At 37.8% G+C, this 67,199-nt stretch overlaps 8 protein-coding genes across 11 annotated transcripts; 4 read left to right on the forward strand and 4 right to left on the reverse strand.

The window, feature by feature from the left end:
- The first annotated feature begins 16,900 nt into the window (after positions 1-16,900).
- Positions 16,901-20,455, forward strand: LOC110770910 (5'-AMP-activated protein kinase-like protein). Of its 2 annotated transcripts, none has more exons than XM_021975143.2 (8): positions 16,901-17,657; positions 18,097-18,253; positions 18,711-18,906; positions 18,998-19,224; positions 19,486-19,574; positions 19,651-19,798; positions 19,906-19,974; positions 20,080-20,455. In XM_021975143.2, the coding sequence occupies exons 1-8, from the start codon at positions 17,080-17,082 to the stop codon at positions 20,173-20,175; spliced, it is 1,560 nt and encodes a 519-aa protein (XP_021830835.1). In that variant the 5' UTR covers positions 16,901-17,079; the 3' UTR covers positions 20,176-20,455. The 2 variants fall into 2 exon arrangements, with proteins under 2 accessions (XP_021830835.1, XP_021830832.1); XM_021975140.2 differs by having other exon boundaries at positions 16,906-17,657; positions 19,429-19,574.
- A 153-nt stretch (positions 20,456-20,608) lies between these two features.
- On the reverse strand, positions 20,609-23,508 carry LOC110770911 (Regulator of chromosome condensation (RCC1) family protein). Of its 2 annotated transcripts, none has more exons than XM_088246799.1 (7): positions 22,938-23,508; positions 22,701-22,853; positions 22,303-22,461; positions 21,909-22,067; positions 21,517-21,648; positions 21,311-21,394; positions 20,609-21,096 (listed from the first exon to the last, which is right to left on the reverse strand). In XM_088246799.1, exons 1-7 carry the CDS (start codon positions 23,161-23,163, stop codon positions 20,804-20,806), a joined length of 1,206 nt encoding a protein of 401 aa, XP_088102925.1. In that variant the 5' UTR covers positions 23,164-23,508; the 3' UTR covers positions 20,609-20,803. The 2 variants fall into 2 exon arrangements, with proteins under 2 accessions (XP_088102925.1, XP_021830836.2); XM_021975144.2 differs by having other exon boundaries at positions 21,909-22,076.
- A 203-nt stretch (positions 23,509-23,711) lies between these two features.
- LOC110770912 (homeobox leucine zipper protein) lies at positions 23,712-24,776 on the reverse strand. The gene is made up of 2 exons (XM_021975146.2): positions 24,297-24,776; positions 23,712-24,183 (listed from the first exon to the last, which is right to left on the reverse strand). The coding sequence occupies exons 1-2, from the start codon at positions 24,645-24,647 to the stop codon at positions 23,923-23,925; spliced, it is 612 nt and encodes a 203-aa protein (XP_021830838.1). The 5' UTR covers positions 24,648-24,776; the 3' UTR covers positions 23,712-23,922.
- An 8,353-nt stretch (positions 24,777-33,129) lies between these two features.
- Positions 33,130-34,547, forward strand: LOC110770909 (small multi-drug export protein). The gene is made up of 2 exons (XM_021975139.2): positions 33,130-33,692; positions 34,133-34,547. Exons 1-2 carry the CDS (start codon positions 33,130-33,132, stop codon positions 34,545-34,547), a joined length of 978 nt encoding a protein of 325 aa, XP_021830831.2.
- Positions 34,548-38,408: 3,861 nt separating this feature from the next.
- On the reverse strand, positions 38,409-40,775 carry LOC110751247 (uncharacterized). Of its 2 annotated transcripts, none has more exons than XM_021951682.2 (3): positions 40,496-40,775; positions 39,077-39,468; positions 38,409-38,975 (listed from the first exon to the last, which is right to left on the reverse strand). In XM_021951682.2, exons 1-3 carry the CDS (start codon positions 40,497-40,499, stop codon positions 38,526-38,528), a joined length of 846 nt encoding a protein of 281 aa, XP_021807374.1. In that variant the 5' UTR covers positions 40,500-40,775; the 3' UTR covers positions 38,409-38,525. The 2 variants fall into 2 exon arrangements, with proteins under 2 accessions (XP_021807374.1, XP_021807373.1); XM_021951681.2 differs by having other exon boundaries at positions 40,213-40,774.
- Positions 40,776-44,502: 3,727 nt separating this feature from the next.
- LOC110751296 (putative pentatricopeptide repeat-containing protein At5g40405) lies at positions 44,503-46,564 on the forward strand. The gene has a single exon (XM_021951739.2). It carries the CDS (start codon positions 44,561-44,563, stop codon positions 46,406-46,408), a length of 1,848 nt encoding a protein of 615 aa, XP_021807431.2. The 5' UTR covers positions 44,503-44,560; the 3' UTR covers positions 46,409-46,564.
- A 6,810-nt stretch (positions 46,565-53,374) lies between these two features.
- Positions 53,375-58,116, forward strand: LOC110751246 (Major facilitator superfamily protein). The gene is made up of 5 exons (XM_021951680.2): positions 53,375-53,729; positions 53,849-53,957; positions 54,100-54,317; positions 56,150-56,590; positions 56,817-58,116. The coding sequence occupies exons 1-5, from the start codon at positions 53,727-53,729 to the stop codon at positions 57,810-57,812; spliced, it is 1,767 nt and encodes a 588-aa protein (XP_021807372.1). The 5' UTR covers positions 53,375-53,726; the 3' UTR covers positions 57,813-58,116.
- A 433-nt stretch (positions 58,117-58,549) lies between these two features.
- Positions 58,550-60,603, reverse strand: LOC110751294 (glyoxal oxidase-related protein). Its single transcript, XM_021951737.2, has one exon. The coding sequence runs from the start codon at positions 60,449-60,451 to the stop codon at positions 58,694-58,696; it is 1,758 nt and encodes a 585-aa protein (XP_021807429.1). The 5' UTR covers positions 60,452-60,603; the 3' UTR covers positions 58,550-58,693.
- Positions 60,604-67,199: the final 6,596 nt, after the last annotated feature.

Here is a 67,199-nt window from a genome sequence, read left to right on the forward strand (position 1 = left end):
AGTTTGGGAGTCAAAATATTCGAGATGGGTGTGAAGATATATGGATTGAATGATGCTCTTGTAATTTATGAAATTATTTATGCCCTAAACAGCACTACTGTATGACATTAATTTTGCAATAAATTGTAATGTGTTTTCTTCTCTTTCATTATGCAGGTTTTGGACACAAAACAATCAGTACATAAAATACTGGTTCAGTATTATAAAACGACGGTCCTTATAAAACTGTGAAAAACAGACGTCTGTTGCCATAAAATTGTCAATCAAAAATGACGTTTTGGAGCATTCAACGACGGCATTGAATTAACCGACGTCTAAAAGCGAACTAAAAGTGAAAAAAGACGACGTTATTGTGAAACAGTTATTAACGATATCACGTCGGAGAAGGATAAAGAGCCGACATGTAATTACAAATAACATGACTTCAGTACAATAATACCGACGTCTTGGATGGATTAGACGACTATTATTTTACTAAAGACGACGTATAAACAGAGAAACACGGCTGTCTTTTACATGATCACGACGTTGTATATCACATACTACGTCGTTTATAGAAATAAATATGTCGTAAGTCATGAGCCTAACATATTTTCCACGTCGGTTATGTAAATATATAAGACGTAGTAAATATTAATAACGTCGTATTTTATTTATTTAAAGACGTAGTATATACATACACACGACTGCGTTTGTATAAAATAGGTCGTCTATTCTTCTAAATGAAAATTTTTTGGTTCATTTTTCAGTATACAGACGTCGGTTGTTTTTGTAAATGACGTTGTTTATTATAACAACGACGGTGATTTACCTTAACCGCTATTTCCACGTCAATATTAATGGAAAAAGTGAAGTAACAATACTATTTCACGACGGTTATATAAATATATTCGACGTCGTATGATTTAATAACGTCATATTTTATTTATTTAAAGACGTAGTGTTTTCTTTTACACGACGAATGTTGTATAAAATAAGTCGTCTATTCTTCTCCATGACAATTTTTTGGTTCATTTTTCAGTGTACAGACGTCGGTTTTTTTTTGTAAATGACGTTATTTGTTATAACAACGACGGTGATTTACCCTAACCGCTATTTCCACGTCAATAAAAAGTGAAGTAACAATACTATTTCACGACGGTTATATAAATATATTCGACGTCGTATGATTTAATAACGTCATATTTTATTTATTTAAAGACGTAGTGTTTTCTTTTACACGACGAATGTTGTATAAAATAAGTCGTCTATTCTTCTCCATGACAATTTTTTGGTTCATTTTTCAGTGTACAGACGTCGGTTTTTTTTTGTAAATGACGTTATTTGTTATAACAACGACGGTGATTTACCCTAACCGCTATTTCCACGTCAATATTAATGTAAAAAACGAAGTGGCATTACTATTGCACGACGGTTATATAAATACATTGGACGTCGTATGATTTAATAACGTCATATTTTATTTATTTAAAGACGTATTGTATTCTTTTACACGACGGAGGTTGTATAAAATAGGTCGTCTATTCTTCTCCAGGACAATTTTTTGGTTCATTTTTCAGTATACAGACGTCGGTTGTTTGGTTGTTAATGACGTTGTTTGTTATAACAACGACGGTGATTTCGCGTCGTGGTTTTACTTTGCAAAAGACGTCGATCGATTTTACGACGGTTTGAAAACCAAATTCACGACGGTGAATTCCCGTCGTCTTTTGCCTTTTTTGTAGTAGTGAATTCAAGATATTTGAGGGAATCTGATTGATAAGATAAGTTGCATAGAGGACGTCCCCTCCCCAAAATGACCAAGGCATATTGGCATAAAAAAGAGAGGCACGAACTACTTCCAATAAATGTATGTTCTTTCGTTCAGCCACCCCATTTTGTTCAGCCACCCCTTATTTTGAGAAGAGCCACTGATAAAATTTCGGGGCCCCCTTTGACGTTGAGTTACCATGACAGAAGCATCATAAGCACCCGTCATGGTCATTCTCTATTGAGCTTCGCGACAAACATAGGCAAAGGTTTGATCAAGGTTTAATTTAGGATCTTTGTGTAGGATTTCCCCTCGGGCTTGATCAAAGTCAGGGTCAAGACCAGCAAGAAAAAGGTGAACACGAAGACGATCCAGTTCTGTCTTACGCTTAGTCACGTCGGCGGCGCAGTGCATGTGGATGGGACTCCGTTGGTCGATTTCTTGAAAGATACCCTGCAGCTGGCTATAGTATTTATGAACGGGTGCACCATTCTGTTTAATAGTGAATGCCCATTTGTTGAGATAAAAAAGATAAGTTTCATCCCCACCATCATAGTAGGTCTTTTTTACAGCGGCCCAGATTTCTTTGGCGGTACTTAACTAGATGAAACGACTCATCAACTCGGGGGACATGGAGTTGATAAACCACCCCTTGACCCGAAAGTTCTCGGTACACCATTTGTTGTAGGTGGATGAGAGCTCAAAAGGCTTTGGAGTGTCACCAGTTAGGTAACCCAATTTTTCACGGGCAACAATGTGCATCTCCATGACTTGAGACCATAAGGCATAATTGGTCTCAATCAGGGTAACGCCAGTAGGAAGCAGGGAGTTGTCACTTTGAATAGTAATGATTTGAGGAGTGGAGGTGGAAGATCCTTCATTGCGCGAAAGCGAGATGTCGCCCATTGCAGCGAAACAATTTGAGGGTAAGTTAAAGATATGTGTTTAGGGAGTTTGATAAGAGGATTTGATTTGAGAGTTTAGGATTTGGATTTGACGAATTTGGATTTGAGGAATTTGATTTAGGGTTTGTGTTTGAATTTGAGGGTATGATTTGAGGGCTTAGAGACAACATAGGATCGATTGCTGTGATACCATGCTTAAATATGAATATAGTTTGAATACTTTAGGTTAATTCTATTCTTCTCTACAAGGAAATAGATATAGTAATTAAGGAAGTAAATCCCCTAATTAATTAGGAAATAAATCTTCTTAATTAGTAGGTTAACTCACGTCAAAAATTTAACATGATGTAAAATACCTTACTCTAATTAATTAATTAATTAATAACTTGTGTAGCGGTGTGGTTCTTTTCTTCTTCTTTTTTTTGGTTATATATCCCAATGTTCTGTCAATGACTCGCATCATAGCTAGAAATAATCACCATTTACTGTGTCTTTGTTTAATGTAGCAGTTTCTTGTCATTTTGATGAAAGTGAAGATGACTCAAATGACATCCAAGGTGAAGAAATTGAGAAAGAGGTTGATGCACAACAAGAAGATGGTCATGTAGCACATGAAATAGAGGATTTGAGAAATCATATAGCCACCAGTTTAATGAGTTCATCTACTTGGAAATTGTTTATGATTGCTTGTTTATGACTAACTCAATTTTTGTTATGACTGTATTATTGGCACTAGATTTATTATTAATTGGCTATGTTGGATTTAACTTGAAACATTAGTTTAGAGCATTTTGAGACAAATATTTAATTTTCAACATGATACTTTTTTATTTTATGATTAAAATAATTTTTAGGGTGTGATATATAAGTGGAAGTTAAAGTGTTTTTATTTTTACCAAACAATTGGACAGAAAATTCATTTCAACATAATGCCCTTTTTAATCATTTTACACAGCTCACAACACTTTCACACTAGAATTTACCAAACACTCATAAACTGATTATTGTACCTAGGGGTGTACATCGGTTCAAAACCAATACAATTTCCCCAATCCGCATCCGATCCAATATAGATTGGATTATAATTTTTTCAATCCAATCCGATCACATTAGAGGTTTAAATCCAATCCGATCCAATCTAATTGATATTGGATTGGATTGAATGATCAGTTTTCAAAATGGAAAAACATACTAATGAAATATGAAACATTTATCGTCAAGTTTAATATAATCAAACATTTTAATATATGTAAATATAAAATATAAATGAAATGCTAGATAAATTTATTTTGATTTTTTAATATATTAAGCATAACTACATCAAATTAATTAAAATGTTTATAACTTTCTTAATGAAAATTACCTAATGAGCAAAATAAGCATGAAATTACTAGATTGGATTGGATTTGTAACATCCCGACCCAATTTAACCGTTGTAATCAATTTATTTAATAGTGAAATTACAATTTTGCCTTTAGGGTAGGGTCACTTTAGTCACTTTTTGATCCAGAAGGATTTTGGGGAAATGAGTGGCGCCATTGTGTAGAGCTCACTCTCACAAGTTCGTAGACGCGTAGTGGGCTCAAATAGGAGTTTTAACAAAGAAGTTGTGGTCAACGGAAGTGCAGTGGCACAACCGTAAATTTTTCGAAGTTGGATTTTTAAAACAGACCACTCTCTCACTCTCTCTCCTCCCTATATCTCCTTGTCTCTCTCTCTCTCTCTCTCTCTCTCTCTCTCTCCGTGCGACTCTTTCTATGCTCACGGCAGTAAATTTCCGACGGCGATTTCGTCGTCGTCGAGTGTCTTATTCGAGCGAAATTGGTTGCAAAAGTTTTGTATCGATGTCCTCTATCTAACCCACCCATTTTCCCAGCTCAAAAACCCAAGGAAAGTAAACTGGAACGACTGAAAGTTCGGGTGATTTTCGAAGTTTTCGACGCTGTTCCCGACGATTCCGGCGGCTGTATTTGTTGATCCTTGTATGAATCTTCATGCTTGCAATAGCATTATTAGCCATTTGAACATCTGCATACTTCACAAAACCATAACCTTTACTCAATCCAGTAATCCGGTCAAAGTTATTGGAAATTAGGAATCTAATCCAATCCGCCAAATCATCTAAACCGATTAAAATTGGATTAGATTGGATTGGATCGGTCGGTTTGGATGGATTGGATTGGATCTTCCACACCCCTCATTGTACCAACATCATTTTTGACAAAAATTTTATCAAATGCTAAACTGCTTTCTTTTACAACTAATTTCTCTCACAACAAATCTGACAACAATTATTTTCACAACACATTAATACCAAACTGGCCCTAATAAGTGGGCCAACTTAACATGACAATTGTTCCGCATGGACCAGAAAAGGCAAGTTCAAAATTCCAGTACTAAATAGACATTTGCATTCTCTAAAATTCTTGCTCACGCCTCCATTGCTTCCTAGATCTGCCATCGTTTCCTTCCCTCTCCGAATCTACCATGGCCTCACTTCCTAAATCTTGCCATGGTTCAGTTAATAGGCTATTTTGATTCTGGCCATCTTCCATACTTTATTTTGTGCCTCATTTTTATTTGTTTGAGACATCTTCCGCATCAAGCAATACATCGACTTCTCTTCAAATCGAGGAGCACAACCCTTCAATGCTGCAATTATTTCGCAAGATTGATACTGATGATGTATGAGAATTGTTTTCCATACATTATTAGTCTGCATACGTAAGACATGGATACTGTACAAACCTTGTTGCAGGGAGACCCGTGAATGCTGAAATTAATGTTTGTTTTAGTTGGGACTGTTAGGTTTGGGCATGCTGTGATCTCTACATTTTTTTTTTTTTTGGGTATAACTTTGCGTTACTTCCTTCTACACGCAAAATTCAATGGAAACTATTTAAACAATTTTCTTTCTTTATGTTTAAATTTTTTATCAAAGTAAATTGTTGGTTTGCTTATTCCTATGAATCAAATCTTTGAATCAGAATAAATTGTTAGGTAGCATACTTAGGAAGTAGGGAGATCTTGTTTGCTTCAATATCTACTTCGATGAGGACCAAGGAGAACATATGAGATTGGTAGAGGTCAACAAGGAAGAGGGGAATGGGTGTGATCAAGATTTTGGAATAGAGGGATGCCATTTGGGGAGGAAGGAGGCCATGATAGATCTGAGAAGGAAGGGAGGTGTGGAGAAAATTTGATTTATTTAGGGTTTTTTTTTTTAAAACTAAATAATTAAGTTTAGGGTTTAGCCTAGTGGAAGAGGTCAAAACCTGCTAAGTATAATAGTTGCACCATCTAAAGGGACTTGAGCCCACAACTAACTTCCCAAAAACTTCCCAAATATATATAATACCAATAATTCACTTCAGCACGGAGGTCGTACTATCCTACTATCCCCCGGCTTCATAACTTCCCAAATATAATTTAACATATTTAAGTCTCTAATTTAAGACAATAGTAATTCATAATACATATATGTACGTATGAAGAAATAACCTTTGTATAACTTCAAATAAATAATTAAAGCAAATCTTATTAATAAACTAAGTATATTCAATACTCAATAAACTCAAGAATTTCCAAATATTGGTTCTAACTCAAAAACAAATATGTGGAAAGACAAATTCAGCTTGATAATGGAGGCACAAATATATATGTCAAAGAACTTGACTCACATATACAACAAAGAAATACTTAAGAATGGTTACTTAAATTCACTTCACAATCATAAGTAAATTCCTTTCTTGTTAACGAATTCATTTTGAGTCCAATTTAGGCATGTTAATAAACAATTTTAAAGGACCTCTCCCAAAGAATTCAATGGTATAAAAATATTAAGAATGATAGGTTTTAATTCATAACTCATGAATGAACTTTATAAAATCATCTCGTCATGCCTTTGTTCGAGAGTGCCTTATCTCGGTGTGTTAGTCAATTGATTACCAAAATATCCAGATTAACAATTAAGAGCATGAGCTTTAAATTCATATAAAGATCACTGAAACCTATTCAGAAATGAATAAGTTATAAGCAAATAAAGTCTAAAAATGTTTTAACAAAGCTAAATGAAACATGTTATGTTTCGAGTTTTCCTTATCTTTCCGTGTTGATCAAATCATTACCAAAAACTCTAGATTTAAATTTAACATCTTAAGCTTTAAAATGATATAAAGTTTTTAAGGAAAATTAGGTATTAGACATAGATAACTTTACTTATTAGTATTTAAGACATTTGATATTTTGGTTTGGGTTTTAATACCTAGAAAAGAATTGTTATTTTGGATTAGGCCAAAGAGGAAGACCAGATTTGTTGACCCACCTTACATTAGTCATTAAAAAGACAATTATACCCTTTTCATTTAAAAACATAACCCAAATTCGTTAGTTTCTCAGATCTCGATCTCTCTCTCTCTCTTTCTCTCTCTCTCCCCTCTGTTTCGACCGACACCGACAAAACCCCCTAGCCACTGTCACGTCGGCCACCCAGCCACCGGACCGGTCAAGTTTTGACCGGCGTCACATCCCAAGCCAGCTCCGACCTTCTTCCTACCTCTGCTGCTTCCCACACTCTGCTAGGGTTTTCAGAGTCGCCGCTTCTCTTTCCTTCTTCTTCTTCTTCTTCTTCTTCTACTTGGTCTTCGTTTTCTTTTTTGACTCGGATTCATTACTCACTCGCTGTCTCGCCGAGTCCACTTATCAACTCGGTAAGTTTTCTTAAATCTCAATCTCTGTTTTACATAACATTTGCTGGCACTCTGATTGCAGTTTTGTCGGTCTGATCAGAAATCCTTAATCCGCGATTTGTTATTGTTTTTTGCTTAGTTTGTTCAATTTTGATCTTGGGATCAGCGAGTTATGGATTGATTCTGTAAGTGTTTGATGCGTGATCAATTTGAATTTCAAATTGTGTTTAGGAAAGTGAAGGAGTCGATAGTTTTGAATATCTGATTGTTTTTGGGTATTATTAGATAGGTAATCCGTACGCTCAGTGTGTGTGATAATTTTGACTGGTAAGTACTACTGTTGCTAGTTTCACTTCCACTAAGTTGGTAAGCGTTCTCAGACTGAATTGCAGTAAGAAATTATGTACTTAATGACTTATTAGTTTCGTTTTTGTCAGTCAAGGAAACTTGGGTTTTGTGAGGATTAGTAAAGGGTGCTCTTTTTTATTTATCATTATGAGCAGACATCACATAAATTTATGATGTTGCCAAACAACATGAACTAATGAAGAAACAAGGAAATATTATCTGTCAAACCATGGGTATTCTGTTGCTTTTTTGAAAGTAAGCACCACATGAAAGAAAATAAAAAGACAACCCACGCTTATGAGAATAGTTCTGAGGAACTTGCTGCAAAACATCAAAAGATGTAAAGAAGCTCAAATGTACTAATCATACCGTCAACAAGCTAAACACATTGAAGATTGTTTTATTTAATATTAATTGCATATTTCTACTACAAAAGGCTAAATCATTTTATGTTGAAGATACTGATAATTTTTTCCTTCTCTCTACTTTTCTTTGCATGTATTGGGCAAATTCAGCAATTCCTGTTCTTTCAATGTAAGTGAATTTCATCACCCTCAGCTAGCCATTATTTATAGTTTCTCTCTCTCTCTCTCTCTCTCTCTGGCGATGCTAGACTGCAGAAAACGGAAATTGCAATGCAGAAAACGGAATGTGCAATGCAAAAAACAGAAACATGAATAACCTATTTTACATTCTAGGTGGTTTTCAGTCTGATTCCCTCTCTCCCAACATGTTTTGAATAAAAAAAAACTATTCTTTTGTTTTGTTTAACTTTAGAGCTGAGCATTTTTGCCCAGGCTCAGCATTTCAGTGTCTATTTTTGTATTGCAGTTTCTCTTGTTTAACTTTAGAGCTGAGCATTTTTGCCCAGGCTCAGCATTTCAGTGTCTATTTTTGTATTGCAGTTTCTGTTTCTGCATTGTAGTTTCTGCTTCTGCATTGCAGTTTCCATTTCTGCATCGCAGTTTCCATTTTAGTACTTTCATCTTGGTTCCTCCATTTTGCTTCTATAAAATTAATTTTATATATATATATATAATTGATATCTATATTGTATTTTTGTTTCAGTTTCTGCTTTTATTTGCAGTTTTTATGTGAATATGTGGTGAAATGATTTTTTTTTTAATTTTTAAAACCGTTGATCGTTTATATAAATATTGTATAATTGAATAAATATTACAAAATCAAGTTTGGTGTAGTGGTTTGTGAGTGAGCCCTCTTCCCTTGAGGGTCAAGGTTCGAGTCCCTTTAATGACACAAAATCTTCTTTTTTTTAAAAAAAGTGAATAAGGGGCAATGGAGTTGGTCCCATGCAGACGGTGGCAGGCCGGTGATGGGTGGTTGCTGGCTGGCGGCGCTGGAGTCCAGCGGTGGTAGGTGACCGACGGCGACAGGTGGCCGGAGGTGGCCAGCGGCGGCTGGTCGGAGGTGGCCGGCGGCGGTTAGTTGGAGGTGGCCGGCGGCGGCTGGTCGGAGGTGGACGGCGGCGGCTGGTCGGAGGTGGCCGGAGGCAGGTGGTTGGCCGGCGGTGGTGGTTGGCTGGATGTGGACATGTGGCATAGTATGCTTGCCTTAGAAGGAATGGCATTGTGTGTAATTTTGATATTTTTTTAATGATATTTTTGTAAAATTGGGTACTCATTTTGGTCTTTGGCCTTATGCTAATTAGATGAAATTGTATTTCTTTCTACTAAATTAGTAAACTATATTATGGTTTAAAACTAAAGCTCCCAAGTTTTTATGATCCGTTAAAGTAGTAAACTGTTTTGATAAAGCTAAACTGAGCAGTTTATGTTTCGAGTTGTCCTCCTCTTTACGTGTTGGTCCATTCATTACCAAAAGCTCCAGATTTAAATTTAACATCATAATCTTTAAAATGATATAACGTTTGCTGAAAACCATTGAGAATTGAGAAAGTTATGGGCAAATAAAGTAGTGAATTATTTTGATAAAGCTAAACTATGCAGGTTATATTTCAAGATGTCCTTCCCTTTTCATGTTGATCAATTCATTGCCAAAATTGCCAAAAAAATCCATATTTAAAGTTAACATCATAAGCTTTAAAATAATATAATGTTTTCTTAAATCCATTTAGAATTGAGAGTGTTATGGGCATATAAAGTAGTAAAATGTTTTGTTAAAGCAGAACTGAGCATGTTATGTATCAAGTTGTCTTTCTCTTTACACATTGATTAATTCATTACCAAAAACTTCAGACCAGTTAACATCATAAGCTTTAAAATGATATAAATTTCATTGAAAATGGTTGAGAATTGAGTGAGATATTAGTGTTGAGGCCCAAAAAATCAAGGGTTGGGCCCAAATAAATCCCCGGCCCAATGCGACATCTTATTAAGAAGAAACCCGATGCAGAGCATGCGAAATTCTTCATGCACGCTTGAACGAGCCACAAACACGTGCCATGCCAAATAAATATGCAATTTATCACGCTAGGAATTAAAATGAGCCTATAAAAGGCATTGGCTCTACAAGCTCATGCTAATTATTTTGTCAAGCATTATGTCTCTTTTCAAAGACGACAAAATTCAAGCACGCCAAGCGACATGCCATGCCAAGCAGGAAATCATTATTTCACACATAGCCACGCTACAAGCTTAAGTGGGCCCAAGCCACGCAAATGCTCGGGGCTTGCTTGAGTGGGTTGTGGTATGGATGGTAACGAGCTTTCATGGGGCCCATTGATGAGCCAAGAAATGGAAGTTTTGGGCTGCTTGGGAGCCCCAAAACTCAAGCCTATTTCTTGAGCCCAAACACATGGGTTAGCATGAGAGAGGAGAGAATATGACCCAATGCCTTAGGAGAACATCCCATAGGCTGCTGTAGCATTTAGGAAAATCCATGACAGTTAGAATGCCCAAAAACGGATAAGCCACTTCCAGCAGCTGGACGAAAGCGTGCGGGCCGCTGGAAAGGAGAACACCGATAACCCCAACACTGTACATACAAGCCCAGCCCAGTACCTTATAAAATATCTAGCATTGTCATAAGTCTCATACCCAAGTCAAATAGCAAGCCACTGCAAAAACCAACGGAGATTCATAGGAATACCCATCGGACAAAGAACTTCCTCCATCTCTCTTTTCCTCTGCAAGCTCCATCTTGAAAACCCACAAGGAAAGCAGGTGGCGCCTCACCCTTATGGGGGAGGTCCAGCTGCGTCAAAACCTTGGAACCACAAAGGGCTCCTTACCCATGCACCTTGGATAGGAAAATTGCATCAAATAGGATCAAGTGGGAAGAAGCAACGAAAAAGGGAGGAAGAGGTTAGATAAAATTAGGGTTCTTTGTAGCTATAAAAGAGAGCCTTAGCTACCCAGAAAACCAACCCATTCTTCGGAGAGCAAGCTTCCTCTCTCACCTGCAAACCCAGTTTCAGAGCTTGACCAAGCTTTGTTAAGCAACCTGAAATTTACTCAAGCCACCCAATCCTTTTCCTCCGTGGTCTTCTTCTTTTCCTGAGATAAAAAACCTTCCTAATCTTCCTCTGCCCCAGTCTTAATTTCTGTCCTCTGTAAGAAACTCATGCTTTTCTCTCTCTCAAATTGCTAAACTCGTGAAAGCTTAGCTCCCATGCCACAAGCTCCTCATGCCAAGCCATTCCATTGCTAATTTGTCACGTTTATTTGGTTCATTGGTGAAGGGAACCAAGGTGTTTTCAAAGGGTTTTCACAAACCCTTTCAAAACTCTCTTGGAGCCTGGTCTTCGAACTTAGAAATAGGGGCAACCTCCTCAGCTCATCCTTTACAGCAGCTCAAGCCCATTCGTCTAGCTGCTGGAACAAAAAGACCCCAACAATTAGCAATTGAAACTATGAACTTCCCTTGAGTTTTCTGACAAGTTTGGCCGGAAAAGTTTTGAGTAGTTTGATTTTTGAAACAACTTTGATGCTAAAAACTCTTTCTAAATGTACATAAAATAAACATGTTAGACATATATAGAAGCATTAAAGCAGATTAAACAAACTAAAACAGCAAAATTATGATTTTACAGTGATCAGATAACTCATAGAACCGCCAGAATCTAGAAAATTGTTACTGGATTTCATAAAACTTGTTTTAGCTCTAGCTTTCTTGTTCCTTAACCTTTTTAGGTGATTCAAAAGCCTAAACTGATTTCTCTCACACTTTAGCAATATTTGGCCAAAATATCGCTATAATATCAATAATATCGAGATGATGAAGACAATGAAAAATTTGAAAAGTTATCTACACTAACACCCCCTGAGGTTTCTTGTGTTTTCACAAAAACCCCTCTGGCCTAAAAATTACATGAACACCCCCTGAGGTTTCAGTTTGTTTTCACAAAACCCCTTTTCGTTGATTGTTTGTCCAAAAATTGATGATTTCATGGAGAGAAAAAAAAATTATGCAAATGACAAAATTAACCTCAATGAAGTATATGCAATCTAATTTCAAAGGCTAACTTTGTTATTTGGAGAATTTTTTTTGTATAAAATCATCAATCTTTGGATGAAAAATCAATGAAAATGAGTTTTGTGAAAAGAATTTAAAACCTTAAGGGGTGTTCTTGTAATTTTTAAAACCTCAAGGAATTTTGTGAAAAAGTCGAAAACCTTATGGTCTATGTGGTATTAAGTCACTCATGTATCTTACCATACAATGTATAAAGTGTAAAATATTGTAGTAAATCATTATAAATAAATGATTATGGTGTGTTTAATTTTCTTTCATTAATTACTACATATTTTCTACATTCGCAGTGTTTATCAACTCACTATATAATCAACTTAAATCAGTTAAACCCATCATGCAATGCATTTCCTTCTACTTTTTTGTGATAAAGTAATAGATAATTGACTAAATAAACATCCTCCAAAGTTCCAAGAATTTTTTTCAAGTTTTCTTACAATTTCCGTGGTTTTTATTCAATTTTTATCGATATCAATAATATCCCAATATTTCCGGGTTTTTGGGCTACCGATATTTTCAAAACCATCGATATTTTAGACCTTGCCAAGAACTAGTTGGAAATGAACTTTAGTTTCTCTCAAAGTTACTTGGTTACTATGTATGGTTAAAGGCCAAGTGAGGTGTTTAAAGCTTTGCAATTGAGCGTTTGACATATTTTGAATGCTCCATGTGCAGCTGGAGGCTTACCTCGCGTTTTAAAATTTTGATGATCTATTAAACAAAATCTTATTTTCATTTTCTTTCTTTAAAAACACGCATAGGGACATTTTGGTAATTTCATACACAAATTCAAATATTTCAAACTAAATGAACTAAATTCTTAAAAAATCATCTTATGAATAAGAACATTGTTTTTAGAAAATTTAGAAGCACAAAGATACGTTATATGTGTAGAGAACCACAAAATACGTATAAAGGGCATTTTCATAATTTCACCTAACAACTCTCGGAAATAAAACATATAAGATATAAATGAAATAATGACCATATAGGGGCATTTTGGTCATTTCCGTTTAAAATTGCAAATCTATCCAATATATAGAAATGAATTTCTACGTTCAACAAATTACATGAAAAATATATTAGATGAACATACATAGCAGATAAACATGTTGTTAATGATAGAGATAAATCTCTTTCACTCATTGTTAGGGCATTGCCATAACACTTTAAAACAAAAAGAATTAAAACCATAATTTGAATTCCAAATTTCTTTTTGCAGCTTAAATTAATGGGTTAAATACTTTTCCAGTCACTAGGTTTTACACAAAAATTCAATTTGTTCACTGGAAAAACATTTAGCCAAATTGGTCACTATGTATCCCAAAGTTTATAATTTATAGACATTTTGTAATCTTTTGTTAAGTGCAGTTTCTATTTTTATTTTTTAGGAAGCACATTTAGTCTTCTCCCTCTAATTCAATGAGTTAGGGTATATTGTGCTATTAAGGTTTAATAATTCAAGGAAATCTTGGGTTGAAATCGAAATTGTGATGCATAATTCAAGGAAATCTTGGGTTGAAATCGAAATTGTGATGCATAAGGAAAATAAAAAAAAACCAAACCAAATTGAAATGAAATCAACAACTTACCAATATATTTTGGTGCTCTTGCTCTATCACCTTGATTACGTCTCCTTGCCATCCAAAGTCACATTACAGTTCTCACGCAATCGATTCAGGCTCAATATAACATCCAATTTGTGACCTTATACCTCACAATTTGTATTTCAACCCAAGATTTCTCCCAATTTGTTAAACCCTAATATCACAATATACCCTAACTGGTTAGAGGAAGAAGAATGAACGTCCATCCTAGAAAAAATAAAAATAAAAACTGCACTTAACGGAAGATAGCGAAATGTCTATAGTAAACTTTGGAAAACACAATGACCAATTTGGCTAAAAAAATTCTCAGTGACCAAATTGAATTTTCATGTAAAACTCAATGACCAAAAAGGTATTTGTGGAAGCAAAATATCTCATATCCTAGGTCAAATAATTTGGGAATTATTTGACTTAATTGGGAGTTATTTGATTTAATTGGGAATTATTCGATTCTTGCCTTAATTAGGGATTTGATTTAAATCAAATCCTTAATTACATCAATCTCTCCGAATTGGGGAAGAATAATTCATTTTCATCTGTGGAATTATTCTTCCGAAACCCTAGCCTCCGAGGCTCCTATAAATACATGGCTATACTAAAGGTTGAGGTACATCTAAACTTCTATCTGAAACTTTGCATAAATTCCCTCTCACAAACCCTAGCCGCCATACAGTGGCGGAGCCAGGAATTTATGTGTTGGGGGGCCAACATATAAACCAAATAAGACATTAAAAAATTTCAATTTCTCAACCTTGATAATGTTTGTAAAAATAAAAGGCATAAAACAATTGTTTATTCAATTAGGTATCAAAACAACACTCGTCGTTCTTTCATATCTCGAAAACCATCTATAATTGAGTCAATGCTAAACTTTGCTTCATATAGGAACAAAAATTAAAATCCCAATCCTTTTTTATTTGGGTAAAAGTCTACTTCCTATTTGATAAAGGAGATTTTTTGGAACTTTATTTGATTGGCTACTTTTATTTTTTATTAATATATTGGTGGGCCCAAAATTACTTAGTCTTTCTATTTGAAATCACCTACTCTTTTACCTTCAAAGAGAGAGAAACGTATCTTTTCTTTTGTGAGGGGGCCACAAACAGTTTATTATTATATAGACTTCCTAAATCTGTAGGAAAGCAAGAGCAAAAATTAAATGGAGTAAAAATTTTGGGGGGGGCCCAGGCCCCTTCAGGCCTTAACAAGGCTCCGCCACTGACGCCATAACTCTTTATCTCTCTCACACAAGGCTACGACCACCACACACGGCTCCGGCCGCTCGGTTCTCCCCACGACAGCTCCGTACCCTTTTTAGCTATTGTTTCTCTATGAATCAATCGAACTAACTTAGGCATCAGAGGGTCTTTGGCCAACACCCCTCGGGTGTGGTCTTTTCACTCCATATTATTTTGCAGGGAGAAAGAGAAATGTAGAGGAAGAAGGAATCCTTAGGTGAATATTCTTGTGGGACGAAAACCAGCCCCACATTGTTTAACCCTAAATTAATTCAATCATATTAGTAGTTCTCGGTATAAGGTTATCACACTTTATATATGTGAATTGGAAGACATTCTTTCAGAACTATAAGATCTAATATGTCCAAATTTTCAACATTATACCTATGCATAAGACTTTAGAAACTAGAGGCGGGGTAATGAAGAACGCCCAAATTACAAAGACCAAATTCATATTGTTGATGACATTTTTCTTGAGATATTTAGTCATACACCTATTCTTAGCACTAATGATGATGTTTTGTAATATTAAGCCATGGTATAAAAAAAATTCTACACCATTTAATTTCTATAAACAAACCCCAAAAAATAACAGTTGACCTTATTGAATTTAATTTTGATTATTTAATTACTTTGATGCCCTATTGAATGTTTTGGATTTTTTTTGAGGTTTTGAGTCGGAATTGTTTTAAGAAATCGATGACAGTTTTATAATTTATAGAAAGTTTGAAGCCTCTTTGTTATGTTATAAATAGGCTTTATGTGTGTTTCTAAAGTCCATTTCATATAAGGTTTTTTTTATAATTTGGGCTCCTATATTGAGTATAATAGTGAATCTCCCATTTTTCTTTTCCCTGATCAAGCATTGTTGGACCTTTGGCTCTTATAATATCCCGATGCATAAAAAATAGTGCTCTGGAGTTTTGGGCAACTGTTTTGTCCTAGGCATCCCAAAGCATTAAGGTTTACCCTTATTTATATCGAGGACCATAGTTTATTACTTTTCCTACTGTTTGTGCAAATAATCTCGCGGGAAAATATTCGCTTCTAGATCCTTCGCCAATTGATCTTCATTTCTCTCTCTTCCTTGATTCCTGTAAAAAAGATCGGAGTAAATAGACCACACCCGGGGGGGTGTTAGCCAAAGGCCCTTCGATGTCTAAGTTAGTTCGATTGAATTTAGGTGAAACAATAGCTAAAAAGGGTACGGAGATTTCTCTAGGGTGAGAACCGGGTGGCCGGAGCCGTGTGTGGTGGCCGGAGCCGTGTGGGGAAAATATGGAGAGTTGGGAGTGGAGAGAGCTTCAGGTATTTTCTTGAGTTTTGGAGCTAGGTGTAGAAGTAGGTTTTTTTAATTCGTACCTTGAATGATGAATGAAGTCATCTATTTATAGGAGCCTCGGGGCTAGAGTTTCATAGAGATTGAGTCGGACTTGATTACATCCCTTTATTAGGATAATATTTAAATTAATGATATTATCTCATTAATTATAAGATAATATCCTATAATTAAGATATTATCCAAATAAATTAATTTAATTAACCAAATAAATTAATTTAATTAATTAATTTAATGGATAATATTTTTTCCCACATGGCATATTATGATTGAAGATGAAAATATTTGCTCCCACAACTACCATCTGCTTCATATCCCTCTCCTTATATATATTGAAGTAGTTGAGATATCGTTTAGTCAAAAACAAAAAAATAAAAGTAAGCGAATTGTTAGCCCGATTATAATAAGCCCAAAACATGGAAGTGGTTTTGGTTGGAACCAGTAATAATAAGCCCAAAATAAGCCTCTTCTATTTTATCCTTGTTCCACCTTATCCTCCAGATCCAAACATGCCCTTAATAAACAGTCAAAACGTACGGCCCCACATTCCGCTCCCAAATATCAGACACAGTAATCAGTAAGTACACAGTTGTATTTTTATTAAAAAAGGAAGTTTCTGATTTAATGTTGGTTTACGCTTTCGGTGGTTTTGTTCGTTGCTTGGCTCGCTCGCGCTCCCTTTTCCATTAGAGCGTACTACGCATAATACCATTTCGCCTTGCGCTCCAAGTGTTCGTCGAAATGCCTGAGCCATGCTCTCCTCCACCACCGCTGCGACCCACCTGCTCGTCTTGCCCTACTCCTTCCCGAATTTCACCCCTCACGCATTTCCTTCGATTCTCTACGTCGTTAATTCAAGAACCGCAAGGAGGCAGCAGTGTCTGAAGGCGATGAGCTTCGTTTCGGTTAGAGAAAGCGGGTGTTCTTTGTTTTTAGGGTTTTCAGAGTTTAAGAAAGGAGCGTGTTCTGGGTTTGTGAGGCGATGTAAAGATTGGGATAGAGAGGGGGATTTCACCTTGGAAACTGAGATTTTGGAGTTCATGAAGAGCTCGAAGAAGCCTGGGGCGTTTCCGAGCAAGAAGGAGCTTCTTGAAGCTGGGAGAGTGGATTTGGTCGATGCTATTGCGAGGAAAGGTGGTTGGCTTTCGTTGGGTTGGGATTTGGAAGAAGAAGAAGGAGCTCAAGATAGTAATTTTAGGCATTGGGATTCGATAGTGGCTAAAGAAGGCGAGAGCAGTGCTTCGAGTGGCAGTCTAATTGGGGCTTCAGGCATGGTTTCTTCGTTTTCTGATGATTCTTCTCAAGCAGCGTCGTCGTCTGGTAGATCACTGTGAGGATTCTATTAAAACGAACTTGTTGAAGTTTTAGATTTGTATTAGTCGCTGGTAAATTTTTGTATTCGTTTTCTATATCTTTATCGAGGACCAAGAGATTGACTTAGAGTTTTACTACTACTTCCATTAACCATGATGACATCTGCAGCGATGGCTTGCTTAGGTTTTGAAAAATCAACTGGGAATGAATAGATAATGGAACCTTATTGACCCCATCCTGTTATAAGAACTCAAGCCTCTCTCTCTCTCTCTCTCTCTCTCTCTCTCTCTCTCTCTCCATGATGAGATAACGAGATTTGATTAACTAAAATAAAAACTGCATTGCATAGGACAAGATTTCCACTGTTCATTGATTCCCCATTTTCAGTGATTATATCAAACATTAGTTATTTGGGAAGGGGAATCAACTAAAGTGTTTTTCTTTTATATGTGTAGAGAAGCTGCTACAACGGAGGATGATACTGGAATCGAGGGGATATTGAATCGATTGGAGAAACAGAGAAATTTGACGTTTGGATTTAATTTGAAAGAAAAAGAAGACGATGTTTTCTTCCCAAGTACTTACAAGTTTCCCGAAATCTCAACTGATGCGGTAAGTTTGTTATATTATTTTAACATTGTTTGTGTCTTTTGGTGGGGTGATAGTTTAGGGGAAAACATTATGCAAAGCTCTAATTTTTCCCTTGTTCACTTAACACATACTTCTATATACCTTTATGGTGGTTAGATGGTATTAAATTCTTAGAATTGAATTGCATTTTTTGTATCTTCCTTTGGGATTTCGTATAACTGAGATAAAATTAAATTCTAATTTATCAGCATATGTTAGTGAAACCAAAACTATATTTTGGTCTTTCCAATATCAAGTTGTTCATACCGTTGAAACTTGAAAGAGATGATAACAATTATGTTTGAACTCTCATGAGTGGCAGTCATCATTATTACAGCATCTCATGAAAGTAATTTATTTTTAAGAGTTTGATGTGATTGAATTCTTTGCATGTAGAACTTCTAAAACATAACGTGTGATGCTTGTTACATTGTAAAAGACAGTTGCTGGCCTTGTTAGAAGCAGCAGACCTGCATCATTGAACCCCAAAAAAGCTATTCTTAATGATTCAAGAGACAAGCCTAACCACAACAGATCTCTTTCAGACATTGATGTCCTAGCAGACTCACCAAGACCGGAAATGTGGAGAACTTGGAGCATCCAGAGGGCTGGATTTTCAGATCAGGATTTTGAAGGTATTTTATATTTACTTGTTTTCACTTTTCAGCGGCTCTATGGTTAGATAGTTTGGTTAAAATGACCTTTTGATGTTGATGTAATGTTCAGCTGCTGAAATTTCTTATGATAAAATGAGAGGGCCAGAGGATGTTTCAAGAGAAGAAATATTTCAATTAAGAGAAGTTGCTAATGAACCTTATCAAAGGAATAAACTGAATTCTCATCAGGAAGAGATCAGTCACAAGCAAATACGTGATCACATTAAGTACCTTGAATCAGAGCTCTCCTCTGCACTTCGTTCATTGAGGTCTAGATCTGATGAAGCTGCTTCACAGGTGGGTATGATCAGTCTTGATTATATGAATTTGTATGACTACTTCGAAATTTTGACTCTAAAGTTTTACCAATATGTTCAATTTCATCTATGGTCTCCAAGTTCTGTTTGCACTCAGGTTCTCTTGGGAAGCATTTTCATACTGTGATTGTGTTTTTGGAGGATTTGGGGAATTATATTAAACCCATTTTATATTTTTCATTAGGTTCATGAAAGCTCCTCTGATGATTTTCGTAAGCTTTCTGATGCCTGGGAGTTTCAGGAAAATGAGATTATGCATGCCCAGGACAAATTGCGTTCGACACGTGCAAAGTTGGCTGTTTTAGAAGGAAAGATGGCACTGGCAATAATGTATGCACATTTTCTGTTAATTTAAAAACAAGAATGTAACTTGCTTTACAATTGACATCTTGCCCACCCATCCCAGTGAAGCGCAAAAGGCTGTGGAGGAGAAACAGAAAAGGATAAATGATGCTCGTAGAGCCTTACAACTTCTTCGTACTACTTACATAGTTTGGCCAAATTCAGCCTCAGAAGTGCTCATTGCTGGATCATATGATGGTTGGACCACCCAGGTATGATCTCTTCTTGAATTGATCAGTTAGGTTGAATTAATATTAGCGAATGTCTGTTCTCCTCAGTTAAAATTACCAATGTTGTTATTTGCGGTGACTGGTTACAGAGAAAGATGGAAAAGTCCAGTACAGGAATCTTCTCTTTGTGCCTTAGGTTGTATCCGGGCAGATATGAGGTTAGCTCAGTTTTGTTATTTTCTGGTCATACTTTTAGTGTTTTACATCGTTGGGGGGCCATTGAGTAATGTGATTGTCTGACGAGTTTTCACCTTGCATTTCAGATCAAATTTATTGTTGATGGTGAATGGCGGATTGATCCCCTGCGCCCTATTGTTCACAACAGTGGATATGAAAACAATGTCCTGATCATAACGTAAGACACAGAAGAGCCCGGCAAGCATAACAAGATATTCTAATGATGAATTTAGCGCAAGCAACGGTTGTTTCAGCGAGCGTCCCACCATCCCTTCCCCCCCTCTCCTCCTCTTCTTTTTTTTTCCTCTTGTGTCATAGGTGGAGTAGGTGGTAGATTTTAACTGATGTGATTCTTTTGTCAGGATTCATATGTAATACCATTGGGTGCCTGCTTTCTAATTCATGTAAAACCCAAATTATACATTTGTGGTAATTGATTCAATGAGATTTTTTATTTTTTTTTCAGGAAATGTTCTTAATTATAACCGGAAGACCGATCCCTGGGATATAACTTTGTGTTTGATTCCTTAAGGGCAAACTTAATTTGAAGTTCGCAGCTTTTTTGTTTTCTTGTAAGGAATATTTGTAGCTTAATTAACAAGCCCAAAGGCGGCAAAGCTTAAATTCTCTGTTGTATAAGAAAGTTATTGTCCAAATACCACAACCTGTAAAACAAATATTTACACAACATGAACCAGATAAAGCTCCGGTAATATGATTGTACTTGCTCTCTTGGAGCCACAAGTTCAACTCCTTGTGGAAAAATCAATTTATATCGGTGTCCATTTCAGTCAGCATCCGTAAGTAGGGTTAACCAGCCTGAGAAGGGCGACACGAAGTTCTTATTGCAATTGTAAAACCACTGCCACAGTAAATCTCAATTAAGCCGGCTTCTTTCTGAAATTTGTGGCTGAGACTCACTTCTTGAGGACTCGTTTGATCTCTTATATTTCCCAAGCCAAGCTGACCATGTTCACCCCATCCCCATGTCTTAAGTACCCCATTCTCTGTTACAATAGCAGAGTGCTCAGCTCCAGCTGCAATGTGCAGAGTTCTACTCCCTTCAAGCCCAGGGACTTTCTCCAGGACAACTTCTCTTGAATCTGCCAATGTTCAAAGAACCACACATGTAATCAGCAGAAATCACAATTTGACCACGATGATCATTCAGATATAATCAACTCCAGTTGTCTGCGCCTGCCCATTTAACTTACCAGAAAAATCCAGTTTCCTATTTCAAGGGCAAGTAGTGTATGGAACAGTAAATTATCACTTAATAAATACATGTTACTTTGTGGACCAAATTAGATGCATTACCGGCTAAGTGCTTGACTGGAGTCATTTTATCAGGATTACTAAGGACTCCATGGTGATTTCCACCAAACATAAAAACCTCTCCACCTGTTTAAGATATCCAAGGCAGCTATTTAACAACATGATATCGTTCCACCAGGGAAAATGAAGAAATTTAATAAATAAATGAATAAACAGAACTGGTTAAAACATGAAATAAATGCACATACCAGTTAGTACTAAAGCATGATTCCATCCAAGAGCAATTTTGGTAAAGCAGAATGATGTAGGTAAACGCTGTGGCGTTTGAGCACTTAAAGTGCCACCAAACCCTCTTCCCCAAGTGTACAAATGCCCATCAGCTAAGGTAATAGGAAAGAAAAGAAAACGACAATCAGGAAAACAATTCACTGAGGCAACTAGTGTTTCCATCAGTACTTGCGCTAGGCTTCACAAGCTTCTTTACTACGTGAAAACTGTGGACCATGACTAGCCTTGAAAGTTCTTATCTCTTACATGGACTGGATCGTTTTAAAGCTACAGTTCAAGACATCCATCTTACAAGCAATGTGATCTGCTTTAATGGCCAAATCAAGAAAAAATGAAAATTTTCTGGACTCACCGGATAATGCTGTACTATGATCTCCATTTGCATTGATGCTAGCGATCTTTACACCTTCAAATCCACAACTTCGTTCAGGAAGACTAACTAAATTGATTTTATCCTTGGCGATACCCAGTTGACCACGCTTCCCAGAACCAAACCCATAAACTTCATCTCCTGAACCACCTGCACTATATTAATCTTAGTTGTGGAAACTTAAGCTGGATGGTAATGATTAGGCATACACTTCACACATCATATACACTAGGACAAATGGGCTATATTGACTAAAGGAAATGCCTTTATCTTGTAATACAAGCATGCCACGGAGCTTATACATCCAAATAAAACGGCACCTCTACATTAAAGCATTGTGTCTGCCAGAAACATACAAGATCATCCTTGCAATTACCTCTCAGCAAAACAAGGGAATGGCGCATTCCACATGCTATCTGTTCCACGTGCTTACTAGCAAAGAAGGAGACTTCGACAGGATAGCAATGTAACCTGTAATCGCCATGCCCGAGCTGACCAAATGTGCCGTCTCCACATGTGAAAAGAGCCCCTGTATCTGAAAACAACCAAGTAAAGACCAAAACCAGAAAATAGTTTAGTAAGCCCCATACTTCAAGTTGTCTTCCAATTAAACACACCAGAACCAGATATATTGACACAGACAGAAAAAGCAGAAAAAGCAGAAAATTTGAAGTACGGGGAAAATCTAAAATTGGTTTTTTTATGCTAATAATACGGATACAAACAAGCATAAAAATATCAGCACAGATTGTAACATCAACTGCCTGAATATACCTGAAACGAAACCAGAGTGGTTCCAACCAGCAGAAACATGAGTAATGAAGTAGTTGTTCAAAGACATAACAAGCTTGGGATGTGGACTATTGACCGTATCAGAATGACCCAGTTGACCAGACGTGCCTCTTCCCCATGTCAGTACCTTCCCAACTGCAAAAGGGGTCAGATTTTTTGGTTCCTAAGAAAGAAAAAAAGAAGACTGTTTATAATATTAGATGAAAGAAAGGAAGAGACCGGAGGTCAAGGCAAGAACATGAGCGCCGCCGCAGGCAAGGAAAGAGATGGGTCCGGCGGAGGAGAGAGATGTGAGGTGAAGCAGCTGAGGGAGGAGCTCGTCCTGCGGCCTGCCCGTGCCCAGCTGCCCGTCCGTTCCTGCCCCCCAACTCCATATCTCTTGCTCTCTTCCTTCTTCTTCTTCTTCTTCGTGCTTTACTATTTTCCCTTCTTCATTCTCTTCCATTACTACGATGCTCTCCGCTCTTCCCTTTTAAGTTTCAAGTTTCAACTCCACTGGAATTTCTTTTGCTTTCTGTAAAGTCTGTTAAGATGCTCATCATTTGGGCTCTTTGGGCTCCTACTCAAAATTTTTGGGCTTCGACATGTAGCTTCTATTAAGTTGGTAAATCGTATAGTATTTGATAGCTTTTGTTTACGATGAAAAAGATGAACCCGAACTTTCAGATTCTTCACTTCTTTCCCCTGTTTATTGAGTAGTTGAGTCCAAGAAGAAAGCTTGGTACGAGTCTCATTTATTCTTCCCAATATTTCATTACTGTGTCACTTGAAAGTCCAAGAAGCTTCAACTTCCAAAGGCAAACTGAGAATCTCAAATTCAGCCTCAATCCAACCCACTTGTGATGCAGTTATCAAAACCAACACAAACATGTTTGAAAGAAATGCAATCCCATTCGCAAATACAAGTCACAACAACTAGATTGTTGAAGTAAAAACAGAGTAAATTCACAACAGATGGCTGCTTGATTCATGGAAACAAAACAACGCACAAAATCAGAAACCAAAGAAAAGCAACATTGGATTCACGACCAAACATAAAAACATCAACCCTTTATCTAAATAACTTATACAACTTCGAAGTTTGAAGTACCTAACTCACGCAGCTCCATACCAACATATTCTTCCATTCCCAACTATATAAACCAAAACCCAATGCTAATGTTACAAACTAATCCTTCAAATTCCAAATAACTGACTACGAAAGTTAGAGAATGTCATCATAAGCAACGATTTCTCGGGCTTTGGCAGGCACATCCAATACTGAAGAACCATCGGCAGCAGCAACTCTGGGGTTCACTATAGCCGAAGCAAGCTTGTTGCCTCTACCATGTCTCCTCAGAGGCACCTCAGCCCTCAAAAGATTGGAATTTGAGGATGACCCATTACTAGAGTCTCTGTTTTCAGCACCAACTCCAACTCCTTTCCTCCATTGGGCAAGTGGGTCTGTTGCCCAAAGGACCTGCAACTGCAACAAAACCCCAAATTTCAACCAACTTTGCTAAAATTCGAAAACCCACAAAGAAACGAAGAAAAAAGCAAGCTTCTATTGGCAATTGAAGGGAAACTTAAAAAGATTACCTTTTTAGAGTCGAGGGTAATGCCAAAGGACGGGTCGAGGGAGGCGGCAATGGCGGCTTCAGCCGAGTCGGTGGCGCGGTAGGTGACGTAGCCGACCGCATCGCGGTCAATGCGGATGCGAGAGATGGCTCCGTATATTTCGAACCGGGACTTGAGGTCTAGGACGGAGCAGTCTGGCGGGAGACCTGTAATGACAAGAGCCGGCGGTGGCGGCAGCTTGTAAGTTGGCTTGTCGAGCTCTGGTTCGGGCTCCGGATGAGGAGGCAGGGGACGACGGCGTTTCCATCCGGAGGCGGAGGCGGGGACGGGGACGTGGCGGGAGAAGTAGGGTTTGTCTCTCTTCCGGCTCATGTTTTTTGGTGAAGAAAATTGGGGGTCTTGTGTTGTGTTGGTAGATGTACGACTTCAATTCCGGGGTTGTCGTTCATATACTGATATGATATCATATGAGTTCGGAGTTTGACTGTCTATGTGGGTTGACTATTTTCTCTTTAACCAATAAGGATTCCACCGTTCTTATGAGAATAGAAAATAAACTTGTTCACAAAAATAGGAAAAAAGAAGTTACACAATGCTCACTATTGTCTTAGCGTTCGAAAACAAAAAAATTTGTGGATTTTCAGTTGTAGACCGTTGATTGAGGTGTAAAACAAATCGAATTGAAACAAGTACAACATGAATACAAGAAAGTAGATGCACGAAATGGGATATAAATATTGACATGTGTATCGTGCTCCTTTGTGTCACTGTGTAGAAAGTATTCAATTTTGAACACTTAATTTCCTTTTATAGTTGCAAATGCATTTAAAATTGACGTGTGTATCGTGCTCCTTGTTATGGGTATTTTTTTGGGAAATAGCGGTATATACCCCCAATTTTATAATCTCAATTAAAAATACCACTGCTTCCCAATTTTTTTAGAACTAATACCTATAAATATAAAATTATTGTCCACTTATTGCTGAATTTTCACAAGTTCAGAAATTTTAGGTCACTCAGCTCTCTCTCTCTCTCTCTCTCTGGCACAGCTCTCTTTCTCTTTGGTTTCTGTCTAACGCAGCTCTCTGTGTCTCTCTTGGCTCTCTCTCTCTTGGCTCTCTCTCTCTCTAGCGCAACTCTCTGTCTCTCTCTTTGCTCTCTTTCTCATAGCGCAGCTCTTTCTCTCTCTAGCTTCGTTATGTCTTTTTCTCCCTCTATTCGGTCTCTTGCTCTCTGTTTGGAATCGCGAATCCCTCCCTTTAGGTATGTCTTCTGAATAGCTGCTTGCAACCTTGAAGCTTTAGTGGATTGCCGACCTCGAAAAGGTAGTGTTGATGGTTATTTTCTTAAAATCAGTGGGATTATGTGAAATGGGTTATATTTTGATTGTTTGGGTTTGTGTTAAATTTGTTTTGGCTTTAATTGCTTTGGGTTAGGTTTTGTTGAATATTCATGCTCAGTCATCTGGGTTTGTACCAATTGCACTTAGATTGGTCTGGATATGTGAATCTTGAAACTTGGGATTTTCCATTTGAAGTAGTAGATCTGTATAGTGTGATTCTGATGTGTTATTGGTATACTGCTGTTGTGTTCCTCTTATTTTACCGTCGTATTGCTGTTATATTGCTGTTATATTGCCATTGTATTGTATGGTTATTGTGGTTATTTGTTCTATTTCTAAGTTGATTCAATTCTCTTATGAAAATTTATTTGAAGTCTTATACATAGTTTTTGCTCTAATTTTTTGTTTTGAATTATTCGTTAAAGTTTATTTATTTATTCATTTAAAATTTTGGAATTGATGAGATATCTGGTCTGGGCTTGAGATTACCCTAATTTATTGTTCTTTATTGTGATTGTGATTTTAGCTAAGGATTGGCTTACTCGTGCTATGTTTTGTTTTTGGCATCTCATGTGCCAATCATAAAAATGGTATATTCTTGGTTCTGTTGTTCCTAACAATTTCTCATTTCCTTAGAATAATCATAGCAAGGTTAATATCATTTATTGTTGTGAGTGCATCTAGTGATAGACGTTGAGGACAGAAAGTGCATGTGAAGAAATTGTTTTGTTCAAATAAAAGAAACCTGCATAGAGTGATGTAAAAGATAATGTTTACGTGATTTTTTTTTGTGTGGTTAATGTATTAAATATCTAAGAAATAAAAGCAGATTTCAATTACAAGTCTTTGGATTCAACATAGTAGAGTAGTTCAAGTAAATAAATGGGTATTTCATTCCTGTGGTTTTTGTGGAGGTACACCATTGTATCATGCTTATTTTCTCTTCTGATGATATGGTTCTATAATGTATTTGTTTGGTCAGGCTGGCTTGATAAGTGCATGAGCTATGCTGAAAAGTGGCAAAAAAACTTAAAATGCAAAGCAATAGGCTCCTTAAATACACAATTTTGCATAGCAAAAGGTGCTTTTTGGTGTAAAAAATGCTCGTTTGAATACAATAGTAGGGTAATAGGCTCTTTGAATACAATGATATAATAATAGGCTATTGATAAGTGCTGAGTTTGTTTTGTTTTGTTTTTTTTTTTAAATATGTGACCTTAATTATGAATTTTAATGCAATATTTTTGAACAATTGATTTATAATAGAAAAACAACATGCATACATTATGAACAACGACTCTTTGATCATGGGATATTGGTATTGCTAGTAGCTAGTTATTAGTATTTGTGTCCAAGAAGACCCCATTGTGAGCACAACTTTGACAGAGTGGTTATAGAGATAAGAGGTGCTAAGAAATTAGATATTCTGATTTGTTCAATTACATTGCACCATCTTATTATAGTTACAGCTAACCTCAACTGGCTTACTGAACAGTTGTAACCGATAAAAGAGTTATAACCAACACTATTTATTTGGATATGACAATTTTCTAAATGGCTTTGAGCCGTTGAATTAGTAGGTCAGTTGTAAATAGCTGGGGTTTTGTTTATGCTCTGTATTTTTTGTTTATTTTTCACTTAATATCCTATAATAGGCTATTGATAAGTGCTAATTGTTTATTGCTTGTTATTGTCTAGATTGCAACGGACTGAAATTATTTTTATAATATTGGCGTGTAAGGAAATATGGTTTTTTCAATTAAGTTGATGATTGCAGAGGAAGAAAAGTTCCAAGGAAAAGCATTGTCCCTATCCCATACAAAGACTGCAATCAGTACCATGAAGGAGAAATTCAGTCAGCAACAGCTACGAAGGTTTGAAGAGAGTTGTTTTGGTCATCTCCTACTGATTGAGGAGCTGAAGTGGACTTCGCCAATTGTCCACGGCTTGTTATTAAGGAAGGCTGATCCGAAGATAGTTTCCCAAGTGAAAGGACAAAGACATGGATCTTTTGATGGACCTGTAGTAAGGGTGAGTGCTGCTTCAGTTCATCTCACCCGAGTACATGGATCTTTTGTTGCCTTCGTTTTCCCTTCGCGGGATAGTATTGTTAAGGTTCGGTGGCGATTTGTTTTGCATGTGTAAAATGTAGTCTGTAATGGATGTGTGTCTATTGTATGTAGATTCACTTAATATTGATGTTATATTGTATGTATATTGCTTAATATTGCCTTTGTATTGTATAGATAGTGTATGCATATTGCCACCCTATTGGATGTATATTGTAATACTATTGCTATCGTATTATCCTTATATTGCTCTAATATTGCCTATATAGTGTAAGTATATTGGCCTAATATTGCTATTATATTGTATGTCATGGCATTTGGTCTAATAACAGTCTCCACTTCGTTCAAATTAATCCTGAATTCAAATATCACGGACACGACAATTGTTATCCATCCTTATATTACCATGAATTGATGTTGACCTTTCAAATGATAGTTGGAGTTGCACATCGATTCATATTCAAAAGGAAAGTAATTCTCTCCCTCAATGAATCATTGTTCAAAAGAAGGCAGCTATCAAATATTAGGTACAAAAATGCAATATCCACGGTAAATTAATTGGGCACAAACCACATATTACAAAACCAGGATGATTTTTGGCATGCTTGAAAAGAGAAGGGCCAAATACAACAGAAAAGAAAATCCATTCAAGCTTGTACAATGGAACGCACAATAACCCTTTTACATGTCCTTCCAACACCAGTGTGAAGTATCATTGGATGGTACCGTAGAACTCTAGGTCCATGCGGAATTTGAAAGAAGAAAACTTATTCAGAATCTTTCATATTTGTAACCACTTTGCTTGTTCTCGGAGGAAGAAACAAAAATAATAATAATAATAAACTGTGTGATTTCAATTATTTCAAAAGATTGATGTCAATACTGTTTGTTTGACATTATAAGGGCATCTCTCACACAATTAAGCCCACAAAATAAACTAAACATGCTATAAGCTCCACAATAATATTTACTTCATCTCCATAATCAGAATATTGGGGGAAAATAACCACGGAGAAATACATGAAATGAAAAACAACTCGGCAGTGACTGTGAGATTGTGTACATAAAACTTGGAACAACCAAACCAATTAAAGCTAAGCCATCTCATACGTATGCCTACATAAAATAACAGTGTATGGTCATCTTCTTTAGAATATTGCAATCAATACTTGGTTGAGACCGACCGGCAAAAAAAACTGGGTTAAGTACAGAGATAGAGTTTATGAATGGCAGTTCCAGAATTAAGACCTATGTTAATTTGTAACTGCCATCGAGTCAGTTCATAGTGCCAAATGCAGCTATCTGGCACACATGTATGACAAGCCAAAAGAAAAAAAGCAAAGTAAAAAAGAAAAAAGAGGCATGACATCAATGGGAACCTCAGTAGAAAGCATCAGATATGCATACAAGCAGATTGGCTCCATTACAATGTTCAAGAATGATGTAAATACTAGATAAAAGAGTTCTTATTCAAACCTCAGCAGGTTTCTCGGTTTCATTCCTGGACCCTCCCTCCCAATAATATAACAACTTGAACAATATAAGGAAACTTCAGGGCGATTGCCCCAAAAAGGTTATGTAGAAACATGAAATACATAAGTACTCTCCCTAAGACCTGCTTAGATTTCATCCTCCTCGAATGGATCTCGTTCAGGGTAGTCACCAACCTGAAATTGCATTAGTCACATTAGTCAACTCCATGAACAAGTCATGCAGGAAATACACAAAGGCACTCAATAGACTGTTAGCTAAAAGGTTTGAAGTTAAGAATTTTACAATGATATTACTTATCCGCTGTGAATGAATATAAAGAAACCCTTTCAATTAGGTCTTTAAAAGCAATTTCATTTCACATAAGACACTTCAGATGGAAAAGGTATGTGCACTAGAATGGTAGGAATCCAATTGCATTTAACAGTCATTGCTGACTCCACGATTTGCAATTAACCAAGTCATCATTGAGGAATAGTTCCTAAGCTAACTCCCCGCCTTAACCTTGAGTTCTTCTTCTAATGTATAACAGTAAAAGTCTTAATTTTTTTTTTATTGAAAAACACTCACACCTTCTAGATTAAATTGTCAAATAGGACTCCATATATCGAATTTTACCTTAATCATTGACAAATTTCATTTATCATACTTTTGCAACAGTTCCCAGTAATACAAAATCTACGAGTCCCTCTTAACAAAACTACCAGAGACATATCACTTAGTTATCACAGTTTGCAACATTGGATGACAGTCCATACCAAGAAGGATATAGGTGAACTTTCAGCTTATCCAGGGCTAAAAGGTGAGCCCCAAACTATTGTTCTGTTCATGAAGCGGTTGAAATACCACAGATGGGTGACAACCTATGAGCTAACAGGTCATATTAAACTTTAAAACAAACACATTCATGTTCCTTGTGAAACAGCCAATCGAACCAAACAATAATATACTCCACATCTTGATAGGAAAATCAGGAAAAAAAATCATTTCGAAGTGTTCTAGAATACAAATGCATACGAACCTTTACTTTGTCTGGCCGAACGATTCCACCATGAAGTGGGGGGCAATTGAAATATCTTGTTCCTTTCACCCTATAATATGAAGAAGAGGAATCTCAACCAAATAATATGCAGAAAACAGGAATGCAAATTTAAAATAGGCAATTCAAAAATGTCCACTCATGGTATAGCAAAATCACAACATGAAAGAATTTTGGTTCTAGCGGATTTAGTAACATACCAAATATCACCAACACTGTAATAGACACCAATTTCAAGAAATATAAGGTTGTATGTGCAGAATTTCAGAGGGAAGAATATTCAAAATTCACCAATCTTAGAAACTAGTTCAGTGACAAGAATGGCTATTGATTGGATTCATACACATATGGGGTGAGCCCTAAATTCTCCAAAGCATTTAAAATTGTATAATATGAGTTTAGATTCCATTATCTTCGTAACACATAACAATTAGTGTTTCTTTTTGCTCGTAGTGCACTGTAATATAATGTTGCACTGAATGACACAAACATGATTTACCAAACCTGATAAAAGAGAGAAAGAATGAAGAAAAGCATGCTGTAACAAAACATGTACACTACTAGCTAAAAGGAAGAACAAAAATAATAAAGTAGAAGGGACAAAAAAGTGTATCTTTACTACCAGACAATATTACATGTTATCAACCAAAACCAGATGAGAAGCATCCACCAATTTAACACACACAAAACCAAGCGTCAACCAAGAATTTACTTTTTGCAGGTAAAATGAGAGTTATATATATTATTTCCTATGGGAATTTTCTCCTTGAGCAAAATATACTCACGAGAATGGAAAAATTGTGATGTACTCAATCAAAAGATAGCAGACATAATATATTAGCTCATAGTCTAGCTTATAGATACTAGGCTCTCTTTTTTTTTAGGTTGAACTACTCTACTATGTTGAATCCAAAGACTTGTAATTGAAATCTGCTTTTATTTCTTAGATATTTAATACATTAACCACACACACAAAAAATCACATAAACATTATCTTTTACATCACTCTGTGCAGGTTTCTTTTATTTGAACAAAACAATTTCTTCACATGCACTTTCTGTCCTCAACGTCTATCACTAGATGCACTCACAACAATAAATGATATTAACCTTGCTATGATTATTCTAAGGAAATGAGAAATTGTTAGGAACAACAGAACCAAGAATATACCATTTTTATGATTGGCACATGAGATGCCAAAAACAAAACATAGCACGAGTAAGCCAATCCTTAGCTAAAATCACAATCACAATAAAGAACAATAAATTAGGGTAATCTCAAGCCCAGACCAGATATCTCATCAATTCCAAAATTTTAAATGAATAAATAAATAAACTTTAACGAATAATTCAAAACAAAAAATTAGAGCAAAAACTATGTATAAGACTTCAAATAAATGTTCATAAGAGAATTGAATCAACTTAGAAATAGAACAAATAACCACAATAACCATACAATACAATGGCAATATAACAGCAATATAACAGCAATACGACGGTAAAATAAGAGGAACACAACAGCAGTATACCAATAACACATCAGAATCACACTATACAGATCTACTACTTCAAATGGAAAATCCCAAGTTTCAAGATTCACATATCCAGACCAATCTAAGTGCAATTGGTACAAACCCAGATGACTGAGCATGAATATTCAACAAAACCTAACCCAAAGCAATTAAAGCCAAAACAAATTTAACACAAACCCAAACAATCAAAATATAACCCATTTCACATAATTCCGCTGATTTTAAGAAAATAACCATCAACACTACCTTTTCGAGGTCGGCAATCCACTAAAGCTTCAAGGTTGCAAGCAGCTATTCAGAAGACATACCTAAAGGGAGGGGTTCGCGATTCCAAACAGAGAGCAAGAGACCGAACAGAGGGAGAAAAAGACATAACGAAGCTAGAGAGAGAAAGAGCTGCGCTATGAGAAAGAGAGCAAAGAGAGAGACAGAGAGTTGCGCTAGAGAGAGAGAGCCAAGAGAGAGAGAGCCAAGAGAGACACAGAGAGCTGCGTTAGACAGAAACCAAAGAGAAAGAGAGCTGTGCCAGAGAGAGAGAGAGAGAGCTGAGTGACCTAAAATTCCTGAACTTGTGAAAATTCAGCAATAAGTGGACAATAATTTTATATTTATAGGTGTTAGTTCTAAAAAAATTGGGAAGCAGTGGTATTTTTAATTGAGATTATAAAATTGGGGGTATATACCGCTATTTCCCTATTTTTTTCGTGTTTAGTTACCCTTTTTTTTTGTAAGTGTCCTTTTTTGTTTGTTGTATGGGAGTGAATCAAACTGTGAATCTATCATTACCCTAACACATTAGCCTCCTCCATCACCACTTGGCCAACTCCAACGGCTTAAAACTCCCCCCTTTGTTTTGGTTTGTACACCAATTCTTAACATCTTCCCAAGAATCTACTGTTCCCGTAAATCGCAAAGAAGGGGAAATGAGACAAGAAAAAATGTTTAAAAGAAATGAAGGCAAGTTACCAAGTCTCTTCACGGACCATTTTATTGTTGCTTCACATTTTTAGCCCTACCATAACTCCAAAAGATCTCAAATCTTAAGCACTTCTCCAACAAGACCTTGGTAATTCCTCCATACTTGTTGTCTTATGCCGTTTAAGCCTCAATGCTCATCTCAACCTTAGCCATACCCGAAATCTTACTATTAAAACCCAAACTTTAAACAAAAGCAGCTTATAGCCTCCATCCACTTTGCAACATTTTGATGGGTGCTTCGAAAACCTTGTTTGGAAACAGTAAATTTTCAGTCAAACAACCATTCACAAATCCACAACAGAAAGCCCCCAACACCTCGGCTCACAGAATTTCTATCAGACACCTAACTCGGAGGCACAGAACCTGAGCTGACAACCCATCAACTCTCCAACTTCCCATTTGCAATGGCTCTATTTTTATCAGCATCAACATCACCATTAACATCAAATTTGTCTCTTGGAAAGACCCGCTTCAGATTTTCACCAAAACATGGCCGCCCCTCCATTGCCCATAGCATTCAACCCCGATTCAATTCAAATGCAGACTTAAATTTCCAAACTTTGTCCCCTTTAAACCCTCTTTTGGCAAATTCACCCCTTTCTCACGTTGCAACAAGAGTTTCTTCACATGGGTTTCTTGATAAAGATGAGAAAGATGATATTTTGCCAGTCTTTGAGGAACGGCCAGTCAAATTTGTTTTTTGGGTTTTGGTTTGGGCCTCTGTGTCCCTTGCTTTGTTCGCAGCTTCTGGGGATGCTAATGCGGCAGCAGCTGCTGCAGCTGATTCCATTAGAGCCTCCAGTTTTGGCCTGAAGATTGCGAGTGCGCTTCGAGGCTCAGGCTGGCCTGATGAGGCTGTGGTATTTGCCCTGGCTACGCTTCCTGTGATTGAGCTTCGTGGGGCTATTCCTGTTGGTTACTGGCTGCAACTCAAGCCTGTTATGCTAACCGTTCTATCCGTTCTGGGGTTAGTCTTTTCCCTCTGTATCCGTATTTTGATATTCCACTTGATTTTTTTTGGATTTTTTTTTCTCCAATGCTCTTTTACAACTTTGCCTTTGTTGTTCCTTTGTATCTGTTTGATAGAATATGCCTGCTTATGGTGATATAGAGCAATGGGCTACTTTACTTTTAAACAATTCATCCTTCATTCAGTATTTTCCTAATGCCCTATTTGTCTTTTGCCCAATTTTGATCAAAAGGGTGCTTCAAGTTTCAGTATTTTACCTTTCTATGTATTACGTTGTTGTGTCCAAGGTATATTGTGCGATGATCAGGAGAGCAGTTTAATTTTCTTTCATGAAATTAACAAAGTTTGGGACTATATATATATCTGTAGGAATTAACAAAGTTTAGGACTATGTATATCTGTAGGAAGTAACAAAGTTTAGGACTACGTATCTGTAGGAACATGGTTCCTGTGCCCTTCATCATACTTTACTTGAAGAGATTTGCATCTTTCCTTGCTGGAAAGAACAAGGCCGCAGCTCGGTTCCTTGACATACTGTTTGTGAGAGCCAAAGAGAAAGCTGGCCCTGTAGAGGAGTTCCAATGGCTTGGTCTGATGCTGTTTGTGGCTGTGCCTTTCCCTGGAACAGGAGCATGGACAGGAGCCATCATAGCTTCCATTCTTGATATGCCATTCTGGGCAGCAGTGTCTGCAAATTTCTTTGGTGTTGTATTGGCTGGGCTTCTAGTAAATTTGCTGGTGAACCTTGGTCTCAAATATGCAATTATCACTGGTATTATCCTCTTCATTATATCCACATTCATGTGGAGCATCCTTCGGAACCTTAGGAAGTCTTTAAGCTCATCAAGCTGATATGACATTGGAAATTCTTAAAGTAATCCAATCCCTCACAAGGGTTAACTGATGATCTTTGAATTTTGAGATTGTATGCTTTCGCTACTCACTTTCTACATGTTTATCCGTATCAATGCATATTTTGACTCAATACACAACATTTCTGTAGAAGATGTATGAATGCTTTGTGATTTCTGAAACCTGAATGTGAAGCAATATTAGATGAATCTCTCTCAAAGAGGTTATGGTAGCTGACAATGCAAGGCTTTTTCTTCCACTTCTTTCTAGAATAAATTTGTCACTGTCGTAACACCCTCATACCTATGTATCTTGTTCCTAGTATGGTCATGGTTTGGAGTAATTAAAGTAATGCGTCCTCCTGCTCATTTCAAACAACAGAGCGGAGTTGTTATCTGCAATGTGCTTGCAGTCGGATTAAGTTTGTCTTGTCACTTGATGAACATCTCTCATTTTGTTTGTGCTAGTTAAACCACAATGGATGGTTCACCTATGCTGCTCTCCAAATAAATTTACATGGGATGTGTTTAATCATGAATATCATTCTATCCCCTCTGTTATTCTAAATCTATTTCTTCAAATATTGGTAAAGAATTCCAAATGTACTGATCTTATGAACTTGTTAACATATGCTTCAAAGGAGAAGGATTTGCTTTCTGATATTGAAGTGATTGTCCTGGCTAACACCTTTGAAGAATGCTCTTGTAAAAGCTCTCATAGAGATACCATGAAATTGTGTATGTTTGTAAATCCTCTTCAGTTCTTGATATTTATTCTTGTTTCGTCAGGGTACATCCTATGCTAGCTAGCTTTGTGGAAGGGGGATCCATGTCTTTTCCTATTGGGCTTAAGATTGGATGGTTTTTTTTTCTGATATTTCATTCCTCTCGGCTTTTCTGAGGTGGAGTCATTCTATAGTGAGAGCCTTATCTATGGCCCTTAGGTGAAGTCCTATCTCTTAACCGTTGAATCAGGCTAACCAATGTAATCCAATGGCTAACCAATTTGATCCAACGATTACGAAATAGAGCCTCACTTATAAGGCCCTTATTATAGAATTCTTGTTCTGAAATGACCCACATTTTCATATAATGGATTAAACTAGCGGAAAGCCCACCTTTTTTTTTCCTTTTTTTGGTTGAAAGGCAAAGCCCATTTTCAAATATGGGCTATGGACAACAACGTTGAGATCTCGTTTGGTAGACTGATTGATTTGGATTAGATTGGGGTTGAGTTCAAATCAATCTTACGAATCACACTCCTCTAAGTGGCATTTGTAAGAGACAATATCTTAAACTGTTGCTGACTTAATAAGTCTAATTATGTTCATCAAACTTCGCATGAAAGGTTGGGTAGGCTACTATACTAGACAATGCATAGGCACTGGCCCACTGCCATGGTCGAATCAGCTGACGAAGAAGAAAGTGTGGGCAGGCACGTGGTTAGTAGGACCCCCGAAAGAGACCGCACACGTGTGACATCATCACCCAGACCCAGAGAGAGCGAGGTTGGTTGGTTGGATGATCAAGAGGTGACAGTGCTGTCTCAATACCAACAAAAGCCCATATCCCAGTCCCGGGGCCCAACTGTAATGCATGACCCGCCCCATTACATTCTTATCCTGCTCTGTCTCTACCCTCCTCTCCTGGAACAGAGACTACGGAAAGGAACCCTTCTGCAGTGGGGGCCAGCCCTTTTCCAAGCTCTTGCTTTCATACCCACCATGGGATTATCGCCACGTTGCATGCGCATCTGTATATACGGCCCACATGTGGGCCCGGCCCATTAAAATGCCATCCCGGTGCATGCTCCTGCGGTGTGGTGGCATGCTTGGATACTGACACGTATGTGGTGGATGTTCAAGCCACTTCTGATGGTACCGGACGAATGCGATTGTCTGTTTCAGAAATGGAATGGGATTTTTGGGATCGTCGGTATTGTGTGGTTTGGGAGGAAATATCTAGAGTTGATGTGGCCAGAGGCTGTCCCCACGTGGTATAACTTGCCAACTATGAACTCGTGCTTTACTTGTTGGTTTGCTCAAGCCATTGAAAGATGTGAAGCAGAAGCCTAAGTTTTAACATCTCACACGGAACATATGGATGGATGTGTGGTTTGCTTGACTGAATTATGCCTTTTTATCTCCTTTTTATGATTGGGAATGTTGGTCGTGACAAAATTGGTAGAAACACGAGCGCATGAGTGACATGACCAACTCGTTATCTGTCGATCTAACGGCTACAACAATCACAAACTCGAATTATAAATAAAAATTTCACTTTAAGAAGAAAAAGAAAAGCTGTTCCAAACCCTATGCGCATGAAATTTGTGTATCCCCAATGATTAGAGCATGTCTTCAAATACTCCTACATGTGTGCCTTAACTTGGAATTGCTACTGGACCCTGCAACAAGAATCAAGAGCATGCAGTGCAGTGCACTTTTGCACTCTTAAAAGTCTTGAAACCCAATTTGGTAGAAACAGAGCAGGACTTTTTTTTCTCAGTTTGGCCAGAAAGAGAGTTCAACTTTGGTGGCAGCATCTTTTTAGCTCAATCTCTGTATTTTCCACGCCCTCCTTCCGAGTTGATGACGCAGCTAGCTGGGATCAATTTTAATAAGCATCACAAAGACAAATAACCACATAAAAACACGGTTGAAAATTGAAATTCAAGCATATCTCAGTCAAAAATGAAGAATTTCTACTCTGGGGTCAAATCAATGTTAACAGTTTCTTTCTCTTCCACCGAACAAAGTTGAAATTTAAATGTTCACATAAAGCAAAGGTTCTCTTTCCACGTGAAGTGTGACAAACCAGAAAGTAAGACTTCATCTCTCAGAAGGTTTGCTCCAATTTTATATTTGCCCATGGGCCATGCATGATGCAATCCATATTCCACCAAAACAATTAAATATAAAAACAGAGCCCCATCTCTTGTTATTATAATACACACTCATATCATAAGAGTGTTTTTACATTTTCGAGGGCACAATTTCTTGGGAAATCCAAACTTGCATCAGCAAGATTTTCTGTAACAGAAGCAATCTGCAGGAAAAAACAAACTTTGGTTTAGAAAAAAAAAAAAAAACTGCATATAAGTATTGAAATATTTAAAGCTTTAACGTAACCAAGGTGTCAACATCCCCAATAAGCTATCGGGATTTGGGGGGAGGGGGGTGTCAAAAAGTCATTGCCAATCACACACAATTGATTGTCACTTGAAGATGAAACTATACCCAAAATTTGACTTTTTCTTTTCTTTCTTTTATGTATTGTGTATATTTTTACAATATTTTTTCATATGCTTCTCTGTGTTCGGATTCAAACTCAGCTTGTCACGCTGCTATTAAAATATACTTGTCTTGGACGTTACTTCACAAGGATGTAACATTCAACACATTAATTAACAGAGCAAAAACATTATGATAATGATCTCTCCCTCTCTATCCTCCTTTGGAGTGAGCAGAAACATTATGATAATGATCTCTCCCTTCCCCCCCCTCCTTTGGAGTGAGTGTGCTGTTTTGAGCAAATATATTCTTCCGGAGGAAATCCAAAAATACAACAATCTTGACAGATAATTCTGTATTACTATCTGCCAAGATTGCTTTTTCACTGCAGATTCATTATTATTATTATAACAAATTAGCAGTATTTGGGAGCCTGTGTATCTTATTGCAGAAGGATCAATTTAAAACACAGATTATCAAATGCAGCAACATCAGGTTTTTCTTTCTTTCTTTACTTGCACTCAAATCACGTAAGTTCTCATCTTTTGCGTGGATATTGTGTCTTAGGCTTGTAGCCAAAAAAACTATGTCGTCTCATAAACCCGGAAGCAAATCAAAACATAAAACATATGTGAACGGGCAATATAATTGGATTTATTGCTAGTTAACCATAATTACAACTGAGAACTTCACATTTCATCACAGAGAAATGTAGCAGTCCGTCAATGTGAAACATGATAATCTCTCTCTCAGTAAGGCCAGAAACAAAAGGGCTGCTGATCTTCCACAGGGAACACAAAATTACTAGAACTTGCAGGCGGCTCATCATAGCAGCTATCTTCAAGTTTCAAAAAGTAGGGTGGTGGCAAAAGGGTCCTGCTGAGATCATCATCTTCATCTTGTGAGAAATCCGACTGTTCAGCTGGTTCAAAGACATGAGAAGAATCAGCAGGCTCTAACAACGAAGAATGGTTTTCAGTGCAATGTGGGCTATCTGAGTCAAAAACATCACTTTTGGCAGAACTTGCATCCTCTTGCTTGCATACCACCATTGGCACATTATCAGAAGCTGCATTTGGAGTTGCACTTTGGGGCTTTACATCGGATGAAATAATATTGTTTGCATCATGTAACTCCAAATTTCCCTTTCCCGGCTTTCCTTTATCTTTCAAAATCAACATGTCCTTGAGGGAATCAATCTGTTCACACACAGGAAAAATTAAACCATTTACTATTTTCACAGTCAAAAGAGTAACAAATTACTCAAATGAGGCATGGTGATCATTTTGAACTTATTTACCTCATTCTTCAAACTTCCGTTCTCCTTGAGGAGATTGTCATGATCAGCCTTGAGCTTGTCAAAGCTAGCTTTCAATGAGTCATACTCCTTCTCCAGCTGTTTGTTCTTAAACCTCGCCCGCCGGTTTTGAAACCAAATTGCAACTTGGCGAGGCTGCAAGCCAAGTTCTTTTGCAAGTTGGGCCTTCCTCTCTGGTTCAAGCTTGTTTTCTACCTCAAAGTTCTTCTCCAGAAACTGAACTTGATCCACCGTAAGCCGCCTTTTCTTTCCTGGTTGATTAAGGCTTGCATCATAATCGTCATCCCCATTTCCTTTATCAATCGGTCGGAAGAATGACCTATCCAAGGAGTCTTCTCCACTTGCACTTTCAAAATTAACCATTGAATTTGAACCTGGAACAAAAACAAAGGATCACCCAAATTTTAGATGGCCACACCTTTTTCAAGAACTCAATAGTGTAAATTTCAGTTAAGCGTATTCGGTGGGGTTTTCTCTATCTATCTTTCTTCTATTGCTGAAAGTCTCCCCATTTTGTTTACAGAGAGGAACTGAAATTAGCAACTACAGGATGACTTCATTCCAGAACAAAAAACAATTACAAACCAAAAAAATCTTACAGAAACGCAATAGAATACTGTGAGAGTATATGCAAAAAGCTTCAAACTTTCAACTTAGCATGCAAAAAGCTTCAAACTTCAATCTTAGCATGCAAAAAGCTTCAAACTTTCCATCTTAACATGTTGGTCAAGCAGGTTTACCCTGTTGATCAACCAAAACAGGTAACAAATAGTCGAAAGAATGTCAAAGATCCACAATTTTTGTCAAGTAGTAAGAAAGTTCTGCCAAAAAAGATTCGAATTTTGCCCATTAAGTAACATAATTCAAAATGGGATGTGTGAAAGTTTCAAGCTTTACAGTAATCAATCTAAGAGCAACGAAATATAACCAAAGTCAAACGAGAAAACCCATTAGTTTGAATAGCTGAGAAAGGGAATGGAAAAGGAAAAAATGAAAAATGAAAAGAAAGGCAACAATCCCAACAAGAATAAAAGCATCAAACAGATGGACAATAGCTAGCTAGCTCAAAGGCCCGAGAACCAACAAAGTTAAAAAATGCAAAGCAGATATAAAATTACCATGAAAAGAGGAGGAAGAAGTGGGAACCCAAATAGACTCAAGAACGTCAGAAGAGCAAGGGAGCTTTTCGTTTTGGAAAATAACATTCATGTCCGAAGCACTGTAGAGTTTCCCACCCGCCATATATTTATGTGTTTTATGTATTTATCAAAGTTGTGTGTGATTGAATTCCTAGGGGCTTAAAGGGACATGTGTTGGCTTCAATCTAAGGATTACGGCGAAAAGAGCTTCTTGTGAGAATTACTGTAATGTGGAAAGTCTGAGAGACAGTAGAGCTCACACCCATCACTCAGTGACTCAGAACAAGTAGTGGAAGCAAACGGCTTCAGATGAAGAAACAGACAATCAAGCAGAGAATGGTGACATCTTGGGCTTCTATGAAGACGATGAAGATGATGATGAAGATGAAGAAGAAGAAGCTGGTAGGAGAAGCTTTTGCTACTATGGGATTTATTTTTCACCCCTTGGCTACAGCTTTTGCTTCTATTGTTGGGAACTTGTGAAGGCCAGAAATTTTAAAACATTGGGAGAGAGAAAGAGAGATTCTTCCCTTGGGGGTAGAGCTTGGTGGGGTTATAAGGAGCTTGGTGAAGAGACAGGAGGCTTTCTTTTCTGGGAGAGAGTTGACAGGTTGGGTAAATGACCAAAGTGCCCCATCTGTTTTCCCTTCTTATCCAACCTGTTGCTTGTATTACTAGAAAATAATAGGTTTCCTTTTTCTTTTCTCCAAATTAACAAAACTAAATGTTTGAATTTTATGGTCTCTCTCTAAAGAGGAATCTTGTTCTAAGCTAATCATTAATTGAACAATCGTAAGTATTTTTAAAAGATCTGGTAGTTAAACTTGTGACTTAATCGGATTCCCACTAAGAAAATGAAGTTTTGGGTTCAAAGACATCTGAACTGTCTGAATAATATATATATATATATACTGGTGCTCAATGCTCATGGTTGAGTGATGCTCAACAGCGGGTCAATGTCTCCATCTCATTTTCAAAGCGTTGGGAGGGGAAGTTACTGCTTGATGCATGCAAAGGTACTGTTTTCAGACATTTTCATAACACTAGATGATCAAGAGGGTTATGCAAAATACTTCAATCTTTTTCCTATCTTTACCATGTTAGTCATATCCAAATAGAATGTCAGGAAATGAACCTATAATGTATATCAAGTTAAAATCGTCCCTCACATACACACAATAATGTATATCAAGTTAACATTCTTCCTCATGTTCAACTCATGTTCAACCATATAAGGAATTCCAACTTAAAAGCTTTGAAACCAAAACTCTAATATCATGTTAGATTATGCCCAAAAACCTTAAGTTATTAAGGAATTAGCCCAAAATGCATACCAAGCTAACGTAGACCAAGTTAATTATAAATTTCTAGTATCTTATACATATATTTAGTATAAAAGTTTAGGATTTTGTAAAATTTAGTCGTCCACAAATTAGTAGGCAACTTCCGACCATTGATGCATAAAGAGTCACGTAGCCAGCTTATAAACGAGCAGCGTAAACTTTATTCAAGAAATCACCCAATTAAAAGGCAAGCATTACTCAAACATGTACCACATTATATGATTACCCTGTTAAAGAGTAGTGAAGCTATTAAAAGAGATAAATTGAAGAATAAGAAGAGATAGATGAACCTCTAAAAAAAATCCTTAATATTGAAGAAAAATAAGAAGGAGGACAGTTTGGTAAATGGACAGGAGATACCACAAAAAACAGTCTATATGGATGACGAGGGAGAGATCAGAAGGGTCATGGCCCCTATGGCCCCTATGACCCTACCACTCTTTTATTTACTTTTCTAGGCTTACTGACTTCTGACCTACCACTCTCCCTCTCCGTTGGCTCCACCGGCGCAACCTCACCCAGCCGCCGCGTTTTTCAAAATCGGCTCTGTCTTATTTATTGGTTTCATATTTCCAATTTTTATATAATAATATATATGTGCTGACGACTGTGTTTTTTTTTTCTCAGTCAAATATTTCGGTCGACTTTTAGAAGATTTTTAACAAGTCGGCTTTAAGCTTAAACATTAGGTCATGAGAGCCATGTCATTAATGTCATCCCAAGATTTTTCTTTCTTTAGACTGACAAGATTTGAACCAATAGCTTATCACTTTCTCACCTCACTCTGCAACTCCACTTGAACAAGAGTTTGATGGGCTCGTCCAAGATTTTTCTAACTCCTTGTTCACTTTGCAACTTGCCCATTTTGTTCGTTTATTTTCTCTGCAAAGAGAAAAAAAAACTGAATTCACAGAGTAACTCTTGAATCTTGCTGCTTTTGCTAGTAACTGTAACACTGTAGGGTAAATATTATTCTAAGTTAAAATGTAGCAATGATCCGTTAACTAAGATTCGATTTTATTTTTCGTTCCTTAACTCCTTAAATTAAGGGACGACTATAACAATTTTTGAAGTTGAGAGATGAAAAGTAAAGTGGGGTTTTAGTTGAGGAACCATTGCTACATTTTAGCCTACCAATTTGATCAGAATAGCTTGTGGGTCAAACAAATATATGGGGACCTTGGAAGTCTTTAGGGGCATGGTTATGAATTTAAGTTATGTACTGGCCACGAGTCTAACAAATTCAATCTTAAATACAATATAAAATATGCTTGTGACTTGAAACTGTGGCACTGGCAGGCAGGTATAGGCTAGTTGCAAGTTGTGAAGAATGAGGATGGAGATAGTATTAAAATTTCAACAGAGGTTGCAGCACACTCCGATAAACGAGCGATTGAGTGTGTAAAAAGTCAAGGCTGCTAGCTAGTGGATGCTAATACCATACGGTTTGAAATTGAATTTTGGCTACTCAAACTCAATGTCAAGGGTTTGCTTCATTTCAACTTTTCATATCACATGGTTGACATCTTAGCATGGCACGGCTTCTTTGATCAGACTCTTACAAGTAACTTGCAAGTTCTGCTCTCATACTTTCATATTAAAACTTATAAGTTGGCAAATTAGAAGAAATTCGGCTCCTTTGGGCATGTCCTTATCACTTATATCACATCAAGCTTGGTTAACTTATTACATAAGAGAACAATTTAAGTCATGTTTTCGAGCTTTCCAAATATTCAAAAAGCCCACAAACGCTTTTGACACGTACATGATAATTCTAAATTTTCAATTCATCATTCAGCACACTCTGGCTTACCATGCATGACTAATTTGCAGATAATTCAGAATTATGACCAATTAGGACCTGCAAATCATGCCAGGTGATTATTCTTTGCTTTCCCTTTAAGTAATTTGGCAACTGATATAAAACAGAAGAAGTAAATCCAATGTATATGTGGCGATTTACCAACATAGAAGTACACAGCTAGCCTAGCAGCAACATATGCACTCAGAATTGGGAGGATTCGGATCAGCACAATAATGTTCTGTCTCTATGGCATCAAAGACAACGCTTTTGTCCTTAATGTGGATATAACAGTTAAGCTGGTCCCAGGATTCTCTCTTTACCAGTGCTTTTGTAGCAAGCTGGATCCATATCCTCGCTTAGTGCACCATTGCCAATAAATTAAAAAGAAAAAAAACTATTTCTTATTAAGGATTAATATGCATGCATTGAGGAATATGAATATAGCATTTGGTCTTGGTCTACTTTTAACTTTATTTTATTGGTTGCTAGCTTGAGGCATACCTTTTTCTCTGTTGCCTGCCACATGCATTGCTGCTAGCTACCAAGCAAGTCCTGATGCTTTCCGAACTGGAGATGCAAAATTTTCCCAGCAGCCAAATACTTTTTTGAACACCCAAAATGTTGTCATATTCATAAAAGTCATGTCATACAATGCAGGAGCTCATGTGTTTTGGTGTTGCATTTGTATGTAAAAGGTAAAATCTTTCCTTTTGCTGCCAACTGGTTCCTAGAGCAAAGTAGCATGTAGGTGCATGCACAACTTTGTCATTCCCAGTTAAGCACTATGTTGCACGGACACTTCACTAAGCTGAAGAATGGGAGAGTGTCGGATAGTTGAACACGACTCGCCTTGGGCACGGTCAACCCCTTGCTATATGAGTCAAGGCCATTTGAGTTTGTAAATGTTGATGGCATTGTGCATGAGAATAACCAAAAGGGTGTTAAAATTGAGATTGGAGATTTGTTTTCTAAAGGGCACTTGAAGTCTATCACATAAACATGCAATGTAAAGTTCTTTAACAATTCACAGAGCAATAATGCTAAAGTGATCGACTTTTCTTTTTAATATATAAAAATACTTATAAAAATTGGCACTTTTCTGTCAAATGTTTTTGTTGTGACATTGGTATATTATTAGACTAGAAGTTATTGGAACATGACACTAATGATTTGCTAAGACATGAGCTCCCTAAGATGCATTGCAAAGCACCCAACCATTTCACTCGTAGACTCATGCACAACCCTCAAAGAACTCAAACAAATCCACTCCCAACTGCTCGTTAACGGTCTTCTCAACGACCCTCACCTTTCTGGCCAATTTGTTGCCACCATAGCCATCAGAAACCCCAGCAATTTGGGTTATTCCAATAAAGTCCTGGACCAATGCGAAAACCCAACCCTCTTCACCCTCAACTCCATGATCAGAACCTATTCTAAAAGCTCCACGCCATCTAAAAGCTTTCACTTTTACAGCAGAATTCTCCAATCCAGGGACAATTTTTTACCTGATAACTACACCTTCAACTTCTTGGTTCGCACTTGTGCGCAGCTTTTGGCACGTGAGACTGGTCCTTCGGTCCATGCTGCATTGACAAAACGCGGGTTTGAGAATGACCCCCATGTTCAAAGCGGGTTAATTTTCATGTATGCTGAATTGGGTTGCTTACATTCGTGTCATAGAGTGTTTGGAGAAATTGTTGAGCCTGATTTGGTATGCCAGACTGCTATGGTGAGCGCCTGTGCCAGATGTGGTGATGTTGGTTTTGCAAGGGAGCTGTTCGATGAAATGCCTCAAAGGGACCCTATTGCTTGGAATGCGATGATTGCAGGGTATGCGCAATGTGGGAAGTCTAGGGAAGCCTTGAATTTGTTTCATTTGATGCAAATGGAGGGTGTGAGGGTCAATGAGGTGTCTATGGTTTCGGTCTTATCCGCTTGTTCCCATTTGGGGACATTGGATCAAGGGAGATGGGCTCATGCATATATAGAGAGAAACAAGCTACGGATGACGGTGACTTTGGGGACTGCACTCATTGACATGTATGCAAAATGTGGGACTATGAATAAGGCCATGGAAGTGTTTTGGGGGATGAAAGAAAAGAATGTGTATACTTGGAGTAGTGCACTGGGGGGTCTAGCTATGAATGGATTTGGTGAGAAGTGTTTTGAGCTTTTCTCCCTTATGAACAAAGAAGGGGTTCATCCAAATGAAGTTACGTTTGTTTCAGTTCTAAGGGGCTGCACTGTTGTTGGACTAGTTGAGGAAGGTCGTCAACATTTCGACTCAATGAAGAAATTGTATGAGATTGAACCTCAGCTAGAGCACTACGGGTGCATTGTTGATTTATACGGCCGAGCTGGGCGTTTAGATGAAGCCCTGAACTTCATAAACAGCATGCCAATGAAGCCACATGCAGGTGCTTGGGGGGCTTTGCTTAACGCTAGTAGAATGTACAAGAATATGGAAATAGGTGAGCTTGCCTCGAGAAAGATAGTCGAACTAGAGGCCAAGAATCATGGTGCTTATGTGCTTTTGTCCAATATATATGCTGATTCCAAGCTATGGGATGGAGTTAGTAATGTGCGGCAGACAATGAAGGCTAAAGGTGTGAGGAAGCTTCCTGGTTGCAGTGTCTTAGAGGTTGATGGTGAAGTTCATGAGTTCTTAGTAGGAGACAAGTCACATCCTAGGTATAATGAAATTGAGGCAATGTTGGGAGAAATCTCTAGGCGGCTGAAATTAGCAGGTTATGTGGCTAACACCAATCCTGTGCTGTTTGATATAGAAGAAGAAGAGAAAGAGGATGCATTGTGTAAACATAGTGAGAAGGTTGCGATTGCTTTTGGTTTGATCAGTTTAAAAGAAGGCGTGCCGGTTAGGATTGTGAAGAACCTCAGGGTCTGTTGGGATTGCCATGATGTGACCAAAATGATATCCAAACTTTTTAACAGAGTAATTATTGTAAGAGACAGGAATAGGTTTCACCATTTTCAGGATGGGGAGTGCTCTTGCAAAGGTTATTGGTGAGTAAAATGCTCATCAATTCATGGGTCTGTTCACAGTTCAAGTCCTGATTGTTGTAAGAAGAAACAGAAAGCTGATTATTTATTCTTTGTTCTCTGATATCATTTGCAATTTTTATTGTTGTATACTTCTTTGAAAATGATCAATAAAGCACTACTTTCACCATCTTTTTCTTTCCTTCTTTCTCTGTCGAGCTCTGATATTGATATTGGACTTGATATCCGCTTGTATCTAATTAATGGGCTATTAGCTACAGCCAAGCCCACGTCAAAAGTTTTAAAGTCCTTCTCCACCCTCAGATCTTAGCCCACACAACCCAGAAGATCACCCCGACTCATTTCTCTAGCCAGTATTTTTTTCATCCCAAGAATTCTGACCAGTGGGGTGTCCTAATCAAACAAGTTTCATCTTAAAGTGATGGAAATGAATTGCAACAGTATGTTAGAAACCAACCAAAATCTTTATGCACAATCACTTATACAAGACAGGTTCAATTAATCTGATAAAAATTCAAATGGAAATTACTTGTAAAACCGAAATAACCAAAGTCACTGAAATGGTCCTTCCACTGTGACCAGTCTATGAATATAGAAAGAGACATTTCCCAGAAAAAATCTACACGTCCTTTGAAAAATCAGGCATGGCATCCTCGCTTTTTAATATTTATTTATTATAAACAACCTTTCCGGCCAAGTCTATGTTCGGGTTGGTCCACCCTTTTAAAAAATAATAATAATAAATTAAATTAAATTAAAAATGCAATCATGGGTTGCTTAATTAGGTGCTGAGTGAGTGGTCTTTAGAACTTGACTCAAACAGAGTGCTGGAAAGGTTATGAGTTGGGAAAATTCTGTTCTCATTGGCTTTATTGATCTTGCGGCAGTGCAGAATAATTTGACACAAGTTCAGAACCAATTGACCAAATGCAATTCTGGCAGGATGCAAGATTAAGCTTTCTAACAACTTTTTTTTTAAAGAGGGTCAACTCAATACCTAACCCTAATTTCAATTGAAGTACTTTATCTAATTCTTACATAAGCATCTAATATTTTCAAGCCCTGACCTTCATTATTAATAATAAATCTCCAAGGTCAAGGGTAGGCAAGCAGTAATCTTCGACTCTGATATGATCAGCTGTAGGCTGTTATATTTCTGGAGAGTCAAAGCAAGATCTTCTAACTAATAAATAAAAGGTTACATAATTTAATGTGAGAAAATAATCAAATGCTTTGATGAGAAGAAATTACTAGTATATTACAACTGATTAGGGAAAAAAAACTATTATATTACAAATAGTGCATGGTTAAGCATTTACTCTTTTACATCACACATGACCTGGCGAAAAGGAACGTTATATTTGAATAAACTCTTCTAGTCTCATTATTCAAATATAACGTTCCTTTTTATGAGGTCATGTGTTGCAAAAGAGTAAACGCTTAGTGGTGCACTCTTTGTAACATACTAGTATTAAAAATTGTTGGTCATTTAAAATGGGGAAATGAATGCAATGAGTAAGTAGTGGAAGGGACGTTCCTACCAATACGATGCATAGAAGAGTTTTAGTTTCTTGGATATCAACCTCCGAATTCGAATTCATAGATTTTGAAACGTCACACTAGATTGCCCAGAAAACGAGTTAGTGAGACGTATGTTCATAGAAAAGCAAATGGTTCTTACCACTTGTTTACTAGTGTCCAGGCAAGTTGCACAGTATCTTCAACAAGAAAAATACACCATCTAAAGTCCTCTCTTGAAATTGACTATATGCACCATCTTGTGTTAATTAATATAAGCATACGGGACTGCTAATACCTAATCACTTTTGGAAAGAAGAAAAAAAGTCTAAAGTGTATGCCGCCTTCTTTTTTGGAAGGACTGGAAGATGTTCTAGATGAAGAAATGTTTTTGTTCTTTTTCCCTTACATGAAAGATGTTTGCGTTTGGATGAGAAAATTTAAAATTACAAAGATATTTATAAATAATGGAATTTAAAATGACGGAGATTAATGTTCTAGAATTTGTAAAATTTCTTGTTTGGGTGACGGATTTAAAATACGGAATTTAACCTTTATTTGTAAAGTTATATTTTTTTGAAACTCAATCTCTCTTGGAATTTGAGAAATGACGACTTTTAGATAGAATTTAAAGTTGGGAGTTATAACCTGCTAATTCCATGTTTTTTTCATGCGTAATTTCTAAATTTCTATGTTTTTTTTTTAATACAAACACGAGAATTGGTTAATGTCAATTTAGAAATTCTGACTTTTGTTAAAAATCCCAAGTTTATTTCACTCATCCAAACATAATGATAATGATGTTAACTCAAAATCTCTTTTTCTATCATATCCATCACATGCTTCTAAATTAATAGTTCATAGCCACACGATTGTTAGTTTCTCAGATTATTGATGCTAAAGCACGAAAATTAAATAAATAAATAAAAAGGCAAAGTAGCAATTGCATGTTGTAGCTAGTTTAGGCATCTTTCTTTACAAAGGTTTTATTAATTAAGATGCCAAAGTAAGTCAGTTCATTCAATCATGAACAGAAATCTCTTTATAAGTAGATAAATTCCAGCTGAGCTCATATTGTAAGCAGTGGAAGCTTGAGAAATAATGTCCTCCGAGCATTGCTCGAGAGAGTACACCAAGATGCCAAGGCTGCAAAAAACATATTCTACCATTCCTGTCATGCCATGGGGAATAAGAATCTGAAATATCAGGCTAGCTACAATTGATGAGAACGACCATCATGTACAACTGTTTCGCTGATCATTTCTAGGGGATTTAAACAGTACTTTCGGATTTCTATTTGGATTTGATTTTGGACCACATAAACACACAAGGAGAATATATGACAGATTCTATTAACCTTTGGTTGGTTATCTTCCATGTATTTGAAACAACATCGTCTGTTCTGTATCATATGTTTTTCTTTTTTATTTTTCTTTGGCATCTTTTGTTATTATCAGGTGGAGTGTTCTAAATTTATCCTCGAAGAAATTGTCATTTCCTTGTTGCCATCAAACCAGCATATTATGATCTATTTGGCAAAAGCTATTTCTATGCTTGAAATTCAAATCTTTTGTGTATTGTATGTGAAAGTGAAAAGGGCACCAACAGGAGTTGGTCCAAGTGGAAGGGGCTTGGATCCTTTAAACAAGAGGTCCTGGGTTCGATCCCAAGCTCTTGCGAATAGAGCAGACTTTGTTGGGAGAGGTCCCCGCTTTGCGCCCGACAATACCTCGAGGGTTAGTTCCCGCAATCGCGCGGGGGATACCTTGGTTTTCACCACAAAAAAAAAGTGAAAAGGGCTAGAGTTAAGGCAAAGTGTGGAAATTGTTTACAACATCCGGCAAATTGCACATCGAATTCACGGCGGTAGTTGTCACCTTTGCCTATAGAAAGGCTTTTAGTCAACTTTTTTGTTTTTTTAGTGACTAAAGTCTTTAATAACCCCCACAACAGTCACCAAACACATCTTCATGGGTAGAACTACCTTAATGACTAAGGTGGGCTGTAGCCTACGGGGAGTTTTGGGGATTAAAAAAATATCAAACCTATATATTTGACTTGTTTTAAACATAGCCCAATATATATTAACCTATTACTAGTCCAAAAAAAGTCCAATTCTTTATGAGTTTAATTGCAAGACATCAATAAAAATACACATTAAAATAGGTACACTTTCAATTATGTTGTCAAACATATTTTTCATTTTATAATATGTGCCTTTTGGTTTCATTAATATGTATTTGTTTTATGTTAAACTTTATTGGAAATTAGCATTTAGCCATGCATTTGAGATCCTAGGTCCGAATCCCTTCTCCACAAACATCCCTTCTCCACATTCCATAAATATTGCTTAATTTATTATATTTTATATTCTGTCGTCCAATATATGGAGAGCCCTAGGCCTCGGGGCTTAGACTAAATAGGCAAAATGACTAGGAGCAATGTATGCGCCGGACTATTGGGGGTTTACAGATCACAGTTCACACTTCGCACGTGGATCTGCTGAAAAAGAATTCAACCATACAGCCCCAAAAAAAAAAAAAAAAAATAAAAAAATTGCAAAATTTGCTAGTAATTTTTCAGTTTGACTGTCATATGTTATCATGTGATGTTATGAACTCCTGCGTATTAATTTTGGTATAATTATTAGTTAACATTACATTATAAGTTCTTGATATATCACTATGCCGTTTACCCGTATTATAATATGTAAATTAATAACACCATTTGCACTTATACTTAAAAATTTCTCAAAAATAGAGCCAAGGGAGAAAAGGATACGTAGACTTTTTTGGGTTACAAGAAAAGGGTAGACTTTGATTGGGTCGCTGTCTTCTATTTACCTAATTATTCGTAGCCTTATTTAATGCTTGCTTCTCTCATTTACCTAAAGCAAGAGCTTGAAATTAATCACACATATGATGTCACAGTGCGCAAAAGACAGATAGAGAGCCAGCTTTATATATCTTCAAGAGACAAGTCAAATTTCAAGGCAAATGTGTAAATTGGTAGTTTGTGTCGCACTTTGGCTTCTGCGTTTGCCTCATTACAAGTTTCTCACTCCAAAGAGATGTCCTTTTATTACTAGAATACATCATGGAATCCAATTACCTTCACTTTTCAAATAATCGCGTCGTTTGTTGTCTTACTAACATGGAATTTCAATGCAAATGATATTCTAAATTACTCTAACTTAATTTAATTTATGCGGGTGGATTTGAACCTTGTTGAAAATGGACGGTTTCATTGCCCTGACCAACTCACATAACCAATATCCCACTCCACACAAAGCAGCAACTTGTTTTGGTTAATCAAATTATACTTAAGGGAGAGCCATGCAAATTTTGAGAAATCAAATTCTCACGCATAAAAAATATATATTAATAGTGACACGTGGGCAAATAAAATTACACAAGGGGTTTGCTTAAATTCCCATAGCACATGTCCAGATGAGTTAGATTAGAAACAAGGATGTTACATAGATGATCTGGTGTCGGTAATATTAGCTTCCACGTTGCAATACGAAGTTACTATCTAACAGAAAAAAATAATTTAGGACGTTCTTGTAGTTTGCAATGCGGCCACATTTGCAGTCAAAGAGTGATCGCGGCTTAACAGTGAAGTTGATTTATTTTCAATCCTTGGATTGGCTTGGCCTCGCACATTAAGCATATCTCCTTATCCATTTCATTAAAGTAATCTTGATATCATTTCCCCCTTCACATCCTTTCCTTCCCTTCAAAGATATGATATATTTCTTCTTCTTTTTTCGGGTAAAGTCGAATCTCGAGTAGAAATTAATCTAATTTCTTCGAGTGTGGGGACACATCGTGATATATATTTACCCAAAGATGTGATATATTTCAATTAATATTCATAGAATTTTTTATAACAAAAAGATATTAAATTGGTGATATACAGAATATATGCCTGGAGAATAAACATTGCTTTTATCTGCTTCTTCTAGATAAATTCATTTAAGTGCAGTTGCAGATCCAACTTAGCTCCCAGAATCATATATCCCAACGGCCCTTGGAATTGATATTGATCGAGATTGTCTTCGTTGAACAGTGACCTTCTGTCGCAATTAGAGGACAGCTAGCTTATCATGATTTATGAGAGGCCACAAGTTGAAAATTGCGGCCATAAAAAACTTTCGAACAAGCGAAACCCCGTGTTGCTCCTGCTAATTAATTTACCACTTTGCATGTTGGGGAAAAGCTGCATATGCAACTGCACTAGCTAAAGCTACACTCTACACATATCACATGCAATGTTTTTCACCACGCATGTGTTTAAACCTAATTTCTGTTTGTTAATTTTAAGTTCATCTTCCTGTATATTATAGTAATTTAAAATATCCCATTGGAAAAAACTCGGATTCTTATCTATTATTAGAGTTTTAAGTTCCCATGTATTATATTGAGATTGAAAAGGAAATGCTATTAAAAAACAACGAAAATTACTCTCGTTTAACCCTTCGTCACTCGATAGAAATTGTCATGAATTAATTAATTGAAGAGACATGTAACTTGAAGTTAACGTACGGTACATCTACTAAGAATCGGTCAGTAGCTAGTTCTAGACACAACCTAAATCGATAGTATTAATACGTGTTTGCTCTAACACCAATCCAAGCAGACTTGGTCCACCATAACACTGAACGGTGGGAGCTTAGCGTCGTGGTAGAGTCACAAACTCACAGCCTCACAAGTCAAACAGTCAAAATATATAGACCCCCTCACAAGCACAACACTCTGTGTCCGCTCTCGTTTCGTATGCATGTAATATGCATTATTGAAGAATGTAAAGTTTCATATCGTAAATTTGATAAATGTAATACAATATATATGAGTAGTTTCATTATTAACAGCACCGAGACATTTTGTAATAAAATATCACATTTACTGAGTTTTATAAGTAGTATTGGTTGAAAGCGTATCTTTATGAATGTAGGTAATACGTGCATAATTTTCGGAGTTTTGTATTAGCATGAAGACAAATTAGTCCGCGGTCGTAGCACTAGCAAAGGGTAAGAGTGGTGAGTCATGAGTTTTGGTGATGGTGGTGGGTATCAGGTATGTTCTTATAAAGCTAAAATTTGACTAACTTTCAAATCCTCCATCACTATTAGTTTAATCCAAAAATATCCAATAGTTGTGTGGTAATCAATCTGGCATGCAACTTGGGATTTCCATTCTGCCAGGGGATCTATTTATTTAAGTAATTTGATTGTTATGCTTGTGTCAAAGATTAAAAGATGAAAGAATATGTTCTTTTTTTCTTCTTTAATTAGTCATAAATTAAAAGAGTTAGTAACAGTGGGGAGAGGATCAGCAAACTTTAAGATTTATAGACCCCCTCCCCCCTCCCTTTTAACATCCCCAATCTGTGAAGGGCTTATATACCATAATTAGGAAGGTGAGGCACCTACACCTTTACATTTATTTTGCCTATTTCTTTTCTTTTTAGGTCAAGATGATTTGATGCCTCCCTATCTGAACCAAAGCAGTTTCAAAGTTAAGAACCTACCCTTTATTTCTCTTGCCAAATTGGATGTATATATTTGGTGTTGGAAAGTAATTAGCTTATTCTCTGTAGTAACATGGGGGAGAGATTTCAAAAGGGATCAAATGAAGTCATTTTCTAGAGGTTTCTCTCTCCCCAAGTTGGAGCCTTTCTCATATCCTCCCCCACTCTTTAAATCTCCCACCAGTCATCACTCTTTATTTCTAATCAAAATCCTCTACCACCAAAGGATCCAAATTAATTAGAACCCAAGTGGGGAAAAAAAGGAGGCAGAGAAAATGGTGGGTTCCTCTCTCTCTCTCTCTCTTTCTCCTTTTCTTTCATCCCTCACACTTTTCCTTTCATGCTGGTTACCTTTATTAGAACCACCTTCTAAGCCTCATGAGTTTTGGTCCTGTAGGAACAAGAACAGCAGCTGAGCACCAGATGGGAAGGCTATGTTGACTGGAGGAACAGAGCTGCAATCAGAGGCCGCCATGGTGGCATGCTTGCCGCCTCCTTTGTCTTGGGTTTGTATCCATATCTCTCAATTCATTCCTCAAAACAGAAAAACAAGAATTGGGTTTTTCAAATGATTGATTATATTCTGTTTCTCAATATAAAAGTTTTAAACTTTAGGTAATGAATTTTGTTGTGTATGTTTATATGTAGTGGCGGAGATACTGGAGAACTTGGCATATCTGGCAAATGCAAGCAATTTGGTGCTTTACTTATCACAGTATATGCATTTATCTCCATCCAAAGCGGCCAACAATGTCACAGACTTCATGGGCACAGCCTTCCTTCTGGCCCTTCTTGGTGGTTTCTTATCCGATGCTTTTTTCACAACTTATCACATCTACTTGATAAGTACAGTTATTGAATTTCTGGTAATTATACGTACACCTCCAGTCCCTCTCTCTCTCTCTCTCTCTCTCTCTCTCTGTGTATTTTGTTCACTTGTGCTTGCAACTTTCTTTCTGTTTCCTTTTTGTTAAGTAGTTGCTTTCTTCTATTACTAATTAATCTGCGGCTGCACACATATATCTGGCCTCTGTGCGCACATATTGATATAACTTTCTCCTTAATTCAATATCCCTACGCATTTCTTCAATTATTTACACTTTATCATATAGAATAATGGTGTTGATTCTCTCGAGGGAATCCAAGTACACGTGGCTTGCAAATTGCAACAGGATCATGTTTCTGTCAGAAATCAGAGTCTGTTGCAAGCTGGGTTGGAAGCAAACGCCATAAAACCCTCTCAGCCTCTCAGGGATTGAAAACTATTGTAATATTCAATGCACGCATTTGGTCGTACTTTTGGCCTAGAGAAAACCACTGCCCTTTTTTTTTCTTTTTTTTTTTCTGATCAAAATTATTAGGTGGGTTTTTAGGCCTTGATATGATTTTGTTTCTTTAACCCCAAAACAGAAAACTTTGTTTGTGTTGTTGAGTTGGGACATTTTTATGTTATGGGATGCCAATTCGTGTTGAAAGCAGCTCAACATTTAATTGTGCCAAAATCATGTTTTACATTTATACAACTCATGCAACGTAGAGCCAATTAGAGTGAAAGCCTCAGGGCCTATGTGGCTTTGCGTTTGTCTTTTGTTTTTTTGGGAGGTCAATTATGTTTTTGTCTCATGTCATGCCATGACAATGAGAAACTTCGATGCCTCAATTTCAGCTTGACAGCAATGCATGCATCTATCTTTGTCCTCCTCTCCTTTCACCCTTTAGAAAAATACATGTACTATTTTGCTATGACCTGCGTGATAACACTTCTAGATATTTTCTTTGCTAGAACACTTATACATGATAAGATGTTACTATTATCACCCAATATCGCACCGGCTTCATGCAATATGCTGGCTCAAATTCTGCCACGTACGCACTCCCCTCACTGCCTGATCTTCTATCTAACCCGCGTATATCCAAGTTTTGGGAGACATAGTTGTACCAAAAGTCGTAGTGTCATCGTCTAAACTATGGTATTTTTTTGGTCTACCATTCACATATATAGTAGCTGAAAAATCCATATCTACATTAAATTTCCTTGTTTTGGGTTTTCCCATACAAGTTCACGAACCACGTGTGTGGTTACAGTTTTGATAAGAGGGCCAGAGGCAAATAGAGCATTGGTTTTTTTTGTTTTTTTAAAGTTAGAGCCATCAACTATGCTATATAGGATAATAGGATCCAAGAACATCACTGCATGCGTAGTGACATTTCTTATGAGTAGTCTTCGTTCATGAGATATAGTGTCCAAAATTTGAATGGGGAATCAACATGTGGCTTGGGGACCCAAACTAGCTAGACCCTTTCTTTGTCTGCTCTCTGGATTACGTGTTGACTGTTGAGTGTTAGATAGAATAGAAGCAGAAGCTTAAAAACTATTTCCCTTGGTCGAAACGTGGGTTACGCCAGTTGATTAAGACAGTGAGCTTGCTCCCTAATATCTAAGTTCGAAAGTTGTGGACCCTATTATTTATGGCCTTCCATGTTCCATATTTTACACGATGGGACAAAGGCCCAACAACATATGTCAATGTATGTTGGCCTGGATCAACTTTTGAGGCCATTCATGGCAGTTGGGTCAGCCCAAATTATGTACCAAGGATAAAACCAAACTTTTCCTTTGCCCAATTTATCATAAGTAAACTGCTTAAATTTTACATGACTTATTGTTAACAATTTTAATATCAAACATTTGTTACAGGGTTTAATCATACTCACAGTGCAAGCTCGCTTACCTTCACTGAAGCCACCAACATGCAGTCCAGACAGCCTCAATAATCCATGCCAAGAAGTTGAAGGTGGAAAGGCTGCCCTGCTGTTCATAGGCCTCTATCTGGTGGCATTGGGTGTTGGAGGGATAAAGGGCTCCTTACCTTCACATGGAGCTGAGCAATTCGATGAGAGCATCCCACAAGGAAGGAAGCAGAGATCAACCTTCTTCAACTACTATGTATTCTGCCTTGCTTGTGGCGGCCTAATTGCAGTGACGCTGGTGGTGTGGATTGAAGACAACAAAGGATGGGAATGGGGTTTTGGAATTGCAACTATTAGCATATTGTTGTCTATACCGGTCTTTCTTGCTGGCTCCACTCTTTACAGGAACAAGATACCTTGTGGAAGTCCACTGACAACAATTTTCAAGGTAAGCCGAAGATGACAAATATATATGTCCATGGCAGATCATTTTTGTTCTTCAAGTAATTTAGCCCCTCTAAGATTCTAATGCTCTTCAAATTCAATGATAAGCACTTTGTATCTCATACACATCATAAAGACAATCATGTCCAGAAAACTAATTAATCATCCTTGACTCCCAAGTAAACTAATTTAGCTTCTGCTTGTTAATTTTGTTGTTGTTGTTGTTGTAGGTTTTGATTGCTGCAACACTTCACAGTTGTATGACCAAAAGTCCAAGCAATGCCATTGCAAACATGGCCCCAACCCCTTCTTCTCCAACCCCAACCAGCAAAGCAATCCAAGAAGGAAACGCCACGGAGAAGGAGGCGTCCACTGCTGATGATCAAGATCAAGCCCCAACACAAAGCCTTAAATTCCTAAACAGAGCAGTGCAGGTGAACAACCCAGCACATAAGGCACTAGAATGCACATTGCAACAAGTAGAAGAAGTCAAAATTGTGCTGAAAATCCTCCCCATATTCGCTTGCACCATCATGCTCAATTGCTGCTTAGCTCAGCTCTCAACATTCTCTGTCCAGCAAGCTGCAACCATGGACACCAAGCTTGGTTCTTTGAAAGTCCCACCAGCTTCTCTCCCCATTTTCCCTGTAGTCTTCATCATGATCCTAGCACCAGTCTATGACTTCTTCATCATCCCATTTGCAAGAAAATCGACAAAATCCGAAATGGGGATCACTCACTTGCAACGAATTGGAATCGGTTTAGCTCTGTCCATCATTGCAATGGCAATAGCAGCTCTTGTCGAGATTAAGCGAAAGCGAGTTGCTTCCAACTCGGGGCTACTTGACTCGAAAGAGCCATTGCCCCTCACATTCTTTTGGGTTGCACTTCAGTACTTGTTCCTTGGGTCTGCAGACCTCTTCACATTGGCTGGACTGTTGGAATTTTTCTTCACAGAAGCACCAACAAGCATGAGATCTTTGGCCACATCTCTTACCTGGGCATCTTTGGCCATGGGGTATTATCTTAGCTCAGTGATTGTTTCTGTAGTTAACGATGTTTCAGGCAAATACTCCAAGCACAAATGGCTCTCTGGAAGCAACCTAAACCATTACCATCTTGAGAGATTCTACTGGCTCATGTGTGTTCTCAGCGGATTAAATTTCTTACACTACCTTTTCTGGGCCATCAGATACAAATACAGACCAGGAAGACCAAATAAGTAAAGTAAAACAGAGTTTTGGGATATATTCTCAACTTGTCAGACAACTACCTGGGCTGTATATAATTGGCCAAATGCTGCATCTTCACTGCCTTGCAGTACAAGGATGATCAAATCTTGGGTCAATTAGAGCCTGCACAGAAATGGGATCTAAGAACAGTTTTTATCTTGTAATCATTAGTTCTCTGTAATAATATAAAATAGTAAATTGGTTCATCTTTGTCAAATTGGCAATGCATCATGTGTGATGTGCCATTTGCAGATGACCAATGTTTTTGTTGCAAGCAACCAGAACCAACCTATGCTTCTTAATTCCTATATTAGGCTAGTTACAAAAAGGGGTGACTACAAAGTAGAAAAGTAGATGTGGGTTTGATCAGTTGGTCAGGGCAGTGAGTTCACTCCCTCGCACCCGAGTTTGATTTTCCCGTACATTAAAATAGTTTAGAATACCACTTTGTTAAAAAAACAAAGTAAAAAATAGAAAAGGTAGTAATGTTCAGATTGCTAATTACCCGGGGGTAAATAAATCCTGTTTTAATGCTTTCCAGTACATATTTGTTGCTTGACCAATTAAAAACCTGCATGTGAAGATCAATTCGTTTGGTCACGCGATAAAACGTTGAGCTGGTCAAACAAAATTCTTAACTGACTACATTATTACTGTTTATAATTAATGTAATTAAATCCCACAGTAATTCTCAGTCAAATCACACCATAATTCTTTAACTGATTCCATTTCTCTCGTCCACCATCATTCTCATTAGCATTACTGTAATCATTACAATTCTTAGCAAATAAAATAAAAGTAATTTTAAAAAAATTCATTCAAAATTTGGTAATCTATGCCTCAAAGAATTCCTAAAGTCCTACACCAAATCCAAATTACTGCACCTTCACCCACACAGCGTGGCTGGGAGTGCCAGCGTGGACAAGAAAAAGCATGTAGTATCCAGGTGGGGCCACCGTGGTCTTCGGTGGGCCATACGCCGCAATCTTGTAAGCAAACGCGGACAAGTTCTCCAAGCGCGCCACGTCCAAAACCACCATCCTCTGATTCATGGCGAAGGAGTGAGTCGTAAACGACGGCGTTATAAGGACCACTGAAATCCCGGGATCGGGCCGGTACACGGATAACATAAATGTAACAGAAAACATCTGACCGTACGATACGATGCTGTCCCTCGCTTCGATGGTCAAGATCGAAGGACGCAATGCGGCGAAGATTGGGCCCAGGTACGGCGGCTGATAGGCCTCCAAGCTGAGGTCGGTTGGGAAAGGTCTCGCCGTGAAATTGTACACCTCGTGCGGGTTGCTCCCTCCCACTAGGATTCTGCCATCTGGCAAAAGCAAAGCGGACGAGTGGTACATTCTGGCAGTGCTGGATGGGTTGAGCACAACGAATCTGAGATTCGGGTCGGGCTCGTAGGTATTATACAAAACCGGGTTGAAGACAGCGTTCGCCGCGTCTTCCCACCCCGCCGTTCCGTTTGACGCTCCGTTGAGGATGATGACGTCGCCCGTGGGAAGGAGAAGCATGTCGGACATGACACGTGGCATGGGCATTTCCTCCATGACCCATTTAGGATCCGGGTCGGTCAACTTGATCCGACCGCAGCTATTGGAGGCGCTGACGAAGACTCGGTTCAAATTCGACATGTTAAACGCACCTGGCGGCGACCCGCCGCATATCAGCACCTCGGCTTCGGGTTTATCCGACCCGTCTAAAGACCCGTTCATTTTTAGTGGGAGGAGCACCGAGGACCCGGTGCTGGGGTAGGTCCGCTTGATGCCATCAGGTATAACCGGTAACTCCTTGACGACCCGGTTCTGTTTATAGTCAAGCAAGATTGACCGGTTGTTGGCGAAGATGAAGAGGTTGCCGTCGGGCAAGAGATGCAAGAAGGGATAAAGATTGTTCTCCTCGTAAGGGTCGGTAGTCTCTTCCAAGAAGCTGAGGTAGTATCTCTTGGACGACACGTCACCCGTCTTGGGGTAGAACTCGTAGGAGAAAGCTCTCCGGCCTCCGACGACGATGACGCGTCCGTCGGGCAAGATTTGGGTGGAGGCGTACCAGCGGCCGTCAGTGAGGTTGACCGGGAGCTCGGTCCACTCACATTTTCGGTCGTCGCAAGGGGCGAACGTGCGGATTTTTCGGATGCCCGAGCCGTACCCACCGGTCTGAATGAGGGTGCCGTTGGGGTCCACTGCGCCAGAGGAGCACCACGTGTCGGAGCTGACGTAGAGGGGGCGGACGTTACCGGAAATGACGTCGAATAGGAGGGAGTGGGCGGTGCAGTCTGTGATGGTTCTGTTGCGGTGGTGGGTGTCGATGTACTGGCGGCAGCCGGTGCCGGAGGGGAAGGAGAAGTTGGAGGGGCCCATGTCCGTACGATCGAAGAGGATGACTTTGTCGTTCTTGAGGAGCTGCATGTGCATTGCCGAGACTCCGATGCTTTTGTGGAGAAGAAGCCACTGCCCCCCGGCGGAGACGTTACTGGTAGTAATATTAATGGAAGAAAAAGGCGTCGGATTGGTCAAGTACTGGGAGTGGGAAACCATGAAGAGATAAGACAATAAGAGGGGGATGGCGTAGAAGAAAACGGAGGATGATAAAGAGAGGTTCTTGAAAATGAAAGCCATGGCCGACGACTGGTTTCTTGGTTCTTTTGGTTCTTGGGGAGATTAGGGTTTATCTCTGTATAAAAGGAAGTGGGTTCTGTTTTTACAAATCAAAACAAGAAGAAGACTGTGAGTGTGATGATGAAGATATGTGAAGGTCTTAGCTGTGCATGGTGGAGGTGGCCTTAGATAGGTCTTCTTTGTTGGGAGTGTCTCATTTATATACACGCTATCAAATACATGCATATTAGAGGGCCCACAAGTGACAGGTCAGATATCTCAAAGAGTCAAACTTGGGCCTGACCAGGCCCAAAAGCTGACGTAATTCGAAGTTGTCATATAGATTCAACCGACCTTTTATTGCAAAAAGATTGGTTTATTTTTTTGGTGAGGGGCTTTTGAATTTTCTCTCCTGGGAAACATATGGTAGTAGTCATCAATGCGCTTGTATTTTCGGGGGGTAAAATGGTAATATGGCGAATTAGTGTTGTTGACGTGGATGTTCGTCATATTCTTGTGTGTTTCTGAACTGGATGGAATTAATCAGAGATTCACTCTAACTTTTGTTTACTTTCCCTCCCAAATGCGCAGCTTCTGTGAATGGTGCGCTTAACTTAGCTTAGTTGAGGTTTTGACACAAAAATAAAGAAGCTTAGTTGAGGTTGTGTTAGCTTAATCTTGATTAAGTATTTGGTTCACCTACTAGATTACCTTCCTTTTTGGTTTTTAGATCTATGATTAAGGGACACGTTTTTACTTGTTTAAGTACACGAATGTATTCAAAATACAAAAGAAAAAGGTTAAGTGAAGCAATTGATGATGATGTTGATGATCTTAGTTTTTTTACCATCACATTTGTGGTAATTTGAAAGCTAATCTTAAGTGTTTTAATTCAATGCCTAATCCAAAAATAATTATCTTATTAATTATCTTACGCTGTTTAGCCAAGAAGGAAAAACCCTGATGCATGAATTGGTGACTTCTAGGGTGTTATATATGCATGTGGCCAGCTGGTGAAGATTGTTGCTTGATAACATTGGGGCCACAATCATAAAATTGCTAAAATTATTTCGCGGCCTAGAAATTGTTCACGTATTTACTTTTGTTTCATTTATGGGACACGTTTTAGTTATTTAAGTAATTAATTGTGCAAATGATCTAGTGAAAAATGACATTGACTTGCAGTGTAGAGGTCTCAAGTTCGAACCCTATGACATCATAGTTGTGCGTGTGTTTGTGTGAGAAATGTTGATGTGAGTTAACCTACTAAATCAAAGAGTTTTATTTCCTAAGTTAATTAGGTGATGTACTTCCTTATTTCATATAGTTGACACGTCCTTATATAATTAGGAGCTCCTAATTAATTACAGTATTTATTTCCTTATAAAGCGTCCTTGTAAATTTCTATATATACCTCTTTACAGAGAAGAATACAATTAACCTAAAGTATACAAACCATATTAATATTTTAGCATGGTATCAGAGTAATCGATCCAAAGTTGTTTCTAACCCCTCAAATCATACCTTCAAATTCAAACACAAACCCTAAATCAAATTCCTCAAATCCAAATCCTAAACTCTCAAATCAAATCCTCTTATCAAACTCCCTAAACACATAATTTTATCATACCCTCAAATCGTTCCGCTGTAATGGGCGATGTCTTACTTCTGATCAACGGAGGATCTTCGACCTCCACTCTTCAAATCATTACTATTCAAAGTGGCAACCCCCCGCTCCATGCCGGCGTCACCCTAACTTATGCCAATTATGCCTTATGGTCTCAAGTTATGGAGATGCGCATTTTTGCACCTAAAAAAATTGAGTTATCTAACCGGTGACACTTCAAAGCCTCCTGAGCTCTCGTCCACCTACAACAAATGGTGTACTGAGAACTTTCGGGTTAAGGGGTGGTTAATCGACTTCATGTCTCCTGACTTGATGAGTCGTTTCATTCGGTTAAGTACCGGCAAAGAAATATGGGCTGCAGTCAAGAAGACTTACTATGATGGTGGTGATGAAACTTATCTTTTTTATCTCAACAAACAAGCGTTCACTATTAAACAGAATGATGCACCCGTTCATGCATACTACAGCCAGCTGCAGGGCATCTTTCAAGAAATTGACCATTGAAGTCCCATCCGCATGCACTGCACTACTGAAGTGATTGAGCGCTAGACAGAACTAGATCGTCTTAGTGTTCAACTTTTTCTTGTTGGTCTTGACCCTGAGTTTGATCAAGTCCGGGGGGGAAATCCTATGCAAAGATCCTAAATTAGACCTTGATCAAACCTTTGCTTATGTTCGTTGCGAAGCTCAACAGAGAATGACCATGACTGGTGCTCAGAAAGCTTCTGTCATGGTAACTTAATGTCAAAGGGGGCCCCAAACTTCTACCAGTGGCTCTCACTCAGAATAAGGCTTTATGATCTCGTTCGGAGAAGAAGTGCACTCATTGTGGAGGAGACAAACATCCCCGTGTTGGCTGTTACAAACTGATTAGGTACCCTGATTGGTGGGACCACTCCAAAGCTCCCCACAGGAATATGAGCAAATCACTAAACACATCTTCCAAATCAGATCCTGTAAGTCCTGTTGTTTCGGCTACACCGGCTTCAGTATCTGCCTCTATAGCCACAACAGGTACCAAATGTTATGTTTTAAATACTTCATCCAAGAAAAACACATGGATCATTGACTCAGGAGCAACTGACCATATGACATTTGATCCTAAACAAATTTCCTCTCATACACGGTCTCCTCAATCGGTGGTGTCTACTGCTAATGGTACCATTTCACCCGTGATCAAGGAGGGTTCTCTCTCTCTCTCTCTCTCTCTCTCTCTCTCTCTCTCTCTCTCTCTCTCATTCAATTTGGATTCTGTATTGATTGTTCCATCCTTGCACCATAATTTATTGTATGTTGCTCAAATTACTACGGCTTTGGATTGCACTGTAACCTTTTGGCCAACTCATTATATTTTTTAAGACATTCTTAGCAGCAAGACGATTGGTTGTGATACTAAGAGGGACAAACTTTACTACCTGGACTTGGCGCCTAACAGTGAAGCCAGAGTCGATCAAGCTTTCAAGATTGGGAGAGCTAGTGTTGAGAAACAAACTGACGAAGTATGGTTATGGCATAGGCATCTTGGACATGCTTCGTTCGGATATTTTCAGAAGTTATTTCCATTATTCACCAGTTTAGATATTTCAAGTTTTAAGTGTGACATTTGTGAACTGGCCAAGAGTCATCATGTTCCTTTTCCCTTAAGTTCAAATTAAAGTTTGGTTCCGTTTTTCCTTGTTCATTCTGATTTTTGGGGACTTGCTAAAAATGCCACTTCGGCCGGAGCTTGATGGTTTGTCACGTTTATAAATGATTGCACATGCATGACTTGGGTTTCCCTTCTTAAAAGTAAAGGGGAATTCAGTTTAAAGTTTCAACAGTTCCATAAAATGATGGAAACACAGTTTCAAGCCCGAATTCAGGTTCTCTGTTCTGACAATGGTGGAGAATTTCTCAACTAGGATCTTAACAAGTTCTTACAGGATCATGACATCATAAATCAATGCTCGTGCCCATACACTCCCCAACAAAATGGGGTGGCTGAATGAAAGAGCAGACATTTATTAGTAGTTCGTGCCTCTCTCTTTGATGCAAATATGCCTCGGTCATTTTGGGGAGAGGTCATCCTCTCTACAACTTACCTTATTAATCAGATTCCCTATAGTATCTTGAATTTTCAAACATCACTTCAAACATTTCACCACAATTTCCAAATACTTCCCACCCCCAACCTTGAACCACAGATTTTTGGCTGTGTCGTATTTGTACATTTACATGATCACCAACGAAGCAAATTGGATCCCTGAGCAGAAAAATGTGTTTTTATTGGCTATGCTCATCATAAAAAAGGCTACCGATGTTATCACCCTCCAAGTTAGAAGGTATATACCTCCATGGATGTAGTGTTCTGGGAACACGACATATATTTTTCAGTAGCACATGAGGAGAATTTAGAATCAAACACTCCGAAGATTCTATTTTTTCAGCATGATGAGTTTTTGCCTTAAAGCGACCGGTTGCCTCTTACACACGATCGGTCATCTCCCTTTATTCCTTCACGGGCGGAGCCTTTGTTTCAAAACGATTGGTCAACTCCACGCTGCCAAAATCAGGAGGAGGAAATTGAACTGTTTTATGAGATTTTGCCCGCTCCGGACCTACTTTTAGCTATAGTACCACACCAATCACCTATTAAGGAAGTCATTCAGGTAACATATCCCCCTGAAACTGATAACACTAATGAAATATACCATGATGATTTAATTTCAAAAAGTGTAAATGATACAAATACCCCTATATATCAGCTTCTAGAAAGGATTAAACCATGGTAAACCTCGAGTACAGTACGAAGCAGATCCTAAAGCCAAAGGGAAATACCTCATCAATATTTATATATCCCTAAGCAGATTATCAGAGTCACATGTACATTTTGTGAAGCAGTTGGCCGATATATCTATCCCAAATAGTGTGAATGAAGCATTAGAATACTCAAAATGGAAAGAATCCATGAATGAAGAAATGTGAGCCCTCTAGAAGAATGCCACATGGGAGTTGGTGTCTTTACCTCACAGAAAGAAGACGGTGGGATGTATGTGGATCTATACTGTAAAACTCAAAGCAGATGGATCCATTGAAATATATAAAGCTAGATTGATGGCGAATGAGTATACACAGAGGTATGGGGGTGGACTACCAGGAGACCTTTGCCCCAGTAGCCAAGATCAACATTATCAACGTCCTATTATCCTTAGCAGCAAATCTAGATTGGCTATTACATTAGTTCGATGTTAAAAATGTCTTCTTACGTGGAGACTTGGAAGAAGAGGAATACATGGATTTACCACAAGGATGTAATTTAGCTCATGACAAGAAGAATCAAGTTTGCAAGCTCAGAAAGCCATTATATGAGTTAAAACAATCCCCCAGGGCATGGTTTGGAAGATTTACTAAGTCCATGAAAAATTTTGGATACACTCAAAGTAATTCAGACCACACCTTCTTCTTGAAGCGGGATAAAGGAAAAATCACTGCATTAATTGTTTATGTGGATGACATGGTCGTAACTGAGAACAACGCATGGGAGCAACAGAAGCTACAAAAGTATTTGTCTCAGGAACTTGAGATGAAGGATTTAGGTGCTCTAAAATACTTCCTCAGAATTGAAGTAGCAAGGTCAAAAACTGGTATTTTTCTGTCTCAAATGAAGTATGTGATGAATCTACTCATTGAAACAGGAATGCTTTGATGTAAGCCTGCTTATGTGAAGACATGGATCGTTTGCCAATCAAAAAAGAACAATACCAGGGCCTTGTTGGAAGGTTGATATACTTGGCACACACAAAACCATATATTGCATATGTTGTGAGTGTGGTTAGTCATTTTATGCATTCACCTAGTGTTTCTCATAAGAATGCCGTTGATCGGATCTTAAGATACTTAAAGTCAGCCCATGGAAAGGGATTAATGTTCTCAAAGAATTGAAATCTTGAAGTTGTTGGATATACATATGATGATTGGGATGGTTCCATTATAGATAGACACTCTACATCGGGTTATTTTACATTCATTGGAGGTAACCTAGTCACTTGGAGGAGTAAAAAACAAAATGTGGTTGCTCAGTGTAGTGCAGAAGCACAATATTGAGGTATGGCTCAAGGAGTTTGTGAATTATTGTGAATCAGAGCACTCTTGACTGAATTGGATTTTAAACCAGAGAAGCCAATGTAGCTACATCGTGATAACAAGTTAGCGATCGACATTGCTCATAATCCAGTTCAACGTGATCGAACTATGTGATCGAACTAAACATGTTGAGGTGGATAGACATTTCATTAAAGAAAAAATTGAGAACAAGATCATCTGTCTACCTTTTGTAAAATTAGAAGATCAGTTAACAGATGTCTTAACAAAAGCTGTTTTTGGACGAGTGTTTTATGACTCACTTATCAAGTTAGGAATTAGTGACGTGTATGCACCAACTTAAAGAGGAGTGTTGACGTGAGTTAGCCTACTAAATCAATGAGATTTATTTCCTAAATTAATTAGGCGATTTACTTCCTTATTTCATATAGTTGACACGTCCTTTTATAATTAGGAGATATTCGCCTAATTAATTATTGTATCTATTTCCTTGTAAACTCCTATATATACCTATTTATGGAGAAGAATACAATTAACCTACAGTATTCAAACGATATTCGCATTTTAACAAGAAATCCCTCTCCCATATAGTTTAGACTATCGTTTGTACTAAAAAAAATGTACCTAACTGTATTCAAATTTCAAAAATAATAAGTTTTATCTATGTATATAGGATTCCGAGCTTTTGCATTTAGAATCTACGCATTTTCCCCGCATTTCGCTTCTTCTTAGTCGTCATTATAATCCCTATCTAAGGCCCAGTTTGGGATTGCTGTCACTTTTATAAAAAGTTGCTTATGTTGTGCGGAGGATGAGGAGGTGGTGGTGAAGGTGGTGGTTGTGGTGATGGTGGTGGTGGTGGTGGTGGTGGTGGTGGTGTTGACGGTGGTTGTGGAGGCAATGAATGTGGTGGTACAAGTGGTGGAGTTGGATGTGGAAGTGGAGGTGGTGTCATTTTTTAAAATGAATGATGGTATTTTGGGAATTTAAAAAATTCATTAAAGGTTCATCTTTGTTTATTTTGAAAGCAGCTTTGAAAAGCAACTCAGAGCCTGCTTTTAA

The sequence above is a fragment of the Prunus avium genome, chromosome 1 (genome assembly GCF_965620075.1).
Source record: "Prunus avium chromosome 1, drPruAviu1.hap1.1, whole genome shotgun sequence".
Lineage (NCBI taxonomy): Eukaryota > Viridiplantae > Streptophyta > Magnoliopsida > Rosales > Rosaceae > Prunus > Prunus avium.

What these genes read in the sequence shown, in the direction of transcription:
- LOC110770910 (XM_021975140.2), top strand. Translation starts at nt 17,080, where the DNA reads ATGCTCTCCTCCACCACCGCTGCGACCCACCTGCTCGTCTTGCCCTAC. An exon ending in TCGTCGTCTGGTAGATCACT is followed by an intron (nt 17,658 to 18,096) that starts GTGAGGATTCTA and finishes TTATATGTGTAG; the next exon opens with AGAAGCTGCTACAACGGAGG. An exon ending in ATGATGGTTGGACCACCCAG is followed by an intron (nt 19,799 to 19,905) that starts GTATGATCTCTT and finishes GACTGGTTACAG; the next exon opens with AGAAAGATGGAAAAGTCCAG.
- LOC110770911 (XM_021975144.2), bottom strand. Translation starts at nt 23,163, where the DNA reads ATGGAAGAGAATGAAGAAGGGAAAATAGTAAAGCACGAAGAAGAAGAA. An exon ending in TGTTCTTGCCTTGACCTCCG is followed by an intron (nt 22,854 to 22,937) that starts GTCTCTTCCTTT and finishes CCCCTTTTGCAG; the next exon opens with TTGGGAAGGTACTGACATGG. An exon ending in TTCCCTTGTTTTGCTGAGAG is followed by an intron (nt 22,077 to 22,302) that starts GTAATTGCAAGG and finishes AATATAGTGCAG; the next exon opens with GTGGTTCAGGAGATGAAGTT.
- LOC110770912 (XM_021975146.2), bottom strand. Translation starts at nt 24,647, where the DNA reads ATGAGCCGGAAGAGAGACAAACCCTACTTCTCCCGCCACGTCCCCGTC. An exon ending in TTACCCTCGACTCTAAAAAG is followed by an intron (nt 24,184 to 24,296) that starts GTAATCTTTTTA and finishes GTTTTGTTGCAG; the next exon opens with TTGCAGGTCCTTTGGGCAAC.
- LOC110770909 (XM_021975139.2), top strand. Translation starts at nt 33,130, where the DNA reads ATGGCTCTATTTTTATCAGCATCAACATCACCATTAACATCAAATTTG. An exon ending in ACCGTTCTATCCGTTCTGGG is followed by an intron (nt 33,693 to 34,132) that starts GTTAGTCTTTTC and finishes ACGTATCTGTAG; the next exon opens with GAACATGGTTCCTGTGCCCT.
- LOC110751247 (XM_021951681.2), bottom strand. Translation starts at nt 40,336, where the DNA reads ATGGCGGGTGGGAAACTCTACAGTGCTTCGGACATGAATGTTATTTTC. An exon ending in TTCTTCCTCCTCTTTTCATG is followed by an intron (nt 39,469 to 40,212) that starts GTAATTTTATAT and finishes TTTTTGTTCCAG; the next exon opens with GTTCAAATTCAATGGTTAAT. An exon ending in ACGGAAGTTTGAAGAATGAG is followed by an intron (nt 38,976 to 39,076) that starts GTAAATAAGTTC and finishes GTGTGTGAACAG; the next exon opens with ATTGATTCCCTCAAGGACAT.
- LOC110751296 (XM_021951739.2), top strand. Translation starts at nt 44,561, where the DNA reads ATGAGCTCCCTAAGATGCATTGCAAAGCACCCAACCATTTCACTCGTA.
- LOC110751246 (XM_021951680.2), top strand. An exon ending in TGCCGCCTCCTTTGTCTTGG is followed by an intron (nt 53,958 to 54,099) that starts GTTTGTATCCAT and finishes GTTTATATGTAG; the next exon opens with TGGCGGAGATACTGGAGAAC. An exon ending in GTACAGTTATTGAATTTCTG is followed by an intron (nt 54,318 to 56,149) that starts GTAATTATACGT and finishes CATTTGTTACAG; the next exon opens with GGTTTAATCATACTCACAGT.
- LOC110751294 (XM_021951737.2), bottom strand. Translation starts at nt 60,451, where the DNA reads ATGGCTTTCATTTTCAAGAACCTCTCTTTATCATCCTCCGTTTTCTTC.